General features: G+C 48.0%; 3 protein-coding genes across 5 annotated transcripts in view; 1 reads left to right on the forward strand and 2 right to left on the reverse strand.

Moving 5' to 3' along the window:
• The window catches only part of Src (SRC proto-oncogene, non-receptor tyrosine kinase), a 67,650-nt gene extending 52,266 nt beyond the window's left edge, over nucleotides 1–15,384 (reverse strand). The window contains exon 1 of one of the 3 annotated variants that reach the window (XM_028786564.1): nucleotides 15,235–15,384. The gene's annotated coding sequence lies outside the window, so the exon portion shown is untranslated. Of the gene's footprint in view, nucleotides 1–1,677; nucleotides 1,729–2,081; nucleotides 2,181–15,234 lie in introns of those variants that run through there. The other 2 variants (XM_028786565.1, XM_028786563.1) reach the window with 2 other exon arrangements.
• Nucleotides 15,385–21,361: 5,977 nt separating this feature from the next.
• Manbal (mannosidase beta like) lies at nucleotides 21,362–51,134 on the reverse strand. The gene is made up of 3 exons (XM_028786583.1): nucleotides 51,094–51,134; nucleotides 40,053–40,260; nucleotides 21,362–22,208 (listed from the first exon to the last, which is right to left on the reverse strand). Exons 2-3 carry the CDS (start codon nucleotides 40,200–40,202, stop codon nucleotides 22,101–22,103), a joined length of 258 nt encoding a protein of 85 aa, XP_028642416.1. The 5' UTR covers nucleotides 40,203–40,260; nucleotides 51,094–51,134; the 3' UTR covers nucleotides 21,362–22,100.
• Nucleotides 51,135–67,512: 16,378 nt separating this feature from the next.
• Ghrh (growth hormone releasing hormone) overlaps nucleotides 67,513–71,505 on the forward strand; it is a 17,085-nt gene continuing 13,092 nt past the window's right edge. Inside the window, exon 1 of the mRNA XM_028786592.1 lies at nucleotides 67,513–67,575. The gene's annotated coding sequence lies outside the window, so the exon portion shown is untranslated. The remainder of the gene's footprint in view (nucleotides 67,576–71,505) is intronic.

Consider the following 71,505-nt stretch of genomic DNA (forward strand, 5'->3'; position numbering starts at 1 on the left):
TCAGTGCCTGCCTACTGTGACAAGATCAGCCCAAGCAGCTTAGTGAGAACCTGCCTCAAACTGAAAAGTAAAACTTTCAACCCAAAATTTAATCTGTCTACAAGAAATGCAGGGATTGGGGGATCAGGCATAGACCGAGGGAAAGGCCAATCGATAACCCACCCAACTTGAGACCCAGCCCACAGGCAAGCACCAGTTCCTGACAATATCAATGATACTGTTATGCTTGCAGACAGGCATCTGGCATGGCTGTCCTCTGAGAAGCCTCACTCACCCACTGACTCAGACAGGGTCATATACCCACAGCCAAACGGTGGATGGAGCTTGAGGACTCTTATGGAAGAATAGGAGGAAGAATTGCTGCCCCTAAAGGGATAGGAACTCCACAGGAAGACCAACAGAATCAACTAACCTGGACTCTTGGGGCTCTCAGAGACTGAACCACAAACCAAAGAATACGCACAGGGTGGACCTAGGCTTCCCTACACGTATGTAGCAGATGTGCAGCTTCGTCTTCATGTGGGTCCCGAACAACTGGAGTGGGGACTGTCCCAAAAGCAGTTGCCTGTCTGTGGGATATGTTCTTCTAGCTGGGCTGCCTTGTCTGGCCTCAGTGGGAGAGGCTGCGCCTAGCCCCGACAAGCTGAGAGGAGAAGGGGAAGAGGGAATGAGGAAGGATTATGGGAGGGGGTGATCGGGAGGGGGGCAGTGAGCGCGACATAACGCGAATAAGTAAAAAAGAAATCTTAAAAACTGACTGAGATGTAGCTCACTCAGTAGTAAAGTAGCATGGTTATTTAGCATGCATGAGGGTCCCCGGTACTTGAGGAGGGGAGGTGTTAGATTTGCTCGTGGGAAAGTAGGGAGATGCCCTGTCCCACCAGGCCCTCAAGAAGGCCAAGTACCAAGAAACTTAATTGTTTATCCTATCACTCCCTAAGGCCCTAGAAGAAGAAGCCCAGAGAGGGTCAGACAGCTCCCCAAGGTCACCCAGAACAGAGGGGTGGAGACCTCTAGCCCAGGCCTCCTTCCTCTAGAATGTCTGGGAAGAAACATGAAAGAAATCAGGCCCTTGATCTACCCCCTCCCCCAGGCCTGACAGGAGGGCAGAGGGCAGGCCGGAAGTCTGCAGGAAGAGCAGAGATTCCCCCCCCCCCCTCAAGTGAGAGCGGCTTAGAAACCTGCGGAGGGAAAGGGCACTGGGGGTGGGGGGATTCCGGGTGGGGGCGGGGAGATAATTACAAAGACAATGCACTCAGTGACAGTGCCTACGTGTGGAGCCTCAGAACAGCTCTTTGTTCTTCCCTCGGAGAGGGGAGACACTGTCTTTCCTTGGAATGGATGAGAAAAGGGGCTTGGAGCCAAGTAGCTGGTGACACTGCACGAGTGACACCGGGAGGGAGTGCAGAAGTCTGGCGTCCCCAGCATTCTGAAATCTCTTGCTGGGAGCCTCCAGCTTCCCTCCTTCACACCTGAAGGAGAAACCCACCCAGGACCACCCTCCCTCCAGCCGCGTCTGCACCTCTGTAGATTCTGCTTTCCTCCTGAGAGAAAGGTGCGAGATCCTACCTGCTATCTATCTCAAAGAGAACAAGGAGGGCAACTCACTGGGCAGCGGACACACCGGACACAATACTTGCTCAGGTCAGGTGATCCAGGTCAGGGGTACCAACGCACCTTTGCCAACTTGTGTTCCTGGCATGGTGACATAGGAATGGCATCTCCCTGTGTTCTCGCTACTGGATTTAAGAATCTTGAGCAAAAGAGGAGACAGGTTTCAGTCAGCGAGGGAAGTCAGAGCAGGAACCTTGAAGCTGAGGCTGCAGAGGAGTGTACCCATAATGGGTGCACTAATTAGTCACTAATGAAGAAGATGCACCATAGGCTTGTCACAGGCCACTCTGGTGGGAGCATTTTTCCAGTTGAGATCCTTTCCCTCTCCCTTTTTCCCTCCCTCCCTCCCTCTCTCTCTCTCTCCTCTCTGCTCTCTCTGTTGCCCTGTCTGCTTGTCTGCCTCTATCTTTCCCCATGTCCCCACTCCTCTTCCCCCCCCGCCCCCCAATAAGCCTCTTATTTCAGACCTGTTTCATGGTGGACTTTCCCAGGAGTACACCTAGGCTCAGACCCGCCAAAGGTACCCTCTTGCTTGCTCAAATTTTTGTCATATCAAAACCAGCCCAGGGCCTCATGGTAGTGAACACATTGGGGAGGGTCTGAATCAGGTCTCCGAGGATATAGGCCTGCCTTCTGGGGATTTCCAAACATGAAAGAGGAAACACTGAACTGGAGGCCTGGCTTCGACATCTGCGTATCATGTGACTTTCAGAGCTCCCTGATTCTGGGCAAAAGGCTCAGGAAGAAGGGAGATGGTGGCATCACTTCTGAACAATGCTGTGAGGAGCCCTACTGTGAGACACTGTAAGACTTCACTCATAATGAATGCTCAGTGGTCAGGGACTCTTCCAGTGTTTTCCAGGAACCTCAGAAGCGCAGTGGAGGACTGTTTTCCCCTTGACTGTGGTAGCGATTTCTAGAGAGCCTCTGTGACAGGAGACATTTGTCAGGGTCCTGAAGAATGGAAAGGACTGTGCCCCCATGAAGACCTGATGGCTGCATCCCTAGCCCAACCACAGGATTCCTAAAACAAGGCGACACAGCAGGCCACCGCCCCTAGGACTCTCCAGGACTGATCTTTATGGTCTCAGCCGTGTCTGGGATCCGGGGTTCACCACTGCCTAAGCCCGTGGACAGGAGAGAAGAGGTTGGCTGGAGATGGGGGCAAGTACTGGGGCTGAAGAAACTCGGGGCCTGTTAGGAAGGGAAACTGAGCCCTGACTCCCACTCCTTCTGCTCTAGCTCAGGGGTTACCAGGTAGGCTTGGAGATGGGGCACCTAAAGGCTGAGCCTGGAGCCTCCCAGCCCTTCTCCAGCTACCCCTGGCCCGTTGCTGGTGGGGTTTGCCACGGTCTCATTTCTACCCTCCTACAGGCTCAGCCTTCCTCCCTTAAAAGTCTACTGGTAGCTGGTGATAGCCTGCCTTTAATCCCAGCGTTCAGGAGGCAGAAGCAGGTGGATCTCAGTAGTTCAAGGCCAGCCAGGTCTACATAGTAAGAGCCTGTCTCAAAAACAAGTGTAACTGTGTGGTAGTGGTGCACACCTTTAACTCCAGTCCTTAGGAGGCAGAGGAGATCTCTGAGTCCAGCCTGGTCTACAAAGAAAGTTTCAGGACATCTACCATCTAGAGTTGCACAGAGAAACCCTTTCTCAAACAAACAAACAAACAAACAAACAAACAAAAAATCAGGTGTGTGTTGAAAGTCCCTCCCACTTCCTACGTTGCCCTTGCTGGTCCAAAGTAACCCTGGGCGCCTCCTGAAAGTCTACCACAGAGGCTTCTCCATGTCTACCCACATGGCTTGCTTGTCAGCCCCTGTACTGGATTGGGGACAGATGGCAGCAGATGACCAAACTACATCCTGTGTGTTTTTGAACCACAGACTTCTGCAGCCTGTGCTCAGGGTGGCCTTAAAGGGCCCCTTACCCTCTCAGTGAAGTATTGACTCCATAGCTCAGGAACGCAGTCCCCATCCAAGGATCCTGAAAGTAACTGTTGGTCCAGATAAAGAAGACCATCCTGCCCTGCTCTGACTCACACCAACCAGTTCAACACATCCCACCAGAGTTCTCCCATGAAGAACCAGTAAAATGCACATGGGCTCCCAGACGGGTTTACCATGAAGTGGGGACCAGGTGGCCCAACAGTGTGATTAAAAGCAGCTTTGGAGCTCTCTGGCCTCTCTCTCCTTCTCTGGCCTCCCCCATGTTCCCGGAAGGCCTCTTCCCTTCTTTCTCTTACCTCTTTCTGTTTCTTTCTGTCCCATACCGCCCCTTCTTATGCCTCAAATAAACTTAATTTTATACCAAAAAAAAAAAAAAAAACCCCACCACCACCAACAACAAAAAAACTCTAAAAACAAAACAGCTTTGGAGACTAGGTTTGAATCCTGCCTGACCACTCTCATTTGCTTGCTGAGAATAGTGATATTATTATTATTTTTTTTTTTTTTTTTTTTTTTTTGGTTTGGTTTTTCGAGACAGGGTTTCTCTGTGTAGCCCTGGCTGTCCTGGAACTCACTCTGTAGACCAGGTTAGCCTCGAACTCTCAAACTCAGAAATCCACCTGCCTCTGCCTCCCAAGTGCTGGGATTAAAGGCGTGCGCCACCACCGCCCGGCTGATATTATTATTATTATTACATTTTATCTACTTTCTGTAATTGTATGTGTGTGTGTGTGCCTGTGCCCGAGGAGTTCAGAGGACAGCTTGTTATCAAGCATGGTAAAAAGCATACCTTTAATCCCAGTACTTAGGAGGCAGAGGCAGGAGGATCTCTGTGATTTGAGCCCAGCCTGATCCACAGAACAAGTTCCAGGAAAAAATAAAAACAAAAGATACCAGTCATTTATCTTGTTCTGTCAAACTTGGTCATCAGGCTTGGTGGCACGCACCTTTACCCACTGAGCCATCTTGCTGGCCTTTGTGGTGGTTGTCTGAGCTGGGGTCTCATGTATCTCAGGTTAGCCTAGAACTCATGGCAATCCTCCACGTCTCTGAGTCCTGGGATAGTAGGCATAATACATCATGTCTGGATTTAAAATATTGCATATAACCCCATTTATGTGTTTTTAAAATGTAGCCATGGAGAAAACCTTAGAAGGAATAAGCACAATATTCTCCCTTGTTGTCCTGGAGGTGGGGCAGGCGCCCAGGATGAGTTTGGTAACCTGCTTCTCTCTGTATTGAACTTTTTGCTTGTTTTGTTTTTGTTTTTAGATTTGTCTTATTTTATGTGTATGGGCATTTGCCTGCATGCATATATGTATGTGCCATGTGCCATGGATTCTTGGAACTGGAGTTACAGACAGCTGTGAGCTGCCGTGTGGGCACTGGGAATTGAACCCAGGTCCTCTAGAGAAGCAGCCAGTGCTCTTAAACACTGAGCCATCTCTCTAGTCAGCGGAGTTTGGATTTTTAAAACAGGGACAGAGGATCTCACGTTTCCCAGGCTGGCCTCAAACAAGGATGGTCTCCAACTGCTGATCCTCTTGCCTAGACCCCAGGTCCTGGGATCACAGGCTGTGTCCCCAACACCTCACTAAAAGACAGGACGTGGTTGAAGAAGAGAAGCTCTTTTTGTGTTTTCAGTTGTCTACACTGAGCTTAAGTGCTTGTATTCTAGAAAACAATATTATTTGTTAAGTTTCAGGGGGCCAGGGATGTGGCTTAGCGGTAGAACAGTCATCAAGTATGAGCAAAGCCCTAAATGCAATCCCAGAACTGCAAAAAAATAAAAATAAAAATAAATAATAATAGTAAAAACAAAAGTTAGCAGATGTGGTGGTACACATCTTCCATCTCAGCACCCACTAGACAGAGGCAGGAAGATCTCTTGTATATTCTGGGCCAGCCTGGTCTACATAGTGAGACTCTTTTCTAAAAAAACTAAAACTGAAAATAAACTATCTGGGTCCAATTGGTTAGTATGTCCAAGCACATGGCCTGCTCACAGTTCTGTAGGGGCCATAGTCCTCCAGTGTCCTCTAGGGTTGATTTGGCAACCCTTCCCCCAAAACAGCCCCATTCCCTTCTTCCCTTGGTCAGGCCCCTCCGGTACACCTAGGAGAGAAATATAGTTCTGTTGCCTTCTCTGGTTCCACCTGCTGAAGACAGGAAGTCCTGGGGGCTGCTCAGTTTTCTTCTGTGAGGTCTCAGCATCTGGCTCTACCCCATCCCTGTGCCCCTGGACAGCCTATCATCGTCCATAAACCCTCTGGGAAGGAGCAGGCTCAGAGTAGTGAGATCCTTGGCCCTGGCCCCATGTTGGAACAAAGACATTGTTAATGTTGGCCTGTGGAAGCTCCTGCTTGATGAATTCTCTGGATTTTAGTTCAGTTTCTCTTGAGGTAGAAAGGAGACTAATGGTGTTTAGGTGGCCCCAGAAAAGAAGAAAAACAGGTAAGCAGGAAGAGATACGGGGAGGAAAGACCGTGAGAAAGAGTGAGATTTCAAGAAGAATCAGCCCACTAGTTAGTGTCTGTGGTCCTCACTTCATAATAAGAGCGTTAGAGAGTCAAAGTAGAGAAAAGGAGACAGCTTATTTTACGACTTGGCAAAGCTGGGGTGTCAGCTTAGAATGGCAGGCACACTGACTGAGTGCAGAGAACAGGTCATAGACCCTGACATGTGACCCTTCCTCTCTTTTCTCCTATTGAGTGAGCACGTGGGAGCAATCTAGAGTTCTTGAGGTCCCACCTCTCCCGCTGTAGCTTACAATTGTCTCTTTGCCAACAGAGTCTTCTGTGTGTGGGTTCCCCTCTGTTTTGCATCTAGTTTATTTTAAAGCTTATCAGACACACAACCTTGCAGGCAAGTTCGGCTCTTAGTTATTTTTTCCCATAAGCTTCTCGTTTGGGGCAGGGGTACGGGGGGGGGGGGCTTCCTGGCAGAATTTGGGTGGAGGTGGACAGCTAGCTAGGCAAGCAGGCACTATCAGGGACCAGTGTTTTCATTTATAGCTTGATCTAAGCTTGCCCAAGGTACTTTTGAAAATGAATCATTAGGTTTCAGTTTGAAAAAAAAAAAAGAAAGATGTATTTATTTGATGCGTGTGAGTGTTTTGCCTGCTTGTATGTCTGTGTATCACATGTGTGCCCAGTGCCTGGGGAAGTCAGAAGAGGGTATCATGCCCGATCCCCTGGGATTGGAGGCACGGATACTTGTGAGCCACCATGTGGATACTGAGAACCCAATCAGGGTTTTCTTTAAGGGCAGCAAGTGTTCTAAACTGCTGAGCCTTCTCTCTGGGCCCCAGATTTCATTTCTTACACCTCACCCTGCCTCCAGAGCACTGTCCCTCTGAAACTCTGGAGGTGAGGAGAAGCAGCTATGCAGTCAGCCTCCACCCCTTTCCCTCACACTGGCCACACTGAGGATGGCTACTCCATCCTCTCTGGAACAGGCTTGACATACCCAAGATGCCTTTACTTCAGCTTCTTGGCCCCTTTCAGAACATTTAAGGTAGGGCCCCAGGTCCCCTTCCAAAGCCCATTTCCTCCAGTGGGTCCCTGTGCTTCCCCAAAGCCAGGCCCACATAAGATGCCACCAGGGCCTGGTCACCCTGGCTCCACCTTCACCCGCTGTTCCATATGTGTGTCATCCCCTGCTTTTCCTCTGCCAACCTCTGCTCCCAGCTTAGCTCCTGATGGCTCTTGGGCTCTCCCTGGATCTCCATGGCTGGGTCCCAGCCTATGGACCACATCTGTGTCTCTCAAGGAATGAACGGTGCCCCATCTCATTACTCGAGCATGTCAGGAATGCCAGGGTAGAGGTCGGGCCCTGGTTAGCTGTGGGCCCCAGCACTGCTCAGACCACATCCTGACACAGACCAGACTTGTTGGAACAAGAATCTGACCCTAGATTCCCCTGGATGGCAGGAGTGGTGCCAGGCAAGCTCAGCCCTGGCCTGAGGCTATGTATCAGCTCCGGCTCTCCGAGTGGGAACCCGGCCAGCCACTCCGTCCTGGGTCACGCCCTGTATCTCGCCTCACCTTCTCCACAGCCCCTGCCAGCTCAGGGAGTAGCCTCAGGGTGGGAATCCCTGAAGAGGCTAGAGGAAGTCCAGATCTGTCTACAGAAAACTAGGGCCACGAGTCTGACTGTGAATGCTGCATCTAGATGCCTGAGTTGGGGGTCCCCAGAACCAACAGGGAGGGTCTTTTTCAAACCCCAAATTTGAACCAGATTGTGGCCTGTACTCAACTTTCCATTGCAACCTCAATAACTAGGCATTAGGAAACTATCTGATAGTTAAATTAGCTCTCTGGCCCTTGAATGGCTCATCCTCGCCTTCCTATTTCTGGATCATGTATGCCTGCAAAACCATAGGGCAGGGCTGTTTGACTCAGCCAGCTCCTCAAACCCTGTGGAGCTCTCTCTGCCTCAACAGGAGGAATCTTGCCCCCAGGAGAAAGAAGAAGAGGGCAAGCCTGGGCAGCTCCACCTGGGACCAGGGTCAGGTGCTATACCAGCCAGGCCCCTCTGTTTGCCAGGCACTAGAAATTCCATGTCAGAGAGGATGAAGCACTTCTGGTTCTGGCCCTCTGGCCAAGGGCTTGGGAGTAGACTCAATGTTTAGTTTTGAGGCACACTGGCTAAACACAGGCTTTCTCCTTTCTTGGAGAGGTTACAGGTTGGTGTTTGAAAGGGTGCTTGGGAAAGAGGCTCTGAGGACAGGAGGTCCAGGAGGATTCTCAGGAGCATAACTTTGGGAAGCGTAAGGGATGAGAAGCAAGGACCATGTGATGATCTGAGGAGGGGCCTTCAGACAGAGGCCATGAACAGCCAGTTTGAACTGGTTTCCTGGATGGTGTTGAGGGAGGACAGTGGGAGATGAAGCTAGCGCCCTTAGCAAGACTGGAGGGACTTGGCTGTGGGAAGGGACAAAGTGTGGAGTCCCTGGGGATAGTAAATGAAGAGACAGTCTGTAGCCACATGTCCCAGGGTCTGGTTCTGAGACATTCCAATCACAGCCAGATGGAGGGGTGGAGGGAGGCGGTGGAGGCAGGGAGGCCGGCAGAAAGGCTGGGAAACCTTCCAGGAGCGGGTGAGAGTGGCTCATCAGTGGCAGAGGAGGTGGCAAAGAGCAAGTGATTCGAGTACATTCAGAGGAAGCACCCCCAGTGCTTGCTGGTGGATCAGGAACGTGGGTGTTCAGAGAGGGAGGCTTGAGACTGATCCTCAGGCTTCAGGGTGAGTGGAGGAAGCTGCCGATTGCTGAAGAGGGGGAGGGGGGGAGCCTGGGTAGGGACTCCCTCTTCTTGTAAGGGAAGAATCAGAGTCAGGTTTGGACCAAATTCTAAAGGTCAAACCTACTAGCTGCCCATGGGGATGCTGAAAAAATTAATACTGAACACACTGTACCAGGTGCCAAGTGCTTCATGGATATTCGCCCTCAGGGAAAGGTGCTGCTATTAGCTCCAGTCTCCTGCTGAGCAAACAGGCTCAGAAAGGATGCTGTGGGTAGTGCAAGAAAGCCAGACAGCATTCAGGGGTGTCTCCTATCTCACTGGCCTCCGGAGGGACCTGTTAAAAAAAGCCAGGTCAGGGAAGATGCTCAATAAATATCCAGAAGACTGGCTGGACCAGGGATGCTGGAGGGATGGGAACAGAAGGGTGGAGGGAGCAAGTGAGCTTCATCCTTCTAGGCACTGGGCTCTCAGGTCAGAGCCCAGAGTCTCTGCGGCAGAGCCCTGTTGTCTCTGAGGACTCAGAGATAAGAAAGTCCACGGCACATATGTCAGAATAACGGTGTCTCCAGGCTACTAAGCTTCAACCTTCTAGCTCAGCAGCTAGCATCAGTGCCACCCCCACTCCAGGTTTATTGGCTTGTTCAGTTAATTTTCTTATACACCCCAAGACCATCTATCCAGGGATGGCCGCCCACATCAATCAGCGACAAAGGAACTATCCTCAGGCTGGACAATGTTCAGGAGGCATTTTCTCAGTTGAGGTTCCCTCCTCTCAGATGACGTTAAACTTGTGTCAAGCTAACAAAACACAAAACAACAACAACAACAACAAACTTAGCCAGCACAACTGAAAAACGGCTTATCCGAGATCTCACCGTATGTGGCCACCACTTCCTGTAATCCCTTTGAAGATAGCAGACCTCCACTTCCCGGAAGCCTTTCAACTGGTCTCTAAGCTGTTAGACCCTCCTCTACAAGGCCCCCCAGTCATAATGTCACCAGGCTTCACACAGTCTATTGCTTTTGTCGTTGCTGCTGCTGTACTGTTTTGTTTACTGAGACAGAGACTAACTCTGTAGACCAGATTGGCCTCTGACTCACAGAGATCTGTCTGCTTCTGCCTCCTAAGTGCTGGGATTAAAGGCGTGCACTGTCACGCCTTATCCACAAGATTTATTTTATTTTGAATTATGTGTATGTGTGGGGATGTGCACATGTGAGTGCAGGTGCCCAAGGCATGGCATTCCCCAAGAGCTGGAGTTATAGGCACTTGTGAGCCACTTAATGTGGGTGCTGGGAACTAAGTCCTCTGCAAGAGCACTGTGAACCCCTGAGCCATCTCGATAGCCCTGCCACAATCTGGTGAAATTGGTCTGTGACCTCCTGGCCCTGAAAACTGAAAGTCATAAGCTGGGCAGTGGTGGCACACACCTTTAATCCCAGCACTTGGGAGCAGAGGCAGGTGGATCTCTGAGTTCGAGGCCAGCCTGGTCTACAGAGTGAGTTCCAGGACAGCCAGGGCTACCCAGAGAAACCCTGTCTCAAAAAAAAAAAATAATTAAAACAAGCAAACAAGAAAGAACTGAAAGCCATATCCCTAGTTCCAGAGGGAGGTCTGGGAGCAGAAGGGCTTTGGTGTGTGTTTCCACTGCCCTGGTACCTAACCGCCTCATCCCTTTGCTGATGGCCTCAGTCAGCCTCTGACTCGGGAAGCAGAACACGAACTGAAGTGAAAACTCTTGAGTCCTTCAGTGACAGAAAAACACAAGGACCTTAGGCCTCCCTCTAGCCGAAGTCTGTAAGGCATGGTCCATGGTTAGGTGGCCTTGCCCTGTTCCACAGCCCCTTCCCCATCATGTGACATCTGGGTCCTCATTCAGAGCTGTGCTAGCCCAAATAGTCTCTTGAATTTCAGCCGCTACTCCGGTCCAGGAACTCACAGGCTCCAGCCTGTTGGGGAAGAGAGGCCCTAAAGAGGCTCTTGGTCATCTTGTAGCACCCTAAGCTCTCAGAGTGAAACACGCCAAGCAAAAGATGACTCACCCACAGCATCCTTTGCCAGTTCCTGGGAAAACACAGATCATGAAACCCATCCTGGAACTTCTGAGGACAGAAAGAGATTCCCAGATGGAGCCTCTCCTTGATGGACAGGAGCTAGGGAAGCTGAACATGGACTGGTTTCCTTCCCAAGAGACGGTTTCTGAGAGGGCTGTTCATTCCCGGCCTCTCAGAGCACAGGATAGTGCCCTACACGACGGATCGGTGACACTGCTCTTCAAAAGGAGGCAGAGCATGACCACAGCCACCGTGATAGCTGACCCACTGTGTGCAGTTAAAAACAATTTAGAAAGCTGGTGCATGTCTTTAATGCCAGCACTCAGGAGGCAGAGGCAGGCTGATCTCTGTGAATTTGAGGCTAGCCTGGCCTACAGAGTAAGTTCTAGGTCAGCCAGAGCTACACAAGAAACCCTTTCTCGAAAACTCAAAACAAATAAAACAGTTTCAAAACCCTTCATGGTGATGCATATCTGGAATCCCAGTGTTCAAGAACTGAGGCAGGAAGAGAGAGATGTCAGGATAACCTGGGCTACAAAGTGAGGCTTTGTCTAAATAAACAACAAATAAAATGAAACAAGAATAACTACTTTAGTTGTTCTGGGTGCTAATCCAGTCAGAATTCTCTGATCACATGTCTTCCTCTAACAAGAAACAGAAATGCTTGTTCACTGCTGAGTCCAACATTGTTTGTTCCACAAACAATGGAGGTTAAGGTGATAAGTCTGGAGTGAGGTCAAAAAGGTGATAACATGGGATAGCCAGGAGGTAGATGGGCACTGACAACCAGCCTAGCATTACAAAGACAGATGAAGAACCAGGGGTGGTGGCACATACTGTTAATCTCAGCAGGTAGGTCTCTAAATTCAAGGTCAGCGTGGTCTACAAAGTGAGTCCCAGGCTAGCCAGGGCTAATAGTAAGACTGTCTTAAACAAACCAAGACAGACGGGAAGAGGGCTCTCGTTTTGAATTACAGGACACAGTGCTCTAGTTTACCAGCCTCGAATGCCTACTGCTTTAAAAGAGAGAGGATGGCTGGGCTGAGCAGGGTACCAGGGTGGTAGAGGCAGGAAGACCAGAAAGTCCAGGGTCATCTTCAGCTAAATGTTGAATTCTTGAGGTCAGCCTGGGCTATAAAAAACAAACAACAAAAACTAAAAAGTATATTTGGGACAGTAATATCCTAGCACTCAGGAGACAAGGCATGCCATGAGCCCAAGGCCATTCTAGGCTGTAGAACTAGACCCTATCTTAAAAAGCTAGCAAAAGGGCTGGAGAGATGGCTCTATGGTCAAGAGCACTGGCTGCTCTTCCTGAGGACCATGGCACACAACCATGTACCAGGAGGTCTAACATCCTCTTCTGGCCTTTGAGGGTACTGCGTCTATGTGGTGCACATGCAGACAAAACACCAATGTATATAAAATAAATAAATAATAAAAATGAAACTTTAGGATTGGGACTACAACTCAGATACAGAGTGCTTGCCTAGCATGCTGGAGGTCCTGAGTTTCATCAAAAATAGACAAACAGTTGGGCTATGGTGGTGTAGCCTTTAATCCCAGTACTGGGGAGACAAAGGCAGAAAGATCCTCCCTGAGTTCAAGTCCAGCCTGGTCAAAACTCTGTGTGTGTGTGTGTGTGTGTGCAATAATCATGTGAGCAGATGTATACACACACACACAAAACTACACTCTCAGCAGTTCCCTCCCCCACACTAGGCAGGTGTGACAATGACCTTAGCCTTTGTTTCTCCAGGCTTTCTGGGTCCCAATACACTTCTGACACCTATGAGTTCAGTGGCTGTGTTGAACTTGTCTCCAGTCAGCTGCCAACACAGTAAGCCCTTAGGGCAGAGAAAGGGTTGATGGAGGAGACCAGGTGGCCCCGAGGCGAGCCATCACCGTCACCTGAGCTCAGGGGACCAGGTGGCCCCGAGGCGCGCAGTCATCGTCACCTGAGCACTGAGCTCATTGTTCTAATTGTTCTAGCAAGTTCCTCAAGGCAAGTTGCTTGCTGTGTCTGAGCCTCGGTTTCCTCAGAGATTTGCTGAGGAGGCAAATAGCGAAGCGTTTGCCATAGTGTCTAGCCCTGGGATGAAGGTCTGTTTAGGACAGCTGACATGGAGGGAAAGGTCAGCATTCAGTCACCTGGAGAGAACCTTAAAGTATATTGATCCTTGCTGTTGTGCCTGAGCAGGGTGCATGTGTGGGAACGCAGGTGTGTGCTTACCACAGCACACACGTGACCGTCAGAGGACAGCAGAGTAGAGTTCTCTCTCTTCTCCCACTGTGCGCTCCAGGGACTGAACTCAGGCTGTCAGGCTCACGAAGCAAAGATATTTACTACTGAGCCATCTTTCCAACCCTAGGATGCTTTGATCCCTGAAGAAAGCCTTTGTACTCAGCCTTCCTCCTGGAGGCATCCTGGGTACTGGTGTCTACATTATCATGCCATTTGACTAGAAACAGGGAGTATGTGTTGTATGTGTGTGCTTGGCTTATTGCGTTCACCAAAAGTCTTTTCAGATTTATCTAGATCCTTTATTATTGCTTTTTTTTTTTTTTTTTTTTTTGGTTTTTGGAGACAGGGTTTCTCTGTATACCTCTGTTTCCCTGGGTGTCCTTGAACTTACTCTGTAGACCAGGCTGGCCTCGCACTCAGAGATCCGCCTGCCTCTGCCTCCCAAGTGCTGGGATTAAAGGCGTGCACCACCACTGCCCAGCTATTATTGCTTTTAAATATACCACATTTTGACTATTTGGAAATTTTTTTCTTTTCTTTTTGGAAAGGGGAGGTGGACAGGGAGATAGGTTCTTACCAGCCTAAAACTAACAATTCCCCTGCCTCAGTTTCCTGAGTACTGAGATGACAGAGATGTGTGCCACCATGCCCTTGCCAATTCTGTTTTTGGTAGTATCTGGCATGTTTCTAGTTGTTCTGCTTGGATTTGATTTTTGAGAAAGCATCTCACCATGTAGCCTGGCTGGCCTGAAACTCACTATGTAGACGAAGCTAGTCTCAAATTCTCAGAGATCCATCTGTCTCTACCTTATAATTTCTGGGATTAAAGGCATACACCACCACCCCCGGCTATTTCCAGTTTTTGACTTTTACCAATAAAGCCACCATGAACATTCCTGCTAGAGTTTAGCACAGGACTCTGTGACCAGCCAGTTTCACTTCCCCGGGGTGATGTCTAGGAGCAGAATGCAGATGTCCGTGGAGCGGCCTGGAACTCTCCAGGCCCATATGCATCTGTGTGTGTGTGTGTGTGTGTGTGCGTGTGTGTGTGTGTGTGTGTGTGTGTATGTGTGTGTGTGTGTATGTGTGTGTGTACATGGATGCTGAAAACCACCTCATCCACTTTTCTTATTTGGGCGTTAGGGATCAAACTCAGGTCCTTACATGGCAAGCACTTTACTGAAAAAACTAGCACTTAGTGGGGCTGAAGGTGTGCCTGCCTGTACATGTGTGTGTGAGTATCACAGATTAGGGCTGGAGAAATGGTCTAGTTGTTAAAAGCACATACTGCTCTTCCAGAGGACCCAAGTTCAATTCCCAGCACCCACATCAGGTGGCTCATAGCTGTAACTCCAGCTCCAGGGGGATCTGGATACCTCTGGCCTCTATTGGCACACGCACTCATGAGAACACACCCACACAGAGACATAAAAACATAACTCTAAATAATAAAAATAAATCTGCATGAAATGAGCGCAGGAAAAGAAATGCTTTTTAGACCTGTAAACATAGCATAGTCAGGATCCCTACTACACCCAAGGCTGTACCTGCTAACCAGAGCCCAGTGACGTCACTCGCTCAAGGTAAACAGAGTCCTAGCACTCCATGACGCCCACTGGACAGTACGTATCTAAGCAGAGACTAAGAGCAAGGCTCTGCTCAGCACATCTGGAGAGACGTCACCTTGATCTGCCCTGTGGCTGGAGAGTCTCCCCCAGGATCCTGACCCTCCAACCAGAGACTTCTGTTAGAGTCTGGACCTGATCATCAGCTGCACCGCACAGGTGAGCAGCCTTGGGAAGACAGGCTTAGGACTGAGTTAGGAATCAGACTGTGAATGTTGTGTGATGACCTGCAGCATAACAAAACATAACTTGTTTGTCATATCAACTACTCACACCGACCTTCTTGCTCGAGACAGAAAGTCATGGATTAGTGTTGGTTGTCTTCTTTGTCTCCACTTTAGTTTTTGAGACAGGGTCTTTTGCTGAGCCTGGATCTCACTGTTCCTGCTATATTAGGGAACCTGTGAGCCCCATGATCTTGTCTTCCACTCTCTCACCTTCCCTGGATGCTAGGGCTACAGACACACTGCCACCACCCCACCCCCCTTTTTTTTGCCTCTTACCTGATTCTAGGGATCTGAACTCTGGTCTCCCTGGCCCAGGTGGTTTGTTGTTGCTTTGAGTCAAGGATGACCGTTAGTTTCTGATTCTCGTGCTTGAGCATACCAGGTGCTGGTATTAAGGATCAGGCCTGAATTACCACACCTGTAATCTTTGAGACCAAGGGTCCAAAATGAGTCTCTGTGGATGAAAATCAAGATGTTGGCTTTATCAGGAAGAAACTTCCTGTGTGGGATGCTGGGAATTCCACGCCTCATCTTGTGACTCTCTCAGTCAGCCCGCGTTCCTTGCTCACTGTTCCGACTTCTGCTTCTGGGTCACATCCTCTCTGACTTAAGTTTTCCTTTCTCTTTCTTTTTCTTGTGAGGACTCTTGTGACTAGCCTGGGCCGTTTGGATATCCTAGTATCCCCTGCTCAAATCCTTAACCTGATTATACTTATAACCCCACACCCTGGCCCAGGCTTTGGGGATTAGAACACAGATGTCTTGGGGGCATCATAGCTAAAGGAAGTGGGAACATGAGGCAGAAGAGGCCTGAGATGGGGTTACCTGGCATCTTGGAAGATGGAAACCAGTAAAAATGGGATAGAGTTGGGGAGAGGTCAAAGGAGGTAACGTGCTCCTCTCAGCCTCTGGGGGTTCCAGTGAGAATTTTGGCTATTACCTGAGTGAGATGGGAGGTGAGAGACACGATCTCACAAGTTAAAAAAATTCTCACATCTGTCTGTCTGTCTATCTATCTATCTATCATCTATCTGTCTATCTATCATCTATCTATATTTATCTATCTGCCTACCATCTATCATCCATCTATCAATCATCTACCTATCAACTACCTATCATCTATCATTTACCTATTGTCTATCTAGCCATCCATCCATCCATCCATCCACCCACCCACCCATCCATCCATCCATCATCTATCTACTTACTTTGAATGGAGAGGAGACAGGCACACACAGTAGAAGTCAGAGGACAACTTGCTGGAGTTGGTTCTCCCTTTCCAGCATGTGTTTCCCAGGAATCACACTCAGGTTAGCCTTGGAGCCAAGCACCTTTACCTGCTGAGCTTTTTTGCTGGCCCAGTCTCACGATGTTTAATAGGCTGTGGCCAGCTGCTACGCTGAGAACAGACTCCCCATGAGGAGTTTGCTCGATATTCAGGCTGAGATAATGGCAGGAAGTGGTGAGATGGGAGATCATTCTAGATTTTGAGCTGCAGGGAGATACTTAAGGATCAACCAAGAGAGGGGGTCAAGGGTAACTCCTAGATCTTTAAAGATGTTTGGCTCATTGGGATATAGCCTTTTTGCTGGTAGACAATGAGCTTACCATGCACAAAGCTCTGAGTTCAAATCCTAGCAACCCTTCCTCCCCAAAAGATACTTTTTATATTGAAATGTTCTCTAGTACTATAACAAAATACCCAAGGCAGGCTACTTTAAAAAGAAGTTTATTTAGATCACAGTTTGGAGCCTGAAAATCCACGATTGGGAGGAATAGCTCTTGCAGCCCTTGTGGGTTCTGGAGAGAGAATTGGCCTTTATCCAAGTAAGACAAGACTGGATTAGTGAGAGACAGAATCTCTCAGTTTGGCTTCTGCTTAGTGGTGTAGCTGGGAACATCAAGGCGGGATCGTGCTTAGGATCTTCTCGACAGATGTAAAGCCAGAGAGGGGTCAGGAAGCTGGCTCAGGCTTTTCTAACCACTCATGACAGTTCATGAGAACATTTCCTTATGACGATGACCCCCCTCCCCCAAGGCCAGAGAAAACTCCCACTTGGTCTGTGTGTTAAAGAGAGTTTCCATCACATTCCACATTACCACACTGGGGACCAGGCTTCTACTATGGAAGCCCTTAGGAGACAAGCCACATGCAAGCCCCAGGATCCTTCAAGCTGTGAAAAGAGATTTCCCATGTTCATGGACTGGAAGAATTAATAAAACTGTTACAATGTCCACACTTGCCTATGTGACCTAGAGATTCAGCATAATCCCTTCCAAAATCCATATTTTCACAGAAATAGAAAAAAAAGTCACCCTAAAATTCATGTTACCAAGGACTTTGGATAGTCTGAAGTATCTTCAGAAAGAACAAAGCCAGATGTACAAACAAAGCCAGATGTGCACCCAATTTAAGCTGTACTACAAGGTTGTAATAATAAAGACAGAATGATATAAAATGGAGCAGGAGAGCGGAATGAGAGCCAGAAGAAAATTCAAGCACATGCTGTCAATGAATCTTCAATGAGGCCACCGAAAATACACACTGGAGAAATGAGTCTCCCTTTAATCCATGGTGTGGAGACAGGAACACCCCAAGAAGTGAAACAGGACCCTCCCTCTCCTTACAGGATATACAAACTTCATCGTGAAATAGAGTTTAGTTATTTGCATGCGTGAGTGTCTCTGTGTGGGCATGTGCACATGAGTGCAGGTGCCATCAGAGGCCAGAAGTGGGTGGCCAGATCCCCTGCGGCTGGAGTTGATGACTGTCTGACTTGGGTGTTGGGAACTGAACTCCATCTTAGCCCATTAAGACAGATTACAGCTAAAACATAAAACCTGACAAAGGAAAACTTGGAGAAGAAGAAGGAAAAGGAAAAGGAGGAGGAGGAGAAGGAGGAGGAGGAGGAGGAGGAGGAGGAGGAGGAGGAGGAGGAGGAGAAAAAGCCTCTCCACATTAGCCTTGGCAACAGGTGTTTGTTTGCATCAGGGTCGCACCATGTAGTCTTGGCTGGCCTGGAGCTCACGGTGTAGACTAGGCTGTTTTCAAATTCATAGAGATCTTCGTGCCTCCAGCTCCTGAGTTAAAAGTGTGCACCACCATGCCTAGCTTCTCCCCCTCCCCCCATCCTTTTTGGATATGGCAGTAAAGCACACATGGCAAGGACCAACCAAACATGTGCACAACGTCCCACTGAAGGTTCACGAGCAGGGAGACGAGACAGAAGTCGCTCTACAGAAAGGAGAAGCTGCGAGTCATAGTTAATAAAGGGCCAACATCTAAAATAGCATGCACACAATCCAGTAGCAAAACAAGCTAAGTTGTCTGACTTAATAATGGCCAAACAACTTCAACAGACACTTTTCCAAAGTTGGCCTCCATGTGGCCATCTGGCATGTTACAAGTTCCTCAGCTCCCATTGTCAGCGAAGGGTAAACAAGACCAGGGTGCTGCTTTGCACATGCTAGGATGCTCTCTCAAGAAAAAGCTAAGTGACAGCAAGGACACGGATAGAACCCTGGTACCTGCCAGCAGTTAAAACTTTAAAAAGGCTCTGAAAGCTAAAAATAGACTAAGCATGGACACATACATCTTTAATCCCAGCACTCAGAAATTAAAGGCAGACAGACGGATCTCTGTAGATTTGAGGCCAGCCTGGACTACATAGTTCCAGGGCAGTCAGGGCTACATAGTGAGACCCTACTTGAAAAACAAAACAAAAGAAAAATCGGCTTTGTGAACAATAGAACATAACACATTTTAACAACAAAAAAGCTAGGCATTGTGGTAATAGCTCATAATCCCAGTACTCAGGAAGCTAGGGGAAGAAGGAGAGAGGGAGGGGAGAGAGGGAGGGAAGGAAGGGAGGGAAGAAGGAAGGATTCTGCCATTTGTAACAACAGAGAGGGTATGATGTGGTGACTAAGCAGACACAGGATACCATGGTCTTCCTTGTCAAACAGACAGCGGAGTGGAGCACACTGGGGACTGAGAGGATCGTGCCATGGGAAGATCCTGGCCAAAGGTACAAAGTTTTGGTTATGCAAGATGACTAAATTCCAGAGGTCTAACATATAGCATCGTGATCCCAGGTCATCGTATTGTGTGCGCTTAAAATGTGCTGAGCAGGCAGATTCTGTGTTCAGAATACTTGTACACTCACTTGCTCACTCACACACACTCATCCCATACACACTCACCCACTCACATACACTTACCACACACACTATACACACTAATACATACGTGCACGAACTCTAGAGTATGATGGTTTTATAGAAGTAGCCTGATTACAGTGGCTATGTATAATGTATGTATTTCTATATATATAGATAAAATTGAGTTGGATACTTGAATTTAAAAAAAAAATTGAAATTTTTGTAAACAAGTATTGTATCTGCATGTATGTATGTGTACCATGTATTTGCCTATTTCCCACAGAGGCTCGAAGAGGCCGCTAGATGCCCCTGGAACTGGAGTTACAGACAGTTGTGACCTGCCAGGTGCATGCTAAGAACTGAACCTGGGTCCTCTGACTCCAGCTTTTTTTTTTTTTTTCTTTTATGGAGACATGTTCTTCTTAAAGATGGAAGACCATGAGCTTTCTGACCAGCTAGCTAGGGATGCTGGTGAAGAGACCAGGAATCCTCTCTGTAGTGCCTTTGGCACTTTCAAGGAGACACTGGTAGGTCAGGTCTGGAGAGAGATGTTTGGGAAGGGCTGGCATTGGGTGGCACTCTGTCAACTCCCCAGGGCTATGGGGTCCTCAGATGCTGGGTTAGACTATTTCTGGGTAGTCAGCAAGAGTGTTCCCAGACAGATAAGAATTTGAACTACTGACTAAAGTGAGCAGGCCTCCCCATTGGGTAGGCCTTGTCTAGTTAGTAGAAGTACCAACTAGAACAAGGTGAGGAGGCTTAGAGCTCCCACCCCCACCCTGGCTCTAGGGCCTGGGCCATCCTCTTCTTGCTCTGGTTTCTAGGCCTTCTACTCTGGCTGATTTACTCCCTATTGGCCTCAGCTCCAGCTTCCCTGCCTGCAGACTGGATCATGGGATGAGTTGGCCTCCCTCCGTAATCACCATAACCTCTCATGATAAAGCCCTCCCACTGCTTCTCTGCTCTAGAAACCCAGGTAACTCAGGAAAGCTGGACCACAGCCTCAGGAAGGTGTCAGGCAGAAGGTAGAGGCCAGAGCATCTCCAGGGCACTTGGATAAGTAGGAAACAAGGAAGGAAGGAGACCCAGGAGAGACTTATGAAAGCTCATGCTGCCACAGTGCAGAAGGAGGGTATGGAGGAGCACTGCCATCTCTGCCACAGTGCAGAAGGAGGGTATGGAGGAGCACTGCCATCTCTGCCACAGTGCAGAAGGAGGGTATGGAGGAGCAAGAGTCATGAGTCCTAGCGGGATCTCTGGAGCAGCCTTTGAGGCAACACAAGCCTTTGATCAGCTGGTCACTTGAACTCTGCCAGGCATCTGGGCTGAACCTTAGTCTGAATGGCACCCCTGAGCTGGGCTCCCACTAAACCTGCTGTGACTCCCTTGTTGGAGACTCCACATCTGCTTGTGTGTCAGTCATGGTCCCCCCCACCCCCCAGGGGCCAGGTGCACCAAGGTTTCCACAAAGGCTCCTTGTTTTCAAGGGCTGGGATAAGAGGTGACTGTCAAACAGAAATCTTCAGCGGAAGCGTTGTGTGCTTGTGTTTGCAAAGTGGCACTTTGCCAACCAGAATGTCCCTGGACTTCCTGAGATTCTAGAAGGCCTTGTCAAATGGCTCTGCACAGCAGGGACCCCACATCCCCAGTACATTAAATACCACTAAATTGTATGGTCACTGGGCTTAGGTTCGCACTTCCACTGTGGTGTCTAAGTGGCCTGGACTAGGACCCGAAATGGACAGGTGTCTATACCTAAGTGCCTCAGCAACCCTCATGACACTTGGGAAAGGGTTTGGCAGGCAAGGGAGCCTGTTGTCTGTGACTTTGTGGTGTTAGGGGCACCTGATTCAGGGCCTGTCCTGGGCAGCTGATTCAGGCCCTATAAACAGAGCTGCCTGGAGCCCTGAAGCTTTCTATGGTATTGTGTTGTGTTGTGTTGTATTTCTCAGATCTCTGTGGACAGCAGTGTTGTCCTCTGGCAGTAGGGTCCTGTGGAGAGAGGGGTTCTGGACCCTGTGCAAACTAACTCACAAAGGTCCCCAATGGCTAAGGACAGCACGGAGCCAATGACTGGATCCTTTCTGAAAATCTGCTCCAGAGTGGCCTGGCCTGGAGGGCTGCTTTGGCCAGAGTTGCCCTTTCTCCCCATGCTGTCCCACTTCTCAGGGACAGTGTTTCCCTCACCCTCAGGAGAGACCCAGGCTGCCCCTTTCCCTCCTCAGCAGCAACACAGGCAGGCTCAGCATGCGGGAGCTTTATTTGCTTTGACTTCTCCATATAACTGTCCTTAACTGGTCAGGGAATGAAAGATGTGGGGAGGACAGGCTGAAGTCAAAGGCACTTTGAATGTTAAATGGGTTAAGAAAGAGGTTGGTGTCAAAGTGACAAGCCTGCTTCAAAGGCTTGCAAAGTCTGTGCCCAGGAATCCTGGCCTCATTCAGCTGCACCTTCCTCGGCAGGCATCACTGGACCCGGGCCTTCTACTGTGCCCCCCAACCCAACATCTTCAGGACCTGGCTGCTGCAGTGAGTGGGCTGGCTCACACTGCATGGCTGTGCATCCCCGCCTGAACACATGTGAGGTTCTGTGTGCACAAAAGTGACAAATGTGGCCCAAGCCATGGAAGAGGGTGTGCCTGCAGCCTTAGGCAACTGCACCCTGTGGTGAGGCTCAGTTCTCAAGACCACTGGACTCAGGACTAAAGTGAATACTTTGCTCTCTGAGCCTGACCTGACTTTGGAACCCTGGGGCAGTATTTGCTCTCGGGGAATCTCTTGTGTACCAGAGAGAGAAGGAAGAGGAAGTGGTGGTCTGCAGATGGAGCCTAGGGATTGCTCAGACCTCTGTAGTCAGAGGGAGTTCCAATCATCTCAGACCCTGAGCCAAGGACAGAGACAGTCTGTGGGAGCAAACAGGATGCTGGTTCCCAGGAGGGCTGTCCCCAAGGCTAAAGCCTTGGGCTCTTTGGGCCTCTGAGTCTACCGCTTCTTCTTCGTCTCCTTCTTTGGCCTCTTGTTGGTGGAAGGGATGGCAGCCTTGGGCTTCTTGGACACCTCTGTACTTCTGGGCTCAGACTGCTCTGTCTCCTGTGTGATTTAAAAAAAAAAAAAAAGAGAGAGTACTGTTTAGAGGAATCCAGCTTGACCAAAGGGATTCTGTCAACTGAAGCATGCCATAGAGACACAAGGAAGGACAATTACCCAGACTAGGGGCTGAAAGTACATGGCACTGGGTGGCTCCTTTACCTTCTAGTCCAGTGGCCTGTGGGACTTCAGTCCCATGTTTTATGTGTAAGATGAGGACGGTGATAGACACTTCGGTGGGAGGGGTGTGGTGAAGCCACAGGAAGCACCAGCAGGGCATTAGTTAGGCTTGGCTATGAGGCTAGTTACTGTGGCTGGCACTCCTGGTGATTGTTCATCCTCAGGTTTTGAGCTGGGGGGTGGGGAAGGCAGCTGGCAGGAGGGCTATTACTAACTGTGTGTTACAGGGTCTAGTGGAGGTGCCCTGGGGGAGGTCAGAGGCAGCCTCAGGCCAGAACCCCAGGTTCTCAGTAACTGGGGCAGCTCTGCTCTGTTTCATACCCCACGATGCGCCCTCATAAGATTGGTTGGAACAAAGATTTTGCTGCTGAAAAAAGGAAGTTCAAAGCTGCAGATCTGGGTCTGGCCTCACAGGGAGACAAACAAGCTGAGGCCCTGGAAGGCGCAGGCTGCCCCAGACCACTCTGCTCATACCAGAGCACAATCTGGAGTGGCAGCTCCTACCTGGTATTCTTCTCATCTGGTGATAACATGAGGAGTGCTGTGACCCCAAAGAACACCAAAAGCAGGTTAGCCCAGGGATGTCAGACACAGCCTAGGCTCTGTCTTCAAGCTGCATTTGGTCTGCAGTGTTTATTCTTAAAATTCCATGTTGGGGTGGGGGTGGGGTGTGTGACATAGTGGCTCAGCCAGGAAAGGTGTAGCGAGCCCAATGGTCCCACATAGTAGGAGATAACTGACCTCCAAGTGCACATGGTACGCATGACCCCCATGCAACAAATAATCACATCCATAAATGCAATAAACAAATAAAACAAACAAACAAATAAATGAAATTAAACAATGCAAGCCAGGCTGGTGAGACGGTGCAGTAGCAAAAAGCAGCTGGCATGCAGTTCAATTTCCAGCGTCTCCATGAAGGTGGAAGGAAAACCTAACTCCATAATCGTCCTCTGACTTCCACACGCGTTCTGTGGGGCCTATGCACTTGCACACATCACACACATACATATTCACTCATACACAAAACACACAATACACAGCCTCACACACAGACACACAAACGCACCACACACACCTGAACACACACATATACCTAAATATCTATACATACTCATACATATATACATACCTGCACATACTTAAACAACACTTTCACACACGTATGCACACATACACACACAGTCTCATACATACAGTCACACACACCCCCTCATACACACACATGTTCAGACACACATGCATGCATACATACATCATACATACATACATACATACATACATACATACATCATCCACAAAAACACATAGTAAGAACGTTAAAAAAAATTCAAGATGCATGCCAGCTGGGTGACTGACTTCCCATGAAATCTGGACTCCCAGCTCCTCCTGGGTTCTCTATACACACAGTGATGGCAGCTCTGTGTTCCCTTGTAGTGCCCGTGACTCAACAGCACTGTCTTGTACTCAGGGCCAACACCCCAAGGTGGGAGAACAGCATGGGAAAAGGTCTACCTGCCACCATCTCCTGATACAAGGTCTCACTGGGTAGCCTTGGCTGGAACTTAATATGGGAAAGGTTGCTACTTGTTTTGCCCCTGGATATATTTTTTTAAATTGTTATGAGATTTATTTTCATTTTATGTGTGTTTTGCCTGTATGTATGTCTGTGCATCATATGTGTTCTCAGTGCACAGAGGTCAGAAAAAGGTATTGGAGTCCCTGGAACTGGAGCTACAGATGGCCATGAGCCACAACATGGGTGCTGGGAACCGAATCCAGGTCCTCTGCAAACAGCGCAAGTACTCTTAACTGCTGAGCCGTCTCTCCAGCCTCCAAACCTCTTGATCTTTACTTAAAATATACAAATTAAAAAGCAGACTAAGGCTATTTCCCAGCTCTGGAAGACAAAGAGGTTCCTCTGTTGTGGTGGTCTGAATATGATTGGCCCAGGGAGTGGCACTATGAGTAGGTGTGGCCTTGTTGGAGTAGGTGTGTCACTGTGGGTTTGGGCTTTAAGACCCTTGTCCTAGCTGCCTGGAAACCAGTCTTCTCCTAGTGGCTTTCAGATGAAGATACAGAACTCGTAGCTCTTCCTGCACCATGTCTGCCTGAACACCGCCATGCTCCTGCCCTGTGAACCTGTAAGCCAGCCCAATAAAATGTTGTCCTTATAAGAGTTGTCTTGGTCATGGTGTCTGCTCACAGCAGTAGAACTCTAACTAAGATATCTGTGTTGAACTGGCTGAGCCCAGGTTCTAGCTAATTTGATTTTCTGGCATTACCTGAGTCCCCAGGGCCCAGCTTCCTTCCTGCAAGGGGAGGAACTGCAGCTCAGGGAAATGGCCCTGTGGGTGTTAGGAGAAGGCTTCAGGACTGGAGCTCACATGCCCTAAGCTGCTGAGCCTCCTCCTGTCAGAACTCAATGGTGTCCAAAGTCCTCTAACACTATTATTTATGTAACTTGGCCAAGAAAAAAAAAGTTAGAAAAACAAACAAAACCAAGCCCCAGAAGAGTGGCTGTCAACTGCACACCCTTGCAGAGTCCATAGGACAGGCTCATGCTTAAGGCAAACCCAGCAGGATATGACGTCTATGTCACTGGGGGCCTTGGGAGCAGAGCTGCTCCTTACAGCACCTGCACACGTCGTGGAGGCCAGCTGCCTTTAGGTGCCCTGAGCAGAACTGAGGCCTGTCCGGGTCTCCAGCATGGAGCTGCTCCTCTGAACTCAGGCCTGTGGCGGTGGGGGCTGGTACAGTGACCTCGTGGCTGTCCTGTGCTGCTTCATGCTACAGAGGTTCTTCCTGCTGCCTCGTCCCTTTTGGCTCGGAGACTCCACACACATTCGACTACATGACAGATAACTAGTATGGGCATGTCCCATAGCCTTCCAACTCAACCATCCCAGGTCACATGGCATCTTTTCTAGAAGCCCAGCCTTCCTCCAGCAGGAAGAGTAACCAGGGTCTCAATGATCCACCTTCTACTGTTCTGCAACAGGTCTCAGGGCCTGCTGACCCAACCTTCTCTGTCTTGACTCAGGCACTCTCTAGCATCTGAAACCCCCCACCCGCTTCCAGTCAGCCACTGTCCCTGCCGCACTGCTGCCTCTGCTCACTCCTGAACCTGCCAAAGGACGCTTCCAAGGAGGAGGCCTCTCCACTGTTCCCCACCCTGAGTCCCCCAGGGGCTTTCTACCACGCACTGCCTCATGTCCCATACCTGAGAAGGCAGCTGAAGCAATGTGACAGCGCCGCAGTCAGGTGCACAGCACCATGGTCAGGCGCAGGGGTTCACAGCAGCACCCTCTGTCCTTGCCCAGCTCCTCACCCTGTGGCTTGAGCACTCTTAAGAACATACTCCTGGGGTTGGACGGATGGCTCAGTGGTCAAGAGCACTCGCTGCTCTTCCAACAGACCCAGGTTCAGTTCCCAGCACCCATGTGGCAGCTCACAATCACTTGTACGGAACTCCAGTTTCAGGGAATCTGACATCCTTTTCTGGCCTCTGAAGGGTATACTTACACGCATGCAGGGAAATCATTCAAACACAGAAAGTTAAAACAATAACAACAAAATCTACTTATAATGACTGCCCAGCCGTCCTTCTCTGCTGCATTTCTTTTTGGAAGTGTCCAGATACTTTATAACACCACCAAAACTTTACCAGAGACATGTATACTGTGTGTATGGTGTACACATGTGCATGTGTTCATGTGTGTGCATGTGTACATAGGTATGTGTGGACACATACGTGTGTGGAGGCCAGAGGCTGATGTTGGATGTCTTTCTTCATTCCAGGTCACTTCTAAGGTGACATGTTCTTATGTCTGTCTCACCCAGCTAGCCACTGGCAGGACAGTGGCTATGTGAATAAGTGAGGACACAATGCAGGTGCAGGGACGGGTCCTCTTGTCTATCACTAAGAAAACATTGGAGACAAGGCCTCTTGTTTTCTATGAGCTCAGAGCACAGCACTTTCAGATCCAATTCATGCAGCCTCCAGTGTTGCCACCAGCCATACCACGGCCATACAACAGCCACACCATGGTCACACCAGCCACACCATGGTCACACCAGCCACACCATGGCCACACCAGGCACACCACGGCCACACCAGCCACACCACGGCCATACCCTAGTCACACCACGGCCACACCAGCCACACCACGGTCACACCAGCCACACCACGGCCATATACCAGCCACACCATGGCCATACACCAGCCACACCACGGCCATACCCTAGTCACACCACAGCCACAGCAGCCACACCACGGCCATACACCAGCCACACCATGGCCACACCAACCCACCAGCCACACCACAGCCACACCAGCCATACCACGGCCATACCTGCCCACCAGTCACACCACCATATACCAGCTACATCCCAGCCACATCCTAGCCACATACACCAGCTACATCCCAGCTACACCCCAGCCACACCAGCCCAGCAGTCACACCATGGCTATATCAGCCCCAACACTGTTGGTAGTTAGCAAGTTAGGCCCTGTGCCATTCATCTAGACAAAGTCCATCTAGACTAGGCCCATTCAGGATGGGCCTCAGGCTAAAAACACAGGGAAAGGACCAGGGCTGGCCTGAGGTCTCGGTTGGTGAGCAGCAGAGCCAGGATCTGTGTCTCTCACTGTTTCACTGTTAACTATAAAATCTATTTTATATACTTAGCAGCCTCCCCTAGAGTCCCATGACAGAATGAGAAGACCAGTCTGTTCTAGATTCTGTCTGTCCCCTCTTTGTGACCAGTGGTCCTGGAGGAGTTAGAAAAGCGGTTTAACAGTGCAGTCATGTTTGCTTTGTGCAGTGGGAGTGATCCTCTGTGGTGTGTACTCACCACAGTCATCAGGCCTCTCAACACATTAGCTGTTCCTCCTCGCCCTACCCGCCCCCACCTCAGCTTTTGGAACTGCCACCCATGCAGCTGCCCAAGTTCATTTCTAAGTTCTCCCTGGTCCCTCATGCCCCCACACCGATCTGTCCCCAAGGCCTGTTTATTCTACTTTCTAAGAGCTTCTAGATTTGCTCACCCCAACCACGCACACGATCCACTGCCCACTCGGATCCACGGCAGCTCATCCACTACACACTCCACATCCTTCTCTCGAATCCTCCCTTCTCGTCCTCCACATGCTTTCCAGTCTCTTTCCCTAAAACGATGAGAATAGTCAGGACTGGGACTGCTTTTAAATTTTAAAATGTTACTGGTCTTTTGTATGAGATGGATTTTAAAAGACCCAGTATGGTTTCTGGGAGGCAGTCTATCCCAGCCCCGGCCTTGTCTCCAGGCAGGTCCCTCTCACTCAGGGCCACTGGCATTGCTTGCTGACATCCACTTGTTGCACAGGGGCTTAGCACTCACTGTCTACTCATGTGTGCCCAGGATAAGAAGTTCTGTGCTCACCACAGGGGGCTACAGAAGGACCAGTACACTCCAGTCACTTGCTCACTGGGCCTCGTGATGATAAGGAAGCCACTGGAGCCTCATTTACTGGCAAGGAAGCCAAAGCTGTGACACAGCAACCTGCTGGGCAAGCTCCAGGGAAGCAAAGGCGGCTGTCACAGTGTGATCTGGGTCCTCTGTCTTAGCGGTACGGGGGTAGGGGGTGGAGGGTGTTTCCCTCTAAGCTGACAGGAGTGACTGAGCAAGTGAGTGACTTAACTTCTCTTCAGATGTGTGTGGCTGGGACAAGCCAGGGAAGTGCAGACTACATACCCAACAGCCTTACCTTTCAGTCTGGGGGAGCCATACCTCGTCTAAAACAATTGAGGAAAAAGAAGAAGCCTCCATTGCCAGGTGTTTCCTGGGTCCATGGAGGTGTCTTTTGTGAACACAGCCCTGTCTATAACAAGGTGACAAGAGAGCAGATCACCAGGTCAGAAAATGCTGCTATCAGCCAGGCCCAGGGAACGGAATCCGTGCAGTGTTGGAGAGAAGGATTAGGCTTCCTGTCTCCACTGTGCAGCTCTGAGGCTGTGCCCCTGCAAAGCAGGACAGAGCAGTGTCCTGATTCAACACTGTCATTTCTCCCTTGAAAACAGTCCAGGAAAGGAAAAGTGGCTGCTCAGGCGCTGCCTAGAACCATCTCATCAGACCCAGGAGCTTTCCTCTCAGCTCAGCAAGATTAGGACTCCACAGAACTCAGACCAGTCAGCCTCACACTGGAGCTCTGCACCTTCCTACTGCGTCATTCCTGCTGGAGGCCCCAGGCAGGCCAGGGGCTAAAATAACCTTGTAGAGATGGAGCAGGGCAGTGGCCTTGAGACCAGGACAAGCTACCAGATGAAATGGGGAGTGAGGGAGGCTGTCCACAAGGGCTCAACTGTGCCAGAGACACAGCATCCAAGACCTTGGCAGGTAAGTGGAACTGTGTTAGAAAAAACAATCTGGGCAGGGTGGCTGAGGAGACAGCTCAGTAAAGCATTTTCTGTAGTAGCATAAGGACCTGAGTTCAGATCCCCAGGACCCATGTAAAGAGTGGGTGTGGCAGCACACACCTGCTATCCTGGCTTAGGGAAGCAAAGACAAGATGCCTGGGGCTTGCTGGCCAGCTAGTGCGGCTGAACTGCTGAGTTCCAGGTTCAGTGAGAGAACTCATGGCAGAAACATAAAGAGAAGGGAGCTAGCTGGGAGAGGGCTCCGTTGGCCAAGAGCTGATCTTGGCAGCAAACCTGGGCTGGATTCCCAGCACTCAGTGTCTGTAACCCACTCTAGGAGATCCAATGCTTTCTTCTGGCCTATATGAACACTGCACACACATGGTGCATAGACATACACACAGACAAAACATTCTTATACATGGAAAACAAGATAAAAACTAGTTAAGAAAAACAAAACATGACGAACAATTGAGGAAGACAACTGACATTAACCTGGGCCTCTGCAGCTCTACATATGAGTGCCCATGAGCACACGTACACACGTACACACACACACCTACAACCTCAGAGGCTCATTCCAGACACACTTTGACAGAACTCTCCAGGTCCTTCGCACTGGTTAGACTGCTATGTCTAGCCTCCCTATGAGCTGGCACACACTTGCAGCTGGGCTGCCATGGGAGCATGAAGCCTTCCCTCTGCCCACCACACAGCACTCTCAGGAACGTGTCATTAAGTCAAGCACATCTGCCTCCGGGGCCAGCTACAAGCTCCTCCCAAGCAGCAACCCCATGCCACCAGAACCAGAGTCGGTTCTGTGAGCCAGTCCCTGGATGTCAGGACTGGGAACGCATTTGTTCAAGTTAACTCTATAGTTATGGTGGCCCTGATGGGCATGGAGACTCAAGGTCCCCACAGAACTTTTCCCAGGCTCTGGTACTGTTGGCCACTGACCCAGAGCTCAGGGAAGGGCTTTTAGATCTCCAAACACTACACAGGTTTCAGGTTCTCTTTGGGCAGCACACTAAATGCCACCACAGTCACTATATGTGGATAAGTCCCCCAGGACAGCATGTGCTCAAGTAAAGCTTCTTGTAAAGTGACCTAGCAAGGAAATGGCTCTGAGCTATAACCCCTGGTGACAAGGACGCTGACAGCAACCATCTTCCCTACTCAGCACAGGGCCCGAGAAGGAAGTCAGTACCCTGGGAAAGGCAGAACTGGAGAGACAGCTCCAGAGACTCTAAGCTTCCAAGTCCACTCTGCCTCAAGATCTCCAGTTCCCCAAGCTAAGGAGCCAATACCACGGCTGTGTGGGGAAGCGGCAGGGATCAGGCGGCTGAGCTCTCATCAGCACAACAGACCTGGACAGAGATGTAAGCAAGCAAGCCGGCCACCTTCTAGGTGTTGGCAGCTGGCTCATTGCTGAGACGAGACAGGAATATTCAAGATTAGATCAGCCAACATTTTAACTTATGGTGAACTGCCAGATGCACTCTGGCTGCCTGCTACACAAGTCACTGAAGAAAGCCAGGACCCACTGACTTAGGACTGACTGCTTCTACATTCTGTGCAGAAGCTGATCCAAAAGACATCTGGGGGGCAGGGGTGGTGGCAAGCTCGGGCCAGACAGGGGACAGGGAGCAGCCACCCACACTCCTTCACTGTTCTTTCTTTCCGTTTTCTTTCTCCCTCTCTTTTCTTCTTTAAGACAGGGTCTCGCCAGCTGGTGGTGGCGCATGCCTTTAATCCCAGCACTTGGGAGGCAGAGGCAAGTGGATTTCTGAGTTCAAGGACAGCCAGGGCTATACAGAAAAATCATGTCTCGAACCCCCCCCCCCAAAAAAAAAACCCACCAAAAAAAAAAAAAAAAAAACCAAACAAAAAAACTGAAAGACAAGAAAGGGTCTCATTATGAAGTACTGGAACTTGTTATGTTAACCAGGCTGGCCTCAAACTCACAGGATCCAAGTGCTCTGCCTTGAGGTGCAGGAAAAAGGTGGGCCCCAGCACGCAAACTCACAGGATCTAAGTGCCTCTGCCCCAGCATGTCTGGCTCACTGCCCTTTAAGGTGCTGCATCTCATCTAGAAAAACCTGCAAAAACCTCCCCAGAAAAGCACCCAGAGAGCTTACAGATGTTATCACAGACCCCAGAAGCCCTAAGTCAGCTCTGCTAGAACCCCTCTGAAGAGGGCTGCCTGGGCCTGGTAGAGACAGCAAGCAGAACCTATCTGCATCTAGTTTCAGGGAATTTCACATAAGCTCCCCAGGACTCCAACTTTTGGAGGAAGAGATCTCTGCTTCTCAACCCCAGCTGTCACTCTGCAGCTCCAACCCACTAACCACCGCTGTCCCCAGCAGGCCAGCTGTACAGTTCCTGCCAGAGGTCTTTCAATTAGACCAAGCAGGAAGGCAGCCTCCTTGGGATGCTGTAGCTGAGAGAAAAATCCTGGGAGCAGTCATCTCACCACAGGGTCAGGGAGCAGAGGAAGTAGGCCCTGGTGAGAGCCATGAAAGGCAAGAGACAGAGGGGCAGAGGAGGCAGAGGCCACCTTAGGAGTCCCAGGTTCCCACCCCAGCAGTGACCACATATCAGCCAATCTAAAGTGCACATAAACTTCAAGCATGGTAGGAAAGCAAGGGCAAGGTCAGGCCTTGCTGGAATCTTAATTTCTTTGCAGAGCCCAGCAACTCCTTAGGTTTCAATTAGGCATGCTAACGGAAGCTGGATGTGGTGGAACACACTGATAATCCTAGCTGCTGAGGGAAGCAAAGGCAGAAGGATCAGAGTTCAAAGTCATCCTTAGATACATAGCAAGTTCAGGGCTAGATGGGCTAGGGCCAGTCAGGGCAACAGGAGTAGTGCCAGTTTCAAAAGAGTGACTTCCCAATGCACGCACGCACACACGCACGCACATTCTCCATTACTCCAAGGTCTTTATTCTAACTTCTCCCAGCTTTTCCTTTCCCAACGTGTTTGGTTGGTTTTTGTTGTTGTTATTTTTTTTCCAGAGAGGGTTTCTCCATGTAGCCCTGGCTATCCAGAACTAGCTCTGTAAACCAGGCTGGCCTTGAACTCAGAGATCACCTGCCTCTGTGCTCTGAGTGCTGTGATTAAAGGTATGTGCCACTATGTACAGCATAAATCTTATTACTTTTATTTACTGTGTATGTGTGTATACATACACGTGTGATATTGTGAAGGTCAGGGGATAACTTTATGGAGTCAGTTCGCTTCTTCCACCATGGAGGTCCTGGAATTGGAAAAGGCTTGGGGCCTTGACCCACTGGTCACCAGTGTCCCTCGGACCCTTTTTTAGCATGCTCCATATAACCAAACTAAGTGCATTTGCTGTCTTGTCTGAGTCTAGGTTACCTCATTTTTTTTTTTTTTTTTTTAATTCAGCCTTCAGGAAAATACTTGGGTTGTGTGGCCTTGGCCTTAGTCAGGAGCAAATAAATGTTTTCTCAGGTCTTAGCTTAATGAGGTGTCAATGGGAAAACCTTCCATCTGGCTTAGGATTCTGGCTTGCATTGGCCAATGGGTTCTTGTTTCTCCTCTGAAAAGGAAGGGGGTGGTGTGGGAAGCATTTATATGTGTTCTTTTTTCCTCCTGATTAGCCCCCAAAGAGCTTTCAAATAATCTCCTAAGTATTGAAGCACTGAAGGCATAAACCGTTGTAAGAAATCAGCTTACTGGAAAACAGAAAAGACATTTTTTTGCTTTTCAAAGGCTTTCCCAGCTAAAAATATTATCTTCTGACCCAAAAAGCTGCTAATAAACCTTGTGTCTATATGCTGAGCAAGAGGATCGTTTGCCCTAAGCAAACCAGCAAAGAGCAGCAAAGAGCCCTTCACCCACTCTGCCCCTCCCCCACTTCTGTAGCATCCTCAGCTACCAAGCACCTCCTCACTGCCCTCAGGCTATAAGGAGCCTCTACAAGCTGCTCCTACTTTCCTAGGCTCCCTAAGACCTCCCTTGTCCCCAGTTAAAGCCCCCTTCCTCCACCCTGAACCTGAACGGCTGGCTGTCAGACACAGCCCACACGGCCAGCCCAGACACTCACCACTGCTCTCTCGTTCTCACACACAGCTCCTCTCCTCTCCATGTGAGTAGTTACAATTGTGGGAGGGAGAGGAGGTTGTCTCATGGCAACACACAGAAGAAAGTTGGTAGCAGAATCCCTAGTCCCAGGGACCGACCATATGCTACTCTCAGGCAGTAAGTGGGCTCATAGTACTTTATTTTAATATCATCATCATCATCATCCCCACCACTACTGACCCACAGAAAAGGTTTTGTTTTGTTTTTTTAATTTTTAAAAGATGTATCTGGCCGGGCGGTGGTGGCGCACGCCTTTAATCCCAGCACTTGGGAGGCAGAGGCAGGCGGATTTCTGGGTTCGAGAGTTCGAGGCTAGCCTGGTCTACAGAGTTCCAGGACAGCCAGGGCTACACAGAGAAACCCTGTCTCGAAAAACCAAAAAAAAAAAAAAAAAAAGATGTATCTGTTAGCATTCTGTCTAAACTCCACCCCAAGGTTACCTGGCGACAGCCAGGTATACTCAGTCCTACAGTTACCTGGCAACAGTCAGATAGGCCTGGCCCACAATAAAAGGGGCTGCTTGCCCCTCCCCTCTCTCTTGATCTGCTCTCTTACCTTCTTGCTCCTCCTCTGTCCTTTCCCCCTCTCTCCACGGGCTCATGGCCGGCCTCTATTCTTTTCCTCTACTTTTTTACTCTCTCTCCCTTTCTCTGCCTTTCTCTCCCTCTACTTCCCTCTTAACTCCACTCCCCGCCCCCACCATGCCCTGAATAAACTCTATTCAGTGTGGCTGGCCCCTCAGGGGGAAGGGATGCTTCGGCATAGGCCCCCGAGGCATCCCCTTCCCCCCATACTTCATCATCCCACCTCCGCAGAACATATTCTATATCTCTTTTATCTTTTTATAAACATGTCAGTATTTATTTTATTTTATGTGTACGAGTGATTTGTCTCCTTGTTTAAATGCATACCATGTGCCTGATACCCACAGAGATGGAAGGTCAGGCTGAAGAGGTTGCTGGATCTATTGGAATTGGAGTTGGTTGTAAACCACCATGTGTGTGCTGGGAACCAAACCCAGGTCATCTGCAAGAGCAGCCAGTGCTCTTAACAGCTGCCATCTCTCCAGCCTCAGTTTTTGTTGTTTAGGATTTATTTTATTTGAATTTATTTTTTTATTTGTTTGTTTTTCGAGACAGGGTTTCTCTGTGTAGCCCTGGCTGTCCTGGAACTCACTCTGTAGACCAGGCTGGCCTCAAACTCAGAAATCTGCCTGCCTCTGCCTCCCAAGTGCTGGGATTAAAGGCATGCGCCACCACTGCCCAGTTTAGGATTTATTTTATTTGTATTTGTGTGTGTGTGTGTGTGTGTTTATACTAGTGCCTACAGAGGCCAGAGGAGGGTGTAGGATCCTCTGGAGCCTGAGTTCTAAGTGCTATGAGCTGCCAAATCTGGGTGCTGGAAGCCAAGCTTAGGTGCTCTGCAGAACAGTAGCCATCCTAACTGAACCATCTCTCCAGTCCCCTAGCACGCTCTTATTAAAAGGAAATGGCACACCATTTTAATCCTAGAACTTAAAAGAGAGAGGTGGGCAGATCTCTGAGTGTGAGGACAGCCTGGTCTACAGATGAGTTCTAGACCAGCTAACACTGGAGCCAGTGAGATGGCTCAGTAGGTGAAATAACTTGCCATGAAGCTGATGACAGGAGTTTGATCCCCAGAGTCCACACAGTAGAGAGAACAGATAGGTTCTGAGTTATCCTCCTACACAGACACATGCATCCACAAAGACGGCAAAAACAGCTCTGTGTGGTGGTACACACCTGTGACTGCAGTACTCGGGAAACTGAGGCAGGAAGGCTACTATTCTCAGTTTGAGGCCAGCATGGGCTACAGTGTAGAATCTTGTTTCAGCTAAACAAAACAAAGCCAAGTTAATACAGTAAATGTCAGTTAGGAAGACAGCTCCCTGTGTTCCCTGCCCCCTGAACTACAGAAAAACAAAAACGATTTGCTGCAATGTGTTTATATTTTAAAAGATGGCGTAAGTTAAGGCTTCCTGCTTGTTGGGTGACTTAAGAGGCACATACTTAAAAAAAATACTTTCTGTCTGTTTTTTGGAGACATGTATTAAAAATTTTTAAAACTTTCGGGGAGGGCGTCACAGTGAGCATGTGGAGGTCAGAGAGGAACGTTCAGTAGATTTTGGAGAGCTTCTTTATGAGCCCTTTGTCAACTCCTAGCTCAAAAGAGCCTGCTTTGGCTCTTCCCTGAAAGCCTGTGGATGGACCCAAGCCTCTGCTCACTTCAAAGGGTTAGGAACAATAGGCGGAACATGGTTTCCTTTCCTAGCTCTCCAGATAAAACAAGTTATCACGCCCCCAGCCCTGGAGACCCAGAGCAGCTTCAGCAGCGGCAGCTAATGACAATAAGTTTGTCACTTACAATACTCACAGCATGCCCTGGCCAAGGAGTGAGGCCGGCCACAGAATACCAGCACAGGCCACAAGCCAGTCCATGCTGGAGCCCCTCCAAGCTCTGCCCTTTGTCTTGTTTACACATGCATAGAATATGCACATGCTGTATGTGGTATATGCATCCACGTGCATGGACAGAGACTAGAAGAAACACCTAATCTGGAGCCTGCTATTTTCCAGCTAGGTTGGTGGGGGACAAGCCCTAGTATTCTGTCTGCCTCGCCCACCCAGGGCTGGGGTCACATGCGCTTAGCCATGTGGATGCTAGGTCCTCATATTGCACTGCTAGCACTTCACCACTGAGCCATTTCCAGATCCCACTGCAGACAGTGCAGCCTAAATTGGCCCTGAATTAGCTGGGATTACAGGTGTGTGCCACAGGGCCAGCTCGTAGTCCTTTTCTCATCTCACGTCTGTGTCTGTGTCTCCCTGGGAGACTTCATGTTCTCCATCCTCCCACATGGCTTCTATGTCATCTGACACATGCCCTAACATCGTCAACTGCTTGCCCACCTCTTTCTACAGACATGCAAACCCACCTGCTGACTTGACAGACCACCCAGATGCCTTAAAGGCACCTTTTTAAATATGTAATTCATTTTTTATTATGTTCATTGGTATTTTGTCCACATGTCTGTCTTTCTGTATGACGACACAGAAGCCCTGGAACTAGAGTTACAGACAGCTGTGAGCTGCTATGTGGGTGCTAGGAATTGAACCCAGGTCCTCTGGAAGAGCAGCCAGTGCTCCCTGAGCCATCTCTCCAGCCCCTTAAAGGCACTTTTTAAAAACCTAAAGCCTGGTGCACCTCTTCCCTTGGCCGCACACCACCCCTGCTCCTTTGACTTGGTTCCCCACTGCACCAGGACCCATCATCCTCTCCACTGCACAAGCAGGAGCTCTGGAACCCAACAGGCTCCAAGATGTGCAGTCTCCAGGATGTACTGTGCATTAAGAAACAGCTGGCCATGGTGGTATACACCTTTAATCCCAGCACTGAAGGAGGGGGGGAGGGAAGTGGGTCTCTATGAAGCCAGTCTGGTCTACATGCAAAGTGAGTTCCAGCCAGCCAAGGCTATATAGTGAGACATTGCGGGGGAGGGGAGGAAGAAGGTATGATGTTTATGACTATGTGCCAGCTCAGTACTTCAGAAGAAGGATTATAAATATATGAATATTCATATATATATATACACATATATACACATATACACACACACATACACACACAAGCTTTTATTTGGGTTAAAAACCAACAATGAATCAAAATGATAAAGATGAATCATAGTAATAAAAATGGCTCCCTAGGGAGGAAGCGGGGAGTGGTGGAGGCATAATGAGATTAAAGGAAAGTCTATGAATGTGCCTTATTATACAGTTTAGAAGTGTTATATATAAACATCTTATAAGATTTCAAAAACAAACTAAAAAGAAAAGTTCCTAGAAACTGAAAACAAGTTGTAGCAAATGCACCTAATGTCTCCCAGAGTGGGGTGACCCAGAGTGGGGTGACCCAGAGTGGGGTGACCCAGAGTGGGGTGACCCACGGAGAAGAGACTGAGAGCACTGTTCTCGACGCAGTCTCCCTGCAGGAACACAACCCAAGCGAGGCCAAGACAAACCCTCACTTTCCTGCCTGAGGCAACACTGTAAACAGCTGCTGTCTTTCTAGGGGCTGTCCGCATGGACGGTCCCTGCTGGCATGGCTGGTCCTTACCAGCACTGGGCACTGGGATCTCTTAACAGCTCCCTCACTCCCACGGCTGGTAAGAGTACACTGTGCGTAACCCATTAAGCAACGAGGCTTATGCTGGACACGTGCTTTCTGCAAGTCTGAAATTTCAGTAGATAGTAGGTAGAAAGTGCTTATATGACCAGCCCTTAATAAAAAGCCTTGTGGGCTAGGGCCTCGTGTGTAGAACACTTGCCTCTCAGTAAGTGATGTCCTAGATCTAATGCCCGATACTGTCACAGAAAAAGAAAACTGTGAGCTTACAGCCATGTTTATAGGCTGGGGATGTAACTCATTTGGTAGAGTGCTTGCCTAGCCTGCATGAGGCTCTGGGGTTAGTCCCAAACACCTCATAAACCAGATGTGGTGGTACATGTCTAAAATTCATCATTAGAGATATAGAGGTAGGAAGATCAGGAATTTAAGGCCAACATCTGCTATATGACATTGTCTCAAGCAACCCAAAAAAATCCACACCCTGGACACAGAGTCTCTTAGGAGTTCCTTGCTAGGCAATGCCTCGGGGTCTATGGACGGACTCTGTGCTGCTGGAGCTGGACACATCCGTGTGGCTCCAGCTGTGGCACTTTTGGCCTTGGGTCAGTTCTTCTCCAGCTTTATCCCATGCCTTCTCTATAGCCTTTCACGGTGGTAACCACAGCTGTGGGGCCTCCTAGCTCATCACTGAATCTAAGTTGGCCTTGGTGACCTCCACCACAGCAGGATAAAACAAATTAGTCATTTTGTTAATCTTTCTATGAAATAAGACTGCCAATGTAAGCCAAAGATATAATGTTAGAACTGGCAAGATAGCGCAATGGGTAAAGGCACTTACAGCCAAGCCTAACAACATGAGTTCAACCCCAGGGACCCTCATGGTCCAACTGCTGATGGCTGCCCTCTGACCTCCATACACAGTGGTACATGCACACACTCACATACCATCTAACTAAAACAAACAAACAAATAAATGTGAAAACTGTTTTAAGATTCAATTAAACTCAAAATAAAAAACACCTGAGTCTTCAGTTTGAATTCTAAATACCCGGTATGAATTCCAGTTCTTTCCATTGAGATAGAGTCTCACTGTGTAGCCAGCCCAAATTGGCCTACAATTTACTAGAGTCTAGACTGCCCTCAAACTTACAGCAATCCTCCTGCTTTAGCTTCCTGCCTGCTGTAATTATAGGTGGGAGCCATTATACCTGGTGCAATTTCTTTTTTAAAACACATATTGTGGCTGAGTGTGTTAGTACACACTTGTTATCACAGCACTTGGGGAGCTGAAGTGGGAGAAAAGTGGGTTCAGGGACAGTCTGGGCTTCAAAGGAGACTCTATCTCAAGTATCAAAACAAAGAAATAAAACCCAGGTCAGTGGAATGGTTCACACGGTAAACATGTCTGCTCCTAAGACTGGCAAACTGAGTTCCAGCAACCACATGGTGGCTCAAAACAATCATAGATGGTTGTGAGCCACCAGGGGATCCAACAGGCATACACATACTCATATAAACACATGCAGGCAATATATTCATACATATAACGTAAAAACAAAAAATATTAAAAATTTTTAAATGTTTACTCAAATTTTTAAACTGTGATGTTTACTGAAGAGAGGGCTCACTGGTAAAGAGTACTCAGTGTCTTCCAGGAGGACCTGGGTTCAGTCCCAGCACCCACATCGGGCAGCTCACTCAACTTCACCTAGGAACACAAAGGTCCTCAGGGAGCGACTGCAGCTAGCACTGCAGAGGGGAGCACTGACCCTCAGTGGTGAGCAGCAGTGGATGCTATAGCCATTTCGGACAAAGACTTCGGGGTCAGCGAGAGCATCTGAACTTCCGATGACCTCTCAGTGCAGGAGCCAGACACCATGATCCTGCCTACACTAACCTAACCTCAGCTGTGCAGCACAAGTCCACAGCACCAGTCATGATGCTGCACCAATAACTGCACGGCCTTAGGGGCCCATATGGAACTTCCTGTGCGAACAGTGGCCACACAGAGAAGTAATTATCCAAATCCTGGGATGTGTAGATCACAGATGATAAAGACTTGGTTTCTCCAACATATCAGCATCAGAAGAAAGTGGGGACAATGTATAAATCCAAAGCTAATGTGTTCATGTCACTGTGTGTGTCCAAACTCTCTGTGCCCAACTTAAACCTCCACTGCACCTCTCACCCAGTCCCCTCTGTGTTCCAGCCACCATCATTTCTAGGTCCCTGGAGTAGCTCCAGCTCCTTGCAGGCACTTCCCCTGCCTGGGAATGCTATTCTCCCTCCTTCCCCACTGTACCTGGTAGATACCTGCTCATTCTGACTCAGCAGAGGGACAGCCAGCCCTTCCCCAGGGGATGATTGGGTCCCTCCACCTAGTTATTCACTCATACTGTACCTTGTATTTCTCATGGAAGTACATTTATTGCTTCCCCCTCCCCCCAATTTTGGGAGATATGATCTCACTATCTGGCCCAGACTGGCCTTGAACTCATAATCCTCCTCCCTTGGTCTAAGTGCTGGGACTATAAGCATATATCATTAAGTACTGTTCTATATCTGCAGCCCTCCCAAAGACAAGACAATCCCTAAAGGCAGAGGCCACATCTCTTAGCAGTCCATGTGCAACAGGAGCTAATGAAAGTCTTACCAGAAACCATCATGAATGGCTCACACTAGTAGTCCCACAAGGCTGGCTCATGTCTAAAGCCAGCTAGACTCTGCCTCAAAATAAAATAAAGAGCTTAATAGAAACCTAGCATTCAGGACTCATGGAGATAGAGTTTGGGGCCAGCCCTAAGTTATAAAATAAGAATTTGCCTTAAAAAATTAAGAAAAACACCAGAACAAATGAAGCCACATGGCCCCATACATTAGGTAGGCTTCCAGGGACCAAGCTAATTTGACAAGGGGCTAGCACAGTCCCTGCCAATCTTGCTTGTGATGATTTCTTATGGTATAAGAATCTAGCCTGCTATCCAGACAGCTGAGGTCCCAGGGAAGGACTCACCGTCTCATGGGACTTGGGAATGGGTACGATGATGGCCAGGACACAGATGAGCTGAAAGATGGCTCCCAGGAAGAGCCCGTACCGCAGCAGGTTCTCCAGGAAGGTGGGCTCAGGCACCTCGGGAGGCGAGAAGTCTAGGTCGGAGGCCATGGTCCAAGGCACCAATGCCAGGCGTCTCTTGAGATTCACTGTTCTCCAGAACCAGATTCTAAATGGAAAGAGTGAATATCAGGTTTCTCCATGTGATCTTTGAGTGGTCCCACTGGGTACATGCACACACCGAACAGGAAGCAACTTCAGGGAGGCATAAACCATTCTTCAATCTAATTGGAAGATACATGCACAACAAACCATCCTTTTAACTTTGTAAATGTTTGATATTTTCTGAATATAATGCTAATAAAAATAAATAAGCAAATGCAAAAATCTCCAACCAATGTTTTTATAAAGACCTGCACATTTCTGTATTTGTTCTGTTTTGCTTTTGAGATAGTATCTCACTCATCTTGGACTGGCCTGGAGCTTGCTATTAACCTAGGATGAGCATGAGTTTCTCATCTCCTGTTTCTGCCTTCAAGTGCTGGGGCTGGAACCCAGGGCCTCACGAATGCTGAGCAAGCAGTCTACCAACTGAGGAACACGGACTACTTACCTGACTTTGTTTATCTATTCATTCACTTAGTGGTATAACACTTAGGGATAACAAAGACTGAAGAAAGAGACACAGACTAATGGCTGCTCTCAAAGCTCTGTCCAAAGGGAGGCACACAGTGAACCACGGGGCCAGGCTGTATGGGGAAACTGTTTGGGAGATGTTAGATCTTGTATGGGGTGTGAGAGAAGGCCCCTGTGGATGACGCAGATCTTCAGTAAACAGAGATGAGAACAGGGCAAAAGTAGAGTGACTCACACTTGTAATCTGAGGGAAGAATAGTCTAGATAGAAAGAAAAGGAGATGGAGAGAGACCCCAGGGTGGACAAGGGACCCACATGGCCAGGAAGGGAATCTGGAAGCTGGGGAGATGAGGTGGGGATAAACATTGGAAGATCCAATCCTTTTTAACTTGACCAAATAAAAAGTAAAGCAGAGAAAAGTACTAAGTTCTAAATTACTTTTTGTTGCTGTTGTTTTATTTATTTATTTACTTTTTGTTTTTTTTTTGTTTTGTTTTCTGAGACAGACTCTCCTTATATAGCCCTAGCTGTCCTGGAACTCAGTATCTAGATCAGGCTGGCCTTGAACTCAGAGATCTGCCTGCCTTCCTGACTTTTGTGCCATGTGCTGGCATGCAGAGGTGTGTACCACACCCAGCTTTAAACTACACGTTTGAATGAAGACAAAGTGGATACAGAGAAACCCCCGCCCATACACAGAAGCTGGTAGATAGGTAACAGGGTGACCAGTCAGGCCTTCGCCCACCTCTCCTCTCACCAGCCCTCTCCCACTCTCTCTGTTTCTTTTCTTTTCTTTTGTTTGTTTTCGAGACAGGGTTTCTCAGTATAGCCCTGGCTGTCCTGGAACTCACTCTGTAGACCAGGCTGGCCTTGAACTCAGAAACCCACCTGTCTCTGCCTCCCAAGTGCTGGGATTAAAGGCGTGCGCCACCACCGCCCGGCTCTCTCTGTTTCTTAAAAGACATGGTTTCTCTGTGCAGCCCTGGCTGTCCCGGAACTTCCTCTGTAGACCAGGCTAGACTAGATCTGCCTGTGGAGTGCTCAGATTAAAGGCTTTTGCCATCACTGCCAGGCTCCTTATTTCCTCCTCCTCCTCCTCCTCCTCCTCCTCCTCCTCCTCCTCCTCTTCCTCCTCCTCCTCTTCCTCCTCCTCCTCTTCCTCCTCCTTCTTTTTTAATGATTTTTTTATGTGCATTGGTGTTTTGTCTGCATGTATGTCTGTGTGTCAGATCCCCTGTAAGTCAAAGACAGTTGTGAGTTGAACCCTGGTTCTCTGCAAGAATAGCCTGTGCTCTTAACTACTGAGGCATCTCTCCAGCCCATCTTCTTCCATTCTTAATAACGCTGTCTGTGGCTCTCCAAGAACCCTGAGCCCTCCATGAAGCTGCCATCTTCCCAGAACAGCCTTCCAACCATGACCGCTATTCAAAATTCCACTCTTAACTCCAAGCCTGAGAACAGGGGTCACCCTCATCATGTCTTTTGTGTCACCCTCCCCTTTGCCTCTTCTTTATCATGGCACCCCAACAATAAAGGGACAAATGTACTGTGCTATCAGGTGTCACAGGTGCCTTTGTGTTTTCAAAGAGAGACGTGTACTATACCATGCAATTTCCAGTGAACTCTGAACTACCCAATATGGTTCTCATGAACCACATGAGGTCCCAAATGTGGCTGGTCTGAACTGAACCGACAGTTAAATTAAACACAGACAAATGTCAAGACTTATTATGAAAGAATGTAAACAATCTCATTAATAATGTTTGTTGATTATATGCTGAAATGCAGACTGTTAAATTACTAAAACTAATTTAACTTAATTTTAAAAAAGTTGGAGAACTTATTTTATGATGTCAAAACTTACTAGAAAATTGAGGTAATCAAAGCAGAGCTACTGACATGAGAATAGACATACAGACGGACAGACAGAGAACTCCAAATAAACGCTCACAGGCAGGAGAGGACAGACTTTAAACCAGTGGTACTAAGAAACAGTGTCTACACACAACAACAAATCGATGAAGTAGATGGTCCCCTTGTACCTCATATAAAGATGAATTCAAACTGACCCAAGATCTAAATTTAAGAGTCCAAACTATAAAACCACTAGGAGAATCTTAGGGGGAAATCGCTGTGGCACTGGGTTTGGCAGTGGTTTCCTGGATGTGACATCAAAGGCATAAGTTACAAAAGAAAGGAGTCAATTAGACTCCACAGAAAGAACGAGACCTTTTGTTCAGAGAGGACATTCCTCAGAGAGGGAAAGACAGCCCAGAGAATGGATGAAGACATTTATGAATCATACTGACGGTAAAGTCTAGCATTCCCATAGACAAAGAATTTCCACAAGGCAACAATAAAACAAAGCAGGGGTGGGAGAGAGGGCTCAGCCAGCTAAGACACCTGCCACCAAGCCTGCAACCTGAATTTGGAATGATGGAAGGAGAAAATGAACTCCAGAAAGCTGTCTTCTGACCATCACATACACACTGCAGCAAGTGTGCCTCTGACTCCTAAAATCGGCATAAAAACAAAACAAATAAGTGGGAGAGGGACAGTCAGTTCAAATCTGCAATCCCAGTAGTCAGCTGAAGATGAGTTCACAGCCAGCTTGTGCTACAGAAACTGACTTAATAAGAGTCAAAACCAGGAGAGTGGGGTTGGTGGCATGGTTCTCTGGTAAAGTCACCTGATGCCAAGCCTGACAACCTGATTTTGATCTTGGATAGACATGATGGAAGCCCAGAACCAATTCTCATAAGTTGTTCACACACACACACACACACACACACACACACACACACACACAGGATGGGGGTTAAAATGTAAAAAAAAAAAATGCTTATCAAGAAGCACTGGTGGGCACCAAGCGTCAGTAAAACTGTGGAGAAACTAGAAGCTGTGTGCATTGCTGTCTTAGTTACTGTTCAATTCTGTAAAGAGACACCACGACCAAGGAACTCTTATAGAAGAAAATATTTACCTGAGGGCCTGTTTGCAGTTTCAGAGGGCTAGTCCATGATCATCATGGCAGCAACCAGACAGGCATGGCATCGACGCAGTAGCTAAGAGCTTTATTTAGATCCTGACCCAGTCAGCAGACAGAGTCTGGGCCTAGTGTGGGCTTCTGAAACCTCAAAGTCCACTTCACAGTGGCTCACCTCCTCCAACGAGGCCACACTTCAAAATCCTTCTCAAACAAGTCACCAATTGGGACCAAGCTTTCACACATGAGCCTATGGAGGCCACTCTCCTTCAGATACCACAGCTACTGATGCGGGCACACACTGGCGGAGCAGCTGTGGAAACCAGTGTCTAGGTAGGATGCTGATGCGGGCACACACTGGCGGAGCAGCTGTGGAAACCACTGTCTAGGTAGGATGCTGATGTGGGCACACACTGGCGGAGCAGCTGTGGAAACCAGTGTCTAGGTAGGATGCTGATGCGGGCACACACTGGCGGAGCAGCTGTGGAAACCAGTGTCTAGGTAGGATGCAGAATTTTTGTCTAGGAGTGTGAAGAGGTTCCAGAAGTACTGGTAATAGTGATGCCTAATGACACACTTTATTCTTAAAAATGGTAAATTTTGAGTTACAGTCAGAGGCTCACATCTACAATTCCAGGACTTGGGAGGTAGATGCAGGAGAAACACAAGTTCAAGGCCAGCCTGGACAACATGAAACTGTCTCAAAAAAGGCAAACTTTATGCTTTAACACAAAGCAAAAATTCACTCTTCTTTTTTTCTATTTACTATTTATTTCATTTTACATTTTGACACAGGGTCTCACGTAGCCTACGCTGGCCTTGAACACCTGACCTTGCTGTCTTCCACTCTGGACTACTGAGATTACAGGCCTGTTCCATCATGCCTGGCTTACATGCTTCTTATACTTTAAATGTAACTAGCTAAATGTAACCATACATTCTATGGTTCTATGGACTAGCCCCATCCACCAGAACTGTCCATACGACTTTCTTCCATTCTGGCCCTGCTGCTCCTCTACTTTAAATGACTCTTCCAACCTGGAAACCATATAAGGATGACAAGATGGCTGACTATGCAAACAGGCTGAGTCTCACACAAATGTTTTTTGTTTTCCTTTTGACCTGGTTACTCTGGAAGCAAGATAGCCAATTCTCACATCAGTTCAGCCTATTCTAGAAGCCTTTCAAAGCAGGAGCCACCCCTCACTCACTATCCTGCCCCCTATCCTCAGAGCTGGCAGAACTTCCTCCTCCTGAGAAGGATCTGACTTCTGGAAAGAGCCCAGCCTCGGCTGGTTCCAGTTACGGTGAATCAGGTGGGGCATGGTGCTCAAGGATACCATCTTTGGTCATGTACAAGGTGTGAGGCTTGGAGGCCGGCAGACTGCTTGGAGCAGCTCCTAAGTTGGCTCTGAAGTGAATTCCAAGGCAGCCCAGCCCAGCTCTAGGGGAAGAACTGACAAGGCTCTCCACAGCACCAGCCCTAGTGCCAAAGCTGAAGAAAGCGTCACTCCTCCAGTGGCACCTCATAAACTTCATGCCCTTGACCATGCTTCATGCTCAAACCTGTGAAAAGTCTACTGAGGGCACCAGTACTCAGTCTTAGCATGATGATGAAGATTAGGGGTCAGGAAGCTGGAGGCGTACACAGCCTGACTATGGACATCTCGCTACACTGTAGTTTATCTCTTGACTTCTTAGAGGTTGATGTCACTTTGAGCCCATCAAAAAATGTGCCCAAAGCCATAAGATACTTCGGTCTTTTTTTTTTTTTCTTTAGTGGTCATTAGGCCAACATATAAGAAGTCATAAAATGGATGATATCCTTTGTCTGAATAACTTACTTCCTAGAATTTAGATTAAGGAAATAATTAAAAAGAAAGGGCCTTCAGGTACAAAAGCAGTCTTGGCAGCACCATTCCTATCACTGGAAGGCAGGAAGTGTGCAGCAGGAAGGGAGCTGGTGGTGGAGCATGTACACCACGGACTTCATTGAAAGACCAGCACACCGGGCACATAAACACTGTGGTCAAGCCAGGGGGGGGGGTTGGCAATGCAATACTGAGAAAAAGAAGCAACTGTATCACCAGTGTGACTACAGCTCTGTCTAAACCAACGTCACTGCTGAAGACCAAGGCAGGCACCTGCAGAGAATCACTGTGCACGGGTGCCGTTGTGGTGTGTCATGAAGCTTCCACTCTAGGGAGTGCTTATAGACACATACAGTACAATGTCAGGGCTAAAAATACGAAAACCCAAAGGAGAAGGAATAGCATGTTGTTTTATGTGGGGTGGTCAGAGAAGGGCTAAGAAAGTGACATTTCTGCCAAGGCAAGAGAGCAAAGGACCGCAGAAGTAGTTCAGGTGTATGCAAGCCCCTGAACTCATTCCCCAGTACACACACACACACACACCAGAACAGACTCTAAGTGACAGGAAACAGGTCTGCTGCAGCAAGGAGGAGTTCCGGATAAGAGAAGGAAGCTAAAGTCATCCACAGGATAGTAACTGAGGGTGAGAGGCAGCAGCATAGCAGACTTAGCTTGATATACACACACAGAGAAATAGTTATAGCCTTGGACACACAGATATCCTACTCTGGCCACTGAGAGAACACAGAAACAAGAGTGTCCCAGGAGCAATGACCACACCTTGTGCCCAGATCTTGGTTTCTGGGCCATTTTCCCATAAAAGAAACCAGGACTCCTTACAGAACTGGCTAATTTCTAAACAGAAATAAACAGGATGAGCCTGGGGCAGAAACCATGCAAGTGCTTTAAAAACAGAAAACGCAAAACCAAACATTGCCAGGGAGTTGTCAAGAGTGGGGATTTAGCAGCTTAAGTTGGGACACGAATGAGAAACTTGGGGTATAAAATAAACACTGATAAGAGAAACAGCTGATTGGTCGATGGCAGAGAACAGACACATCTCTCACATGAATTACAACTATGTATGGAGCCACTCTGCCTGTGTGTGTGGAGCATAGACTTCCATAATCTCAAATGTGTGCTGTACATCACGACTTTCTTCAGACAGTGGAAAAGCAGGAGAGACACTTGATTGCTCCCTGAAGCCAGGTGACCCTGGAGATCAACAGTGTCCCACAGACCTACAGCAGGCTCCTCTGACAGCCTTTCTTCTCGAAGCCTTTGACTGAGTCTGCCCACAAGAAAAAGACCCATCTACAAAATAACTAGCAAGTAACCCTCAAAACCCTCACTTAAAACAGGGATGTTCTGAGAAACCATCCCAGCAAGTGAAAAGAGCCTCCTGAGACACACTGCCTGGACAGTGCTAGCCTGGAGAGCGGAAGGAGGAAAATGAAGATCTGGACATAGAAATTCCAGTTTATGGTGCTGTACTGACACAGGCTCATTAATTATGGCAAATGTTCTACCCAGAAATTCAATAGTATCTTAAAATAGGCATAAAGCTAAAATTGTTTTTAAATATTTTTTGAGCCGGTCTTACATATCCTAGGCTGGCCTTGAACTCAGTAGGTATCAAAAGGTAATCCTGAACCTCCCACTCTCCTTCCTCAGCACTGGGATCACTGTGTGAACGTCAATCAATTCATGCAGTGTTGAGGACTGAACCGAGACAGATCATCACGCATGCTAGGCAAGCACTTTCATCTGTACATTCCCAGGATCTAAAATACAATACTTTTAAACCACCAACGTTTCAAAATAAATAACTTCATGTGCATACAGAGATTGCAAGACTTCTCAAGTACTAACTCTAAAAATGTAGATTTCAAATTAACAGAGGTTTCGGGATCTCCCAATCGCTCCCCAGTGCTGTAGACTCTGGACAGGGATCCTGCCTCCTGAGGAGTTTCAGAAGCTGTTCTGAGACTTCAACTAAAAAGAGGCAGAGTGCTAGAGATGGACGGTTTAGTGGTTAAGACTGCTCTTCCAGCAGACTTGGTTCAAGTCCCAGCACCCACATGGCAGCTCAACCTGTCTGTAACTCCATTTCCCTGGCTTCTGACACCCTCACACAGGCAAGCATATAGGCAAAACACTAATGAACATAAAATTAAAATAAATTATATATATTAAGAGGCAGGGGAATAGGAAACTATCAGTAGATACTGCCTTGGAACAATCATTAACAAATTTCCAAAAGCTGCTTAAAACTGGGTAAGAGCTTTGTCTAGTAGAACGGTAAGCAGGCTCTAGGTGAGTCATGGTCAGTAGTGGCTGGACAGAAACTGCTGTGCAGACATCTTGCAAAATATGACTACTGGTTCATTTGCTGGCATTTAAAAGTATGAGATGCATGGGCTGGTGAGATGGCTCAGCAGTTAAGAGCACTGATTGCTGTACCCAGGGCCCTGAGTTCAATTCCCAGCACCCACATGGTAACTCACAACCATCTGCAATGGGATCTGATGCCCTCTTCTGGTGTGTCTGAAGACAGCTACAGTGTACTCACATATATACAATGAATCTTTAAAAAAAAAAAAAAAAAAGTATGAGCTGCCACAGAGTTGTTCCGTCTTACCCAGTGGATGCCAGATACTATCTATGCACGGTACTGAACCCTAATATACTGATTTCCTCTCTCCATACACACCTGAGACAAAGGCTACACCCTAGGTCCTCGGGATCAACCTCATCATGAGTGGATGCCACAGTGCCTGTCTGATGAAATAAAGTGTAGGTGCTGTGATGTAGCATTAGGCTGCCTCAGACCTTCTAACAATACATGAAAGGGGGACCTTTCAGGCCACAGTTATGTTGGGGATGACTGGGTGTCAGGGGCAGAGGGGGATGGTGGTTGGGGGATCTGTGACAGCAGGACAGCATAGGACTTTTTTTAAAAAGAAAAAATAATAATAAGTTACTGTAACCACCATCACTAGAAAAGTAGACATTCTATTTGTTTGTTTGTGGCAGAGTCTCACTATAGAAGAAGACATGTAGACCTCTATGGCCTTGAACTCAGAGATCCATCTGCCTCTGCTTCCCTAGTGCTAGAATCAATGACACGTGGGGAAAGAGAAAGGATAAAACCCTTATGCCAGTCAGAAGGGAAACCTGTCCAGAAAGACTTCATACAGTTTTTACACAGTATCAGATGTGTACTTACAAGTACAAGGTGGTACTTTTACACAGTACCACCTTGCCGGACAGACTGGAGCAGGAATATGCTGGACCAGTGACAGGCAGGACCCCATCCTGACCAGGACTGCTTGACTACGCATATTACACATATTCCACCCCTCTAGTCAAGGCTAAACCTCATGACAGTATCTTGGGAAGGGACCTGAAGCCAGAGGATCCTTTCATTTGTCCCTTTTCCCAATGTGGGCACACTAAATACATCTCCTTTTCTGAGCTTCGCTGTTGGTTATCTCATTAATTAAAATATTCTCAATCAGTAGCCAAATCTAGCTTGTTGGCACTGAGACCTCAGACTTTTACCCTGAAAACTCCAGTTACTAAAACCTTTCAAAAAGACATTGTGGTTGCCTAGGACAGTGGCATACACTTTTTGTCCCAACATTAGGGAGGCAGGCAGATCTCTGTGAGTGAGAAACCAGTCTGGTCTACATACTGAATTCCAGGCCAGCCAGAACTGAAACCCGTCTAAAAATAAATATTTTAATAGCATATCAATCTGAAATTATCTTGTTAACTCTATCAGTAATGTTTTCAGGGAATACAGTCCTTAGGTGATCACATGGATGCCTTTAGTGCTCGTTCCAGCCAAGGATCATAGGTCATAACGGTGTCCTTTGGGGCATGCAGAATTTGAAACATACTGGGAACATTTGATGAAGTCTACACTGCTAGCTCTGCATCATCATATGCCTTCCAATTCCCCACTTGCTGGTACTTCAAAATCGCCTTCATGTGTCCCTCTGCTGGGATTATAGCAGAAGCTTATTCACTGGCAGCTACAGCCTCTATGGAGATGTTGTTTTTCAGAACAAATCCATTCCTAACCTGTGTAGCCATTCCTTATTCCCAGTAAGTGGCTTTGTGTTCTTGTTTCAGGGGACACTTGGCCTTCACATAGCGTAAGGCATTCTTTGTCTGTGTGTACTCACAAATGTGATGCCCTCTCTACCCTACCTAAGCAAACATCTACTACACACTATGGCTGTAACCTTGGCAATGTGAGATTCACAAGCAACACTACCACTTATTAATATTTCAGAAAAGTTTCCATGTAGCTCTCAAATTTGCTATGCAGCCAAGGACAGGGGTATAGGAGTGCTCGCCCCCGACCCCCACCCCTAGTCTTATGGTGCTATGGAGAAAACCCAAGGTGTTTTGCATGCTGGGTAAGTAAGCACTTTTCCAACTGAGCCATATCACCAGCTCTGATTTTTAATTTTTTGTTTTTGTTTTGTTGAGACAGGGTTTCTCTGTGTAGCCTTGGCTGACCTGGAACTTGCTCTGTAGATCATGCTGGCCTCCAACTCACAAAGATCCTCCAGGACAGCCAGGACTGCACAGAGAAACCCTGTCTTGAAAAAAACAACAAAAATTTTGTACTCCAAAAGACTTTAGCAACTTTTGCCTAAAGAGCTTTTTTCTTTAAGTTAAAAAAAAAAAAAAAAGCTGTTTAAGTAAAAAAAGCACCTTTTTTCCTTAGCAGTAGCAGTGTTTGGCTTTGCTTCGGCAAAGCCCAAAGGTTATATACTCTGGTGTAAAAGGGTTACCTGAACACAGGCAGCTGTTCTACGTGACTAATGAGTGGGTAGCATATACAGAAGGATACGCCAAGCAAGATGATGTATGTGGAAAGCAGGAAGAGGTAAAACTTCATCATGCTTCTTTCTTAGGGCCGGGAAGAACAGTTCTGGGGCTTGGACGTGGGACTCAAGCAACTGAGCTCTTCAACACGCTACTCAAAACACACGAATTAAAAGCCATGTGATGTCTGTTTCTGGAGTCTTCCACTTTCTATATTCAGGTGACAGGTAACTGAAACCGCAAGTAAGTGGGAGGCGATTGCATTCACCGTCCCGTTCTCTGACAGAGTTTTCTCTCAAGCGCACACTGCACCTAAGCACTTACACATTCATGGCCTCCTCATCCTCCGCGCAAGCCTTTGTGCGCTTTTTGCGGAGGAGGAAAGTGACCGGGGGAGGAAACACGAGATGCCCGAGGTTACATAGCAATACAGGGCACACCCCACAAGCCAAGCCCGGGCTCCACCTGGCGGAGGGCAGGCTGGGCCCTGGCCCTGAAAGATCCTAGCGAGGGCCCGGGCGAGGGCCCCCGTCTCCTCGGAACGCAGACTGCCATCGCACGTAACTTTCCTCCGCAACCTCGGGAAGCCACTAAATTCCGCAGCACTGCACCGATCCCGCCCGCCGGGAAGCCCCGGCCGGGCCACCCGCACCTGAGTACTTACCTCCGGTAACGCTGCGCCGCCGCACCGGAAGTGATCCCTCGTGACCCGGAAGCGATGTGCGGGCAGCAGCAGTGCAGTAGCAGCAGCAACAGCAGATTCCGTTCAGCCGGCTTTACCCAGGTCACGGTTTCCCTGCCGTCCTCCTGCTCGTTCCTAAAAGCACACTGAAGGTTGAAGCTTTAATGAATTTTTGTTTGATTTGAGACAGAGTCTCACAGTGTATCTCTGACTGGCCTCGGACTTGGAGCAATTCTCCTTAATACAGAGGGTCTCCACACTGTTTAGAACTCAGTTGTAAGTCTGAACCAGAAACCTACAATATCAAGGAGTAGGACAAACATTCACAAGCTATAATTCAGACAAGACCAAATCAGCATAATAAATTAAAAAGAAACCAGTGAACATCTCTGCTTCCATGGAGTTTATAGCCAGAGTAAGTCACATGATAGATATAGGATCCATAATGCGATAAATGTTTGGATGGCAAATAACAGAGTATTGGAATAAGTGACAGATCAGTTAGGAATGGAGGCCCAGTTTAGGCAGTGGGTGGTAACCAGCCTCCATAATGAGCAGTGATGTTATTGGTGCCTGATAGTCAAGCCTTTTACCGCCTCCTCCCACGCTGACCAATGTGACCCATAAGATATCGGGGAAATACAGAACTTGAGTTCCGAGATTAAGACAGAAAAACACTGTGACTTCCTCTTTCCTCACTCTTCATCATTCCTGGGAAGTCCCACATAGTGAGGTTCACATGGGCAGTTACCAAGCCTCCAGCCAACAACAAACTCAGCTTGGCAGCCAAATGGTTCTCCAGGGTTCATCCTTCAGTCCCGAGTCAGCTGATGTGGCCCTGACCCCTAAATCCTTTATGTGTGTGTGTGATGTTGGTGTGGGTGGGTGGGTTTGGGTGTGGCATATGCACACATATGCATGTACCTATGCATGCTGAGGCCAGAGTATATCAGGTGCTTTATTATTAGTTCACCTTGTTCCCTTGAGATAGGGACAGCCCCAGGGTCCCTGTGTCCACCCGGTCTTGGCACTGGCATTAAAGATGTACGTGTGGCCAAGCCTGGCTTTTTACTTTGGGTGTTTGAGACCTTCATACTTGGTCAACAAGTACTCTCACCCACTGAGCCATGCCCAGCCCTAAAATGAATTGTGTAGATGGATTTCTGGTTTTGCTGTTGTATTTTTTCCCTTTTTCTTTTCTAACGATGAGGATGAATCTTCAAGCATGTTGCTCCAAACTCCTGCTGCTGTCACTTCCTCCCAACACAGACTGTAATTGTCAACCATGAGCCAAAACAAACTTCCTAAGTTTCTTTTGTTGGAGCATGACAGCAATAAGCGAGTAACTAGGGACTCGAGAGAGGCCTCAGTGGTTAAGAGTGCTTGCTGCTCTTGCAAAAGAACCTGGGTTTGGTTTCCAGTACTCACATATGGGCACAAAATCTTTTATAACTCCAATTTCAGGAAATCAGAAGCTTTCTTCTGGTCTCTATGTGTACCAAGCATACATGTGGTATACAAACATACATACATACATACATACATACACACAGGTTAAACATCCATATATCTATGAAGAAAAGCTAAAGAAAGAAAAGTAGCTAATACAGGTAGAATTGAGGTCTGGAGAGAACAAATAGTTAATACAGAACTTGCCCTAAAGGTGCCGATTATGTGTAGATAAGGACAGTGTTTTTTGTTTGGGAGTGTTTTATTTTTGAGACAGGGTCTCAATGTGTCATTCTAGCTGGCCTGGAACTCTCTATATAGACCAGGTTGGCTTTGAACTCACAGAGATACATCTACCTCTGACTCATTAAGCCACCATATCCAGAAAAAAAAAAAAAGATGTTTTATGAGATGAGTTATATACCCTCCACCCATAGATATTTTTTGGAACGTAACCTCCATTACTCCATAATGTGATTCTATTTGGGGACAGGACCTTTGTGGGGGAAGGGGTTGCAGTAAACCTTATGGATGGTATTCAGGAGAGTAGGGCTCCCTGAGCCCCCCCACCTCCTTCCAAGGGTCTAGGATAGAAACTGTGATGGGGCTCAGTGCTGGGGGCTGAGTTTGGACAGGAACTCCTCAGCGGCCTAGGGCCTTTCCCCCTTGTGATCTTGCTGGGGTGGGTAGTCCAGGCCTTCTTACTCGTTGGAGGCCATGGAGGCCATGAGGCCTGCCACCTTTTGCTGTATTCATTGTCATGATAGGAAATGAGCTATGTTATGGAGTCAAGATTTTTACAAAAGTAAATCAACTGGACATGGTGACTCACACCTGTAATCTCAGCACTTGGGAGGCAAAGACAAGCAGATTTCTGTGAGTTCAAGACCAGCATGGTTAACAATGTGAGTCCCAGGACAACCAGGACACACATAGAAACCTTGTTAAAAGATGGGGGGGGGAGATGGAAGGAGGGAGGGAAGGAGAGAGAGAGAGAGAGAGAGAGAGAGAGAGAGAGAGAGAGAGAGAGAGACCCAGCACTGGAGGAGCAAAGGCAGAAGGAATTATCCAGGAGAGACAAGACTAAATAAAGCACTCTTGTCTCAAACAAAGAAACCAACACACAGAGGGCCTAGGAGCTAGCTTCTTTAGTCAAGATGCTGCTGCATATGTGTACATGCCTGGAGCCTGAGTTCAACCCCCAGAACACACATAAAAATGGAAGGACGGAACCTACTCCACTAAGTTATTCTCTGACCTTCACATGTATGTCATTCATAGCATGTATGTTCTTTTCCACGTGTGGACACATGTATGCACACACACACAAATAATATATATTTTAAGAGAAAAATGAGATCAATAGGATGAAATGTTAAAATTTAATATAAAGGGCTACAGAGATGGCATGGCTCAGAGGTTAAGGGCACCGACTGCTCTTCCAGAGGTCCTGAGTTCAACTCCCAGTAACCACATGGTGGCTCACAACCACCTGCTGTGGGATCAGATGCCCTCTTCTGGTGTGTCTAAATACAGCTACAGTGTACTCATATAAATAAATAAATAAATAAATAAATAAATAACTCTTTTTAAAAATCTGATCTAAAAAGAAGGGGATTTGGACACAGATGCACACATGAGGATGTCATGTGGAGATGAAGGCAAACATGGAGGGATGCTCCTATAGGTCAAGAAGCACCAAGATTCCCCCATCAAGCCCCGGGAGCTGAGATGGCTGTAGAATAGATTTCCTAAGCCTTCACAAGTGCCATCAGACTACTTGGTTTCAGACTCCTGGCTGCTGGAACTAATAAATGTCTGCTGCTCAAGTCACCTAGTATGTGACATGTACAGCCCAGCCCTGGCATGCTACTACAGGTAATGTGGGAAATACGCGGATACAGGTAATGTAGGGAATAAGTGGATACATGTCCTCTGAAACCTGTTACTGTCTCCAAATGTAAAAAGATGCCCAGTGTGGCTGCCTCAGGCACAGCTACTTTCTTACTCTCTGGAAGTACCTAGAGGACTCCAGCTGAGTTGAGCTTCTCTCTGTGCCCGTCATTCCTCCAGCAGCACACAGCAGAGCTCTATGGCAGGTTTGCCTCTAGCTTTCATGTCTGAACAGGCTCAAAGCATGGGGATAGGAATGGTTTCTACTCAGAAAACATGTCTAACGTGGCTTAACACCAGAGAGAGTGACCACTGAATTACTCTATTTTGTTTCCTTTGTCTCTGTGTATGGGTTTTTGTTTGGCTGGCTTTGTTTATTTGGCTTTTTTGGTTTTTTGAGACGGGAGTTTGTTTCTCTGTATGTCTCTAGCTATCCTGGAACTTAGTGGACCAGGCTGACCTCAGACTCAGAGATCCACCTACCTCTGCCTCCTAAGTGCTGGGATTAAAGGCATGAGCCACCGCCATCCAGCTCTGTGTATGGTTTGTATACAGTGTATGCATGTGTGCGCATGTAGAGGCCAAAGGTCAATGTTGAGAATCTTCCTCTATTTCTGTCCTGTTTTTTTTTTTCCCAGACAGGGTTTCTCACTGAACATAGAAGTTGCCATTTATGCTAAAATGGATGACTAGAGGACCCCAGGATCAATGCGTGCTAGGATTAGAGATGCAAGCCACCATCTTACATAGGTGCTAGGGGTTGGAACTCAAGTGCCCGTGCTTGTACAGGAAGCACTTTACCCACTGAGTCGTCTCCCCAGCCCTTCACATGCTGTTTTTTTATGTTTTTGACTGGATCCCACGTACTACACACTGATCAGTAGCCTGCCCCGCTAAAGGCTAAGTCTCATTTCCATCCAAGGGTGAAGGAAACTAAGGCTGGGAAAGCCAGGTAAGTCCCTCAAGGCCTCAGAGACTGCATTAGCCATTGCACAACAGCCAACCTGTGCAAGACAGACAGAGGCCGCATACATGTTGAACCAAGGCAGCTTCCTGTGGGCCCTGGGTGGTTGGTGTCATAGTTAGCATTAGCTGTCAACCCGACACAAACTTAGAGTCACGTACGAGGTGGGAACCTTAATTCCGGAATGGCTGGGATCAGAGTGGCCTGTGTCTGTGAGGCGTTTTCTTAATTAGTAATTGATGTAGGAGGGCCCAGCACACTGTGAGTGGAGTCACCTCAGGGAAGGAGGCTGAGTAAGCCAGGGGGTAAGCCAAAGGGTAAGCCAGAGGCTAAGCCAACGAGCAGGGTTCATGCAAGTTTCTGCCTCTTCCTGCTTCAGTTCCTGCCCTGGCTTTCCTGAATGACGAAATAAAACCTCTCCTCCCTAAGTTGTTTTCAGTCAGGGCATTTTATTATAGAAACAGTTACAAACAAGAATAATGGGCTATCTCTAGGTATGGGAGAAGGAAAGTAGAGAGAGGTATGCAGTACTTTGTATGAAATGTGTCCCAGGGCCTGATGTATTTGATGTACTGGAGGAGCTGGAGAAATGAGTATACTTTAAGGGCTGTAACTTTATCATCAACGGATTAATCCTTTGGGTGATATATTATTAATTTTCTATGTGGTGATGATGGTGATGGTGATGATGATGATTACGATGATGATGATTGAGAGGTGGTGAAAACTGGAGGTAGTAGGGCCGAGAAGATGGCTGAGTCAGCAAAGTGCTTACTATAGGAGCATGAAGACCTGCGTTTAATCACCAGAACCCACAGAAAATGTGGACGTGGTGCTACGTAACCCCAGCGCTGGGAAGTGGAGGCGGGCAGGACTCTGAGGCTCACTGGCCTGCCAGCCTAGCCTACTTTACAAGCTCCATGCCAGTGAGAGACCTCATCTTAAAAAAGAAAGATAAAGCTGGTCCCCACGGTGGGGGTGGGGGTGGAATGCCTGTTCTTAGTCAGACACCGTGCACAGGCCTTTAATCCCAGAACTCAAGAAGCAGACAGAGCTCTGTGACGTCAAAGCCAACCTGGTGAACATACAAACTCCAGGCCAGCAAGGGCCACATACTGAGACAGTTTCAAAAACAAAACACAGTAGATGGAAAGTTCACGAGGAATGACATCCGGTTTTCCCTTTAACTACCACCTGCACACACACAAATAGCCACTCACTCCCCAAGCTCACATGCACACTAAGGAGAAGGGAGAAACTTGGTGGATGATGTAGGCACTGGAGTAGGTCCTTGAGGGAATCTTGCCCATGGCCTCTTTCTGCCTTGTTCCTGCTTCCTGGCTGCCATGATTGACAGCTCTGGTCCTCCATGATCTCCCATGAGCAAAACAAATCTGCCCTTATTGTTTGTTTCTTTCTTTCTTTGTTTTTTGGTGGGTTTTTTTGTTTGTTTGTTTGTTTGGTTGGTTGGTTGGTTTTTTGAGACAGGGTTTCTCTGTGTAGCCTTGCTGTCCTGGAACTCACTCTGTAGACCAGGCTGTCCTCGAACTCAGAAATTTGCCTGCCTCTGCCTCTGGAGTGCCAGGATTGAAGACATGTGCCACCTCCCCACGTGCACTGTATCCACCCCACCACGGTTCAGCCCCTTCCTCCCTTTAAGTTATTCAGTCAGGCATTGGGTCATGGTGATGAGAAATCAGCTAGAGGGCCAGCGAGATGGTCCAGCGGGTGGAGGGGTGTGCTGCCTGAGCCTGGAGACCTGAGTTCACGGCCTGCAATAAATCCATAGTAAAACCAACTCAAAAAAAGTTATCCTCTGACTTCACACACACACACACACACACACACACACACACACACACACACTGATAAAAGTAATTAATGCATTGGATACAGGGAAAGGAAAATAGAGTTAGGTTTAGGTAGAGGGCATGTTTCATGTTTTCCATATGCCAGCCTTGACACATGCCTGGGATGGAGGCCATCTAGAAAGGCAGCTAAGATTAAGGGGACAGCAGGAAAGAAAAGGGTCTCTTCACGCTGGACTCTTGCCTACTGCATCAGACGTTTCCGTATAAGTGCCGGGCAGTGGTGGCGCACGCCTTTAATCCCAGCACTTGGGAGGCAGAGGCAGGTGGATTTCTGAGTTTGAGGCCAGCCTGGTCTACAGAGTGAGTTCCAGGACAGCCAGGGCTACACAGAGAAACCCTGTCTCCAAAAAAAAAAAAAAAAAAAAAAAAAAATTTCAGTATAAGTAGCAAAATTTGTTGTGAAAGTTACCCACATAGAGTCAGAATTTCTTTTAAACACTGATATTTCAAATAAAGTTAAAACAGCAGTGACCCATATGTATATGACTGAATGTGGCCTGTCCCCTTTCCCAGTTGAAAGCCTACAGCATTCTAGATACCTCATAAACAGGACAACATGCTCCATTTGCAGTAAAAAGACATAGTTAACTTCCTTGTACAAATTCTGTGGCCCATGGTTTTGTTTTATTAGTTTGTAACTCCATTCAAGGAAGCCTGCGATCATCCTCTGATATTATTTATCAAAAAGGGGAAAAATGACAGAGTGGTGTTAGCATATACCTTTAATCCCAGAGCCAGAGGCAGGCAGATCTCTTTGAGTTTAACGCCAGCTTAATCTACTTAGTGAGTTCCTGGACAGCCAGGGGGACACAGAAACACCCTGCCTTAAAACAAACAAACAAGACAGATAAATAGAAAAGGGGGATGGTAGATAAAAACATATTTTAGAAGTCTTTCAAACAATGCCATTTCAGAAGACACTAAAATAATGTATATGGTACCACTAAGACACTGGAGCCCACACCTACACCTGGGTGTGCACTTTTCCCGGTCTCCTCTATACCAACCTCCATGCTTAAATCTTGGTTAAAATCTTTTCCTAACAAACTCCAGCCCTGCCTCACACAGTCTCATCCTGAAATTCTTTACTGCAGGGAAGTCAAGAATGCTTTCACCTGGGCTGGAGAGATGGCTCAGAGGTTAAGAGCACTGACTGCTCTTCCAGAGGTCCTGAGTTCAATTCCCAGCAACCACATGGTGGCTCATAACCATCTGTAGTGGGATCTGATGCCCTCTTCTGGTGTGTCTGAAGACAGATACAGTATATATACATAAAATAAATAAATATTAAAAAAAAATAAATAAAGAATGCTTTCACCTGAGTACAGTTCTCTGAAGAACACTCCACAGGCTGATGCAGGTGCCAGTGTGACAACGTCTCTCTGGCCCAGAGCCCACTGCTGCTGACAGAATGTTCACTTCTGTAGTGGGTGAGTCTGATGCTGCTTGTATTCAAATACTAAATTATGTGTTGCTCCAAGATGAGGAGATCTTTGTGTATATTTGTTTGTATTCTATAAACCTTGCCCCACCAAGTTATCTGTGATTGGTTAATAAAGCCTAGAGCTTGTAGCTGGGCAGAAGAGAGGTAGGTAGGGCTTCAGTTCTTGTGCTTGGGGTCTGAGGCAGAGACTACAGGAGAGAGGAGAAGGAAGACGTCCCCAGGGGATAGTGGATCTCATGAAAACATGACCATGAGGGTGGCCTGTTGGAGTAGGAGCTCCTAGGCAGAACATGGCAAGAAATATCTCCTCCAAAGGGCTGGCCTCACTTCTCCAGCTCTGCCCTCTGTAGCACTCTAAGCTCAAGTTGATCCACTCCACTGCTGCTGCTGTTCTTGGATCAGCCCATGGTACTGGCATCTCTAATACACTGGGGTCTTCCACTGCAACTAGCCTTCACCAATAGCCTCTCACAGGCTCTCTTCATGGTGCCAAGCCTCACTCCTGGTACCAACTTCTGTCTCAGTTAGGGTTTTACTACTGTGAACAAACACCTGATCAAGGCAAGTCTTAAAAAGGACAACATTTAATTGGGGCTGGCTTACAGGTTCAGAGATTCAGTCCATTATCATCAAGGAAGGACCATAACAGCACCCAGGCAGGCATGATGCAGGAAGGGCTGAGAGTTCTGCATCTTTATCTGAAGGCTACTAGCAGAATACTGACTCTCAGGAAGCAGGATAAGGCTATTAACGGCCTCACCTACAAAGCCACACCTACTCCAACAAGGCCACACCTCCCAACAGTGCCACTCCCTGGGCCAAGCATATACAAACCATCACAGGAACTAAATGATCAGAGTAGAAACCCCTAAATCACATTTATCACAACACTCTTCCTTTTGCAAGACAGACTCGTGCTCATCTTTCTGAGTTCAGACCAAATATCAACATCTCTGAAAAGGCCTCTATCTTCCCCTGTAGCTGATGGCACTTCCTAAAGATGGCTACAGCCATGTCTCCCCAGGCTCCTCAGCTTTGAACAGTGGACTTCTGTACAAGAGGTACCATGTCAGTCAGACACAGCACTTAACGCTCCTGAAAGTCAACCACCATGTAAAAAGTGTATCCACCCTGAGACCACCCAGCTGCTAGCATCAGGCGTCAGACCGGGGAGTGCAGAAGCCATCCATGGGGTGTAGAGATGGATGCACGAGAAAGCAACAGAGGCAGAGTGAGCGGGAGTGTGCGGTGTAGGCTCTAGATGCAGGGCATGATGCTTGCTGTGCATCTTCTTTGTTTGTCTGTTTGTTTGTTTTAAAACCATAACTGGAGATTGTGACGGTTTAAATAAGCTTGGACAAGGAAGTGGCACTATTAGGAGGTGTGGCCTTGTTGGCCTCGTCAAACCACCAGACTCTTCCTAAGACAATCCAAACACCCTGGCCATTCTGAAACTCAAAAGGCTTTCAGTACAAAAAATGCACAGACTATTACCAGAGGCCAGGGTGGGTAGATGTGACAGCCATGTCAATAAATAACCCAACAGGATTTCTTATGTTAGCATACAAAGCAATGGGCTTCATCATGGCGTCTTCATTCACAGATGCCTTTATGTTTTGGTTTCATTCGTCCTTCTGCCTCTCTAATTACTGGTCCCCTTCCCCCAAATAGTCCTTTATTTTACCACCATGCTACATGTATTTTCTCCCCCCCCCCATTTCTCTCACTCATACCCTCTCTTCTCCTCCCTTTCCCCCTCCCTGCTTCAGTTTGTTTTTTTCTTACAGGGGCTGTATTGCCCAGGCTAGCCTCAAACTTGCAGTCTTCCTGCCTCTGTTTACCCAGAACAACAGAGTATTTTGAGTTCTGTACAAGAAGAATTTGGAGAGTGACAAGGGAAGCCAGGAGAAACACCAGATACCTTTGGAAGTCATGGGAGGCTTTCCAGGAGAGGTGAATGTTAACCTCTCAGCGGAACACACAGTAGAACCGCACATCCAGTCCAGGGCTCCCCAACCCCATCTCCTTGCCTGGAGTCCAGAACTTCGACTCTCTGAAGCACTTCAATCACGGAAGCTGAACAAGTTTCACGACGGCAGCATCCGGCTGGTTTTAATTACTTCCACATTTATTAAGTGCCCCATTAACCTTGGCTCTGACAGCACTGTTGGCTTCCTGGGTTAAATCCACGCTAAATATTCAATTATACACAGCAGAAGCAAGCGCACATTTGGCAGGGATTGGCTTTCTTGTCCTGCGAAAAGCACTTTTCCTGTTGAGTAACAATGGCGCCTTTTGACTGTGTAGTGTTTTCCTCTTGAGGGACTTGTGCAGGACTGTCTCCCAGAGGGGGACAGACTGGATGTCATCATCTCCACTGAGTACTGATGAACTCAGCAAAGGGATCTGACTGGCCCTCTCGTCACTTACCTCGGAACCCACCCTTCCTCCAGGGCCACACTCACATTATGTTGGCTTTGAAGCTTTCTCCATCCCCACGTCTCTCTCCAGGCAGTGCCTACCATCGAAGGAAACACAGCACTTAAGAGGACAGCTGAGCCCTAACCGCTCACCACCTCGTGGCCGCTCTGTGACCTGTATTTGCTCACTTGAACCTCCCTCCCGCCAATGCTGATGATGCTGAGGCCGAGAATTGAGTGGAGAACCTCGAGTTAGCTGTATATTGTATTCTGTATATCGTTGCGTTCTGATTAGGAAGTGGCTCCTCAAAAAATTCATGTTGGAGGCTGGAAAGATGTCTCAGTACTTAATAACCCTTGTTGCTCTTACAGAGGACCTGGGTTCAGTACCTAGCACCCACATGGTAGCTCACAACTGTATAACCCCAATCGCAAGGGCTTTGACACCCTCTTCTGACCTCTGTGAACATCAGGAATGTGTGTGGTGCCGATACTGGGCGGAGCCTGGTGGGAGGAGCCTGGTGGGAGGAGCCTGGGGAAAAAGGAATCTTTCTCTAGCCGCCTCCTCTACCTCTCCACGCTTTCCTAGCTGCCAGGAGAGCCGCTGTGTTCCGCCACATCTTTCTTGCTGCGGCCCACAGTAATAGGGCCAAGCAATCATGGACCAAAACCTGTGAAGCTGTGAGTCAAAATCAATCCTCTTTTCGACTGTTTCTCTCCAGTATTTGTCACAGCGACAGTCCACTTCATACAACATTGATCAGTGTTGTAGCCAGGACTCAAAGTCAGGATTTGGAGCTCCTTGGCTAAACCACAGACAAACCTGCAATTCATTCACTCAAATAGGCGTTTACTGAGTACATACAATTGAATATTTTTGTATTATTTTATGTGTGTGAGTGTTTTGCCTGCATGTGCATATGTGTACCCTGCATGCGTTCCTGATGACCTTAGAGGTCAGGAGAACGCATTGGATCTCCTGGAACTGGAGTTATGGATGATTGTGAGCAACCATGCAGGTGCTGGAGACTGAACCCAGGTCCTCTGTAAGAGCAGCCAGTGCTCTGAACCACTGAGCCACCTTTCGGCCCTGAGCACATGGTTCCGTGGCCGGTACTTGCTAGGAGAGCAGTGTCAAAGGAACATGTTCCCCGCCCTAAAGAGTTATCCAGCAAGGAAGGCAGACTTAAAGCTCCTCCACGGGGTGGGTGTATGTGAACACCGTATTAACAGAGTTTTCCGTGGATGTGGAGGTCATGTGGAGGTCACATGTGGAGGTCAGAGGTCAACCTCGGGTGTTGACCCTGGATTTCCACCTTATTTGAGGCAGATCTCTTGTTGGCTGCTGCACACTCCAGGCTCTGTGGCCCACAGGCTTCCAGGGATTCTCCAGTATCAGCCTCTCTAAGCTCATCTGGGATATGGAGATCCAAACCCAGATCCTCATGCTTACACAGTAAGAAAGTTACCCACTGAGCCGTCTCCACAGCCCAGATAGTTTATTAAAGAGACAGACGCTCCCAAGAACAAGACTAGCTACAGAGCTAGAATAGCATCGAGACCCAGAAACCTATCTCGTTCGTTTGTTTGTTTTGTTTTGCTTTTTGTTTTGTTTATAAGACAGGTCTCATTGGGACCTGGGGTTTGCTATTAAGCATAGACTGGCTGTCCAGCAAGCCCCAGGGATGCAGCAAACCCCTACCTCTTCTTCACTTGGATTACAAACAGCCAGCTTCTTGTGTGCTGGCTGGAGATTGAACTCATGCTTTTGTGGAAGAACTTTGTAGAGTAGAAAGGCACTGCTGGGAAGATAAGTCAGATCTCTGGATGGCTTTAAGAAAAAAAATTTGGGAATCAGCAACTCTTCCCTTATTTTTATATTTTGTAGCTAAGCAATGCAGAGGATGCTTATATTTTCTCCAAAAATGTTTCCAGGGCACTTCTTTCTCTGAGTCACAGGTTTTCCAGCTATAAAAATGGGAACAAAAATAGCACTAACAAAAGACCTGAAACAGCTCACACATTCACCCACAGGGACCGCTCAACACATGATAGGGCATCTATACTGTGGACCATAACCACGTAGCTTATAAAATATGTGGAGCAGGTCAAGCATGGTGATGTGTGCCTGTCATACTAGCTGAGGGAGGAGGATTTTGAATTGGAGACCAGCCTGGACTGCAGTGAGAATCTATCTAAACACAGAAAAGCATAAACCAGAAAGTGGGAGGCAGTTCTGGATGCCAGAGAAGGATCCTTAAGGCAAATTGAAGGAAAGGAGCCAGGTACAGGAGATAAAGGAGCATCCTCCCAGTGCACACAGGTGTCTAGCAAGGATGTACAAGAAACAGGGAAAGGGCCTTTCCAGGAAGGAGACCTAACACCTACAGTCTGGAAAAGACTTACTGGGGTTTGTTTGTCTGTTTAGAGGGAGTCTGGCCATACAGTCCAGTCTGATCCTCCTGCCTCAACTTCTCCAGTACTGGGGTTACAGATGCGTACCATCACACCCAGCTCAAGATTTGGTCTGTTTATTTATTTTGTTATGCACTATTCTGTATTGTAGAGACAAGGTCTCATTATCCCAGTCCAGCTGAGGCTACCCTATACTCCTAACCTTTTGCTCCTTCCCAAGTGCTGAGATTACAGGAATGTGTCTCATATTTAATGAATGTCATTTTGTACAGTTGGATTTTATATTGTATTCATGTATGTTTCTGGAGGATATATATTAATCAGTCTGAGAAAAAAAATAAATATTTATAAGTTTTTTTTTTTTTTCTGAGACAGGTTTCTCTGTGTAGCTCTGGCTGTCCTGGAACTTACTCTGTAGACCAGGCTGGCTTCGAACTCAGAGATCTACCTGCCTCTGCCTCCTGAGTACTGGGATTAAAGGTGTGTGCCACCATTGCCTGCCCACCTTATTTTTAAATCTTAATTGGTCATGTGTGTGCTCATGCGTGTGTGCGCGTGCACACATGAAGACCAGAAGAGGATGTCAGATCTCTTGGAACTGTTACAGGCAGTTGTGGCACTTGACAAAGGTGCTGAGAATTGAACTTGGGTCCTCAAGAAGCATTAAGTTCTGTGAACCTCTGAGCCATCTTTCCAGTCCAAGAAAATTTGCATATACCATTCATGTGAGGGAAAAAATTCAGTCACTATTCCTGTTCTCATCAGCCTCTCGAACAATGATACTGTTATTTTCAAAGGAGAGGTCAAATTCATTAGCCTCTGGGGGAATCTAGAAGGATTTGAACATGTGTTGCTTACAGTGAGATGGCAGAAGACTCAAGGGCCAAACAGGAAAAGGGGGAAAGAAGAGGAAGAGACAGGAGAAACAGAGGCTATGTCTACACACAGTGACCTCTGGGTAAAAAATCCACAATTACTTTAGTGCCACTGAGACCGCTAGCTATGTGTGCTGCCTGCTTCTTTGTTGTCAGCTGCCAGGTTGCCATGGTAATGTAGTAACCTCCGATAAGCTCATTTTCAATTCTGAAACATTTTAAAGACAAGCAAATAGCAGTGACCGGCAGACCGGCTGCAGTGAGAGACAAGATGCTCATGGGGAAGACCAGCATCAGGGTGACCTTTCTGGGGCTGAGATCTGTCTTAATGCTGGTGGGATGAGCAGAGAGCAGAGGGTCAGAAACCTGGGCAGGCATCGGAGGAGCCAGAGGCGAGCTCAGTCATCATTTTCTGCTCCAGCAGGTCTGACGTGTGTGGTGCTTTGACCCAGTTCCCAGTAAGTGCGCAGAGTGCCAGCCGGGACCACATTTGAAAAGCCACTGTCCTGATGGATCTGTACTGGGCTCCGAGAGTGGAATGCTCCAACCCCATCTTGCCCTATACACATCTACCCACTCCACTGCTCTCCCCTATCACCAAGTGGCGCAAGGTCCTAACATCCCCACAAGAGTTAGCCGACAGACATCTTGTGAGCCAAGGGCTTTCAGGGCAGCTTCCACAGCAGAGGCCTGTATGTCACCGTGTAGACAAGCGGGTGGGAAGACTGGCGGGTATCTGCCTGCTCTTGCTAGAGCTCTTTCATTCAGCTGGCTCACGGTAGGAATGACCAACAAGGACCACTGGGCCAGAGAGAAGGTCACTAGCTATTCATTACAAGTATATCTAAGGAAGGGCCAGAGCTGACGGGAGAGAACTCAGAAGTGCCGGAAGTTGTCTTTCTTCAGGAACCATCATTGACTTCAACAGATTCTGATTTCTTACAGAAAAGGATGTGAGGGCCAACAAGTCCGAAAACCAGTCCTGTCCGACACGCACAGCTTGTTGAGTAGAAACACAGTCAAACCTCAGCACCAGCAAATGGAGCAGGAGGATCACCAGGTCAGTGATACCTGATCCTAAAACCAAACAACAAAAACCAGGGGTGAGGATTAGACTCTCATAGAGCATGAAGCCCTGGGTTCCATCCCCAGCCCAACATGGTGGAGCACACTGGTGAGCCCAGTGCCGCTGTGGGAGGGGTTGGGCCTTTAATACCATAACCTAAAGGTCATCAAAGGTTGCAAAGCAAGTTCGAGGCCAGCTTAGGCTACATGAGACTCTGTCTCAAAGTGGGGGAAAAAGAAAGAGAGGGGTGGGGGAAGAGGAAGGAGGAAAGAAAAAGGTTAGAAATTAAAAAATAAAAGTAAATAAAATTTTATTTTATTCTATTATTTTATTTTATTTTTTTGAGACAGGGTTTCTCTGTGTAGCCCTGGCTGTCCTGGAACTCACTCTGTAGACCAGGCTGGCCTCAAACTCGGAAATCCGCCTGTCTCTGCCTCCCAAGTGCTGGGATTAAAGGCATGTGCCACCACCACCCGGCTTGCCCTGTAAAATTTTAATTTTTAAATTAAAAGAAGAGAAATACATAAAGAGTTTTAGTGGCAAGCACAGTTTTGTTTTGTTTTTAAGGGTCTGAGATACAGTGGTTTGTTGGAAACAGGCAGGCAGGGGAGGGCAGCAGTATGCACTGAGCTCTGAGCGGAGGCTGGCAGGGACAAAGACTGGATGAGCACAGACCCGGGGATGGGAGCCAGCAAGGCGCACTGGAGGAACTAGAAGTAGAAGCAGGAACAGCTGGAGCTGAGTCTCCTCTCCCCAGATGCTGCAGCCTGTCAGAAGCAGGACTCGAGGAAAAGGGCTTCTCTTCCGCCCCAGGACAGAGTCTGTTTTGTTTCTCGCCTACTCTTTCTGGCTCCTCTCCAACACCAGTTCTTGAGGCTCTGGACATACACAGTTCCACAGGCCGCTGTCCCGGGATCCAGAAACAGAGGGCAGCAACATCCGGCATCCTCTGCCAGCCTTGCTCCTCCAGCTTCATCGCAGTCCCCAGTCCCTGGCAACCACTCATCAAATCCCTGTCCGTACCATGGTGTGTGGAAGCGGGACACTGGGCAGTCATTTTAGCTGATTTGTTCAATTTGTTTCCTGGGCTTTGGGCAACCCACTCCATCTGTGGATGGCTGGAAGCGACTTCCAAGCAGCGTGCCTTGCTAGCCACCTCCCAGGAGCTCCCCAAGGGCTGCCTATCATTCTCTTTCCAGGGTTCTGTAGAATACAGTCTTGGATGTTTCCAAAGCACGAACTGGCATAATAAGCGCAAGGCGTCTCCATGGCACCTTTCATTGGGCTCATTGGAGCGTTCTGCAGATGCCACGGAACACCGAGCCAAATCCCAGGAACATGTTCTGAACCCCAGGAGTTGCACACCACTTTATTAGGTAGTTTATTGGCACATCAAATCTGGAGTCTACCACCTTCCGTTCACAAATCAGTTCAGAGAGAGGATCTAACTTGCCCATGATTAACGGTCCCACCTGCTCCTCTTCCCGGAACAGCACGATGCCAGGGATTTGACTGGTGGCCTGAAAGGGAAATCAAGGCAGGAATGGCTAGGGGTGAAGGAGACCTCAGGCTGTTGTGAGTCCAACAAGAACAGACTCTCTGGAGGCAGGTTTTATTGAGCAGCTCGTTCAATTGGGGAGCACAAGATCTATTTACACTTTTGGGGAGTGAGTAGGGGCACCCAGGGTGAACGTATATCATTGGCCAAGACCAAGGTGTAGGGAATGCTTTACTTGCATGAAAAGGAACTTGTGGTGCTTGTTGTCTGAACATGACTTGGTCCAGAGAGGAAATGTAACCTATAACCTGGCCACTGGTTATGACTACTTCAAGGATGACAGAGATGGGGCCAAAAGGCTATGTACGTGCTCTGGGAACATGCAAGCCCAGGACAGAGAAGGAGGAGTCCTGCTCCTGCTGCCCTTAAGACGGGGTTTTCAGGGTCTGGACACACTTCCACATCACTGGTGCTCCAGGTTGGTTTGGCTCCGGGTCGGTTCGCAGTCCTGGTTGCAGGTCTCTCCTGGTCGCGGCTCCCTGTTCCTCCAGCTCCCACAACCGCACAGTGTAAGTTTGTAGACATCTAAATTTCGAACCTTGCCCTCCTGCTGCCCCTATTGAGGGAGAAATGTCCTCACTGATCGGTTAACAGGAATGCGCAGACTTCCGATGAACAGCGATATGGTTAACCGCCCTTCCCCGTGAAATACACAGAACTGTGTAGCCTGGGTGAGAAATGAACCCCGGCAATCTGCTGCGTTTAGTAAGTCCTCTTTTGTTATTTTATCTGATTGGGTTCACTTCAGACCTGGTTTCCATCTCTTATTTACGACTAAAGGCCCTTGGGTGAGGAAAATGGGGTCAAGAACACCGTTTTCTTTTATGCTCTGCAAATGTTTCTATGCCTCCTTTCCCACCCCCCTTAAAATAAGACTTTCTTCCCAGAGTCCCCCACAAGCTTCTAAAATCCCTGCCTTTCCAATCGCCTCTTCACCTTGGCTATAATTATCTTGGGAGAATTTAGATTCCTTATCATGGGTTTATGACAGCTACAGCTTGAGGACATCGGCCTGGCTTCCATTCTGAGGGCTTGTCAAATTGCCCTCAATGGGAATTATTGTTAGATTTTTTTTTTAAAGATTTATTTATTTATTTTAAGTATATGAGTACACTGTAGCTGTCTTCAGACACACCAGAAGAGGGCATCCAATCTCATTATGGGTGGTTGTGAGCCACCATGTGGTTGCTGGGATTTGAACTCAGGACCTCTGGAAGAGCAGTCAGTGCTCTTAACCGCTGAGCCATCTCTCCAGCCCAGATTTTTTTTTCTTAAAGGGTGATAATGGGATTGTGACTATGTTAAAGAAAGAACCCTTATTTTTTTTTGAGATATGTGCTGAAATATTTACCAGTCTGGGATTTGCTTCAAAACAGTCCAGTGAGGGAGATGATGAACACCACAATTGCTTACTGAAATTATCAGTCTCCGCTGGCTTTCTCTCACAATTCTTCATTCCTTTTCCAGCACTGAGTGTGGAACTCAGGATCTCATGGATGCTTGGGAGGGGTTCTTCCACTAAGCAATTTCCCACCTCTCTTGCAGGGACCCCTTTGCTTCTTCTCTTTTACCCTCTCACCCCAAAGTCTTTGGATCTGTATGTTTTGAGCCTACGGATGGAATTTGCCTTTGGGAGACTCAGCAAAGAAGAGAATCTTAGTTTTGAGATCCCATCTCTATGGGCAGGCATTGGCTTGTCTGGGTCCAGGCTGACAGAAGCATCTGCTTTCTCGCTTGTGTCGTTTCTTCTTTTGACTTTGTTATTAGTTTGTGTAGAGGTCAGGGGACAACTTAGCAGGGTTGTCTCCTCTTCTTCCACTTAATGTGGGTCCCAGGGATCTAACTTAAGTGGTTGGGCTTGCACGGTAAGCACCTTCATCTGCTGCACCATCTCTCTGGCCTGGATTCCCTATTTCTACTTCCGTTTCACCTGTCTTGAAGGTAGATGTAAATCCTCCAAGGTCTCCCCTACTCCCACCCTACTCCTGACTCCTGTGCCCTTCAGGGAAGGAAGGGAGGGAAGAAGAAGGCAGCTTAGAGAAATAACCATCATTTCCAAGATCTGGACCAGATTCAGCTCCCTGGGGCCCAGGGGTTCTTGGGAGGTCTCATGACACTCCAACCACAACATGTGCAAATGGAGCTCCCATCCCCTCTTAACTTGACCCCCACAAGCATCCTGACCCTCCCTCCAGTCATTCATAGACTCATTTGGGCATCCTTTCACTTCCCTCATCTGGCTGTCCTTCTATGCTCATCTAGGCTATGTTGGTCTAGGCTGTGCTGGTCTAGCCTATGTTTATCTTGCGGAGCCTCCCTTAGTTACCTTTCACCATTGCACTGCTTCAGACCCTAGGCATACTGGCCTGGGCTTCCTGACTGGATTCACTTCCTTCAGGCTGCTGTCAATGTTCCCCCTCCCAAACCATCCCACCAGGCTTCAAGAGCCTCCAATGGCCTCTTTCTGTAGAGAACAAGAAAGGACTAAATTCCTTAGTGTAGCATTTGAAACCCTGCATAGCTTGGTCTAAATCACCTATATTTCCTGCTGGTGGAACCAGGAATCCAGGTTCATATCAAAACACATTAGGGCTTTGATTAACACTCCAGAATCCTAGGTCCTACCCTAAACAGTTGAATTAGGAATCAATCAATCAATCGGGGAAGCACACAAAGGACTGGATGACATGGTGCTCAACTGGGAATTAGCTGTGTAAGTTTGAGCACCAGGACTCAGATCCCCAGAATCTATGTCAAATGGATTCCAGTTCTGGGCAGGCAGAGATAGAAGGACCCTGGCGGCTTGCTGATCAGCCAGTCCAGTGGAATTGGTTCAACAAGAATGTCTTGGAGAATAAAGTAGAGAGCCTAGAGAGATAGCTCAGCAGTTTAAGAGTGCTTGTTCTTCTTGCAAAGGACCCGGGTTCGGTTCCCACCTATCCCTCACATTGGGAGGCTCACAGCTAATTACAGGGAATAGAATGCCCTTTTCTGGCCTCCATGGGTATCTGCACATATATTTGAGACAGGGGCTCTCTACCTAACCCTGACTGTCCTGAAACTCAGTAGGTAGATCAGGCTGGCCTCAGGGGCAGAGATCTGCCTGTCTCTGCCTCCTAAGTGCTGAGACTAAAGGTGGCACGTGCTACCCCGCCCCGCTATAATTTTTTTAAAGCCTATATTTTAAAAAGTAAAAGTGGGGAAGTGATGGAGGAAAACCCCTGATGCTGACCTCTGACTTCGGGCCTCTGCCCACACACCTGCATGCCTATGCATCTTCAGTGCACATGAGCCTCTACACACACATGCATGTGCCCCTGCAACACACAAGAACCTCCACACATCCACAAGTACACTCCACACACACAAAAGGTCCGAGGGCCCTCCCTCCAGTCACAGTAAGTGTCCCACCCTGGCCTTCGCTCACACTGGACCGATTTTCTCACTTCTCTTTGAGGCCTGATCTCAATGCCATGTCCCTCACAAAGCCTCTGCTGCTGGCTGACAAACTGAACCTGCACCCACTCCTCTCCGAGAGCACTAAACACATTTCTGTCGCAGAGCGCACATGTCACACTGTAAGCAATTCTCTGCTTGCCTACCTGTCTAGAGTGGAATCTCTACCAGAGCAAGCCGCAGAACACCAGGGCTCCCCAGAGCGTCACTCAGCACAGAGCAGTGCTTCATAAATATCAGTTCCTTCAATCGCATCTTATTCTCCCTGGTTTCTGACCACCAAGCACGGTGCTTAGCACCAGTGGGTGTTGTCTGATGGGAAGATTACAAAAGAATGGGTGAAAGCTCAGAGGGACGATGAGACGCACAAACCAACTAGTGATGCCTTCTCATGAGACACGCTAATCAACTAGAGATGCCTTCTCATGAGACACGCTACTCAACTACTGATGCCTTCTCGTTGCTTAGCATTCTGGAATGCTTGTCTGTAAGAGACCAATCTGAGGGAGCTGTAAACTGAGTCAGAGCCTGGCTGTAGGGGATCTAGGCTTCATGAAGTCACCACATTTGAAAGGTTCTGATGTTAATCAAAAGCCGTTTATGACATCTATTTATTTGTGTGTGTGTGTGTGTACACATGTGCGTGTGCAGCATTACACATATGGAGGTCAGGGAAAACTTGTGTGAACTGGGTCTCTCCTTGTACATCAGGGATCAAACTCCGGTCTGCTGAGCCATCTCACCCCCACTGTGATGAATGCATGTGAACCTCACAGAGCCATCTTCCCTCACAGTTCCCCTGCCATGAACCACGGGTCAGTCTTAATCTTATCACATTGAGAACTCCACCTGACAGGATCTACAGAGACCTCCACTGGCTTTACTCCGTGAGAAATCTGCTCTTTGTGTAGGGCCGGAGGAAATTTGCCTTAGGGTGCTGTAGCTGGGCCAGGGCAGTTACACTGTTCTGGAACGAAACACAA

The sequence above is a fragment of the Grammomys surdaster genome, unplaced genomic scaffold (genome assembly GCF_004785775.1).
Source record: "Grammomys surdaster isolate TR1022 unplaced genomic scaffold, NIH_TR_1.0 125561, whole genome shotgun sequence".
Taxonomy (NCBI): domain Eukaryota; kingdom Metazoa; phylum Chordata; class Mammalia; order Rodentia; family Muridae; genus Grammomys; species Grammomys surdaster.

Bases quoted from the DNA above. Each gene is read 5' to 3' on its own strand.
- Manbal (XM_028786583.1), bottom strand. From the start codon at position 40,202: ATGGCCTCCGACCTAGACTTCTCGCCTCCCGAGGTGCCTGAGCCCACC. The intron at 22,209-40,052 runs GTGAGTCCTTCC...TAAATCACACAG, and splicing joins TTCCCAAGTCCCATGAGACG to GAGACAGAGCAGTCTGAGCC.